This window comes from Cajanus cajan, chromosome 3, assembly GCF_000230855.2.
Source record: "Cajanus cajan strain Asha chromosome 3, NIPB_CcT2T_4, whole genome shotgun sequence".
NCBI lineage: Eukaryota > Viridiplantae > Streptophyta > Magnoliopsida > Fabales > Fabaceae > Cajanus > Cajanus cajan.
Window position 1 is genome coordinate 16,228,979 of NC_138519.1, and position 72,089 is coordinate 16,301,067.

The 72,089-nt window shown below is 33.6% G+C and overlaps 3 protein-coding genes across 3 annotated transcripts; all 3 read left to right on the forward strand.

The window, feature by feature from the left end:
- The first annotated feature begins 5,778 nt into the window (after window positions 1-5,778).
- Window positions 5,779-8,554, forward strand: LOC109793075 (retrovirus-related Pol polyprotein from transposon RE1). The gene is made up of 3 exons (XM_020352544.2): window positions 5,779-7,077; window positions 7,644-7,757; window positions 8,111-8,554. Exons 1-3 carry the CDS (start codon window positions 5,779-5,781, stop codon window positions 8,552-8,554), a joined length of 1,857 nt encoding a protein of 618 aa, XP_020208133.2.
- Window positions 8,555-44,048: 35,494 nt separating this feature from the next.
- On the forward strand, window positions 44,049-47,378 carry LOC109790261 (cytochrome P450 83B1). The gene is made up of 3 exons (XM_020349379.2): window positions 44,049-44,665; window positions 45,897-46,212; window positions 46,541-47,378. Exons 1-3 carry the CDS (start codon window positions 44,097-44,099, stop codon window positions 47,147-47,149), a joined length of 1,494 nt encoding a protein of 497 aa, XP_020204968.1. The 5' UTR covers window positions 44,049-44,096; the 3' UTR covers window positions 47,150-47,378.
- Window positions 47,379-55,926: 8,548 nt separating this feature from the next.
- LOC109790260 (BTB/POZ domain-containing protein) lies at window positions 55,927-57,771 on the forward strand. The gene has a single exon (XM_020349377.3). It carries the CDS (start codon window positions 56,113-56,115, stop codon window positions 57,523-57,525), a length of 1,413 nt encoding a protein of 470 aa, XP_020204966.1. The 5' UTR covers window positions 55,927-56,112; the 3' UTR covers window positions 57,526-57,771.
- The last annotated feature ends 14,318 nt before the right edge of the window (window positions 57,772-72,089 follow it).

The window sequence follows — 72,089 nt, forward strand, 5'->3', positions numbered from 1 at the left end:
AAGAATTGAGGTATTTTATGCAAATTTGAGTATGGATTCGTGTTCTGGGTGTTAATCAAAGTATTTGTACCAAATAAATTGTGTAAATATGTGTTTATATGTGAAAATTTGTGTGATTGCAAAGTCTGGGTTTTCAAGCTTGTGTTGGGGTGTCGGGCGCCGTTATTCGCATTAGGCGCAGGAAAGTTGGGCCAGGCTCAGGAAAGTTGAGCCGAGCTTAGGAAAATTGAGCCAGGCGTAGGAAAGTTGCGTCATGCGTAGGAAGCCTCACCGTGCGGGTTTCTCCACTTTAGGCACGACATCAATTTCGTCAGGCACACTCAAGGGCGCGCCAAGGGTGTTGCTCTGCTTTTGGTGCGGCTTTTAATTCGTCGGACGCGAGTTAGGATGCATCAAGCGTGACCCTAGTTCATGTTTTACATGTTTTATATGCTTATAAATGGTTAATTGAGTTAGTGATGTACAACTAATGATTTGATGTGAATTATATGCTATTGTGAATACTATGAATGTGAAAACTAATGTGTGTGTGACCGTATGACTATGACTATGAGAATGTAAAACGTGATGAAATGGGATAAGACATGAAATTCTATAACAAGTGAAATAATGAGTCAATGAAGTGTGAATGTGTGACATGCATCACGTGCATCTATGTGACGGGTACAATGTGGAGTACATCATTAGGGACAACCCTCCTTGTGTAACAGCTTGGGGGAGTCCTGGGGGATAATGTAGTTTAGATGTCTTGATTTCACCCATTTGTGAGCATGAGACGTAACTTGTGCAACTTTGCTATCCCGACCAGACCCTAGTAGTACATCTTTTTAGTTGAGAGTGTATGGGTAGCTCCCTACATGTACTCCTAGACTACCTTAGGTGTGTTGTTTAGGTAGCAAACTAGTGATATGTGATATGTGACTGGAGCCACATGCATACATTTATGAGTCGAGTCTCTAACATCATTGCATGATGAATGACTATGTATGTGTAACTTGAATTTGCACCTGGTTAATATATAACTATGATTGTACTTAGTATTGTGTGTGTGTGTTGCTTGACTGTTATTTTTACACCTTAACCTAAGTAAGATGTTTCTCACTCTCTTATTTGTTCTATGTGTGTATTCTATTATGTTGCAGATGACCATCAACATGAGGATGTTGGTGATGAAGCTTAGACTTCAATTAGGCGTGCTCTGATAGGATATGTGACATCGAGGCGTAGTTAGGACTAGTTTAGGATGTTGTTTCCAATGAACCGTTTTCAAAAAATTAGTTTCATTCCTTTGTAATTTCTACATTTGAGCTAGTGTTTATAAATTTATGAATGTGAATCTTTTACGTTAGATATTTGAAATTTTGGTTTTATTTATAAAAGATTTTAATGATTCTTATTTATTATGTAATTATAAATGTAGGGTAGAGGGTGTCACAGATTAAGTTTAGGAGTTGATCGAGTAAATGGTTAAATTTTTTAGTTATGGATAGGCAAATCAAGTTCAAGAGCTAAGGAGATGTAATCAAAGCAAAAAAAAGATAGGAAGATACGGGTCGGGTAGAGATGATATTAGGTCAACAATATTCGTAGTATGGTTCATACTCTCCTAGCTTAGAACTCATGAGAAAACAAGCAGATGATTTAAATTTGTCTTGCCTTAGGAAAAATGTATGACTAGATAATTTAGGTGAGCCATTAAGTGGTCAACAATGCCTAGCACAGTCCTTATGAACGTTATTTTCTATAAATGAAAAGGGCTTCTTTTTGTAATTTTATTTAAAGAAAAAAAATTTGCATAAGGATTTAAGGTAACAAATGGTTAACCATTAAACACTTGTACAACAACATTATTAATTATTGCATATGTATTTCTTAACATTTTATCAAAAGATGATAACTTTCATTTTTTTATGCATTTTATTAAAAAAATATATCCTTATACAAAATTAATTTAACAAATAGCTAGTCATCAAATTCTCACAATCAAATAATGTCAAAAATAAAACTATTATTCAATTGATACTATTAATTATTGTATATTTAAATATTTTTTTAATAAAAAAACATTTTTATACAAGGTCTTCATTTTGATATAACATTAAAATATATGATAGCAACTGGCTATTCATATGCCTATGATTATTTATTCAAATGACATCAAGATTACATTTATTATTCAATGATATCATTAATTTTGAAAATGAAAAAGTAATTATTTTTTATGTGAAGAAATGAAAAAAAAAAAAACTAAGATCAACCGAAACATCAAAATATTAAAAAATAAATGGCAATATTGAAGCTTATTGTGAAAAAAAAACCTAATAAAAAAAAGACTAAAGGAAAAAATTATACAAACCTCCGTGTGATATGAACACAAGAATTTCACAAATTCATAATATAAAAAGGGGGGAAATGCAAACTAAATAAAGAAAAAAAAACTTGACTTATAAAGCTAAATGAGATCAATGAAAAAACAAAAGAAATGCATAGCATTATGAAGTAAACTATTATTATTAAGTTAATGAAAAGTAATACATAAAAAGAAAAGGCATTTTTATCTGACATATACAAATTAAATTGACATGGTGAAATACATCAACATCACATATATACTTTCAGCTTAAAACATTTTTCAGAACATTCTTCTTGTGATGTTTTTCTTTGTGATTTTTCTCCCTCTCTAAAGAGTACATTTTCTCTTCTTAAATAGCCAAAAGAATGCAACCGTTGGTAACAAACTTATCTCTTTAGACCAAGTATTTTCGACAAGTTTCTCTTTTTTTTTGGTACTAGTCACTAATCACTAAAAGTGATCATTACTGTTTTATCTTTATCAAAATTGACTCATATGACTTCCTTACTTTTAGCTTGGTGACTCTTGGCTCTCCTTTGATTGTACTAGACTTATTCTCTTGTAATGGTCAAATCTTCTAAATTTTTTCTAAATTAAAAATATGTTGATCTTGTGACAAGTATATAGGCATCACAATCTAACCCGCTATTGTGGGTACCTGCCCGAAGCCTCCCCGGTTTGATAGGGAAAACTCGTTGTCGGGTTCAGGTTTTTCTCGATTGATAAAATCGGGGACAAGGGCCAGGACGAACATGTTAATACCCGCCCCGCCCCGACCCCGTACCCGCCTCACCCCCGCCCCACTTAATAATATAATTAAAATTTTATTTGTATGAATATATATATAAACCAAAATTAGAAATATTTATATGTAAAAATTTGTATTTTTTACTTTTCTTTTATTTATTTAAAATTTATTCATATATATTTAAAAGAAAATAAAAATAAAAGATAGGAGCGGAGGCAGGGGTAGGGCGGGAAAACCCAAACCCACCGGGAACGGGGATGGATACCCAGATTTTACCCCCAGCGGGTATTGGGGGCGGGGGCGGGGCGGTTTAAATTTGTGGGGGCGGGGGCGGGAAACGTAAAACCGCCCTCGCCCCGCCCTGTTGCCATGCCTATACAAGCATACCAAATCAACTTGTAACAGTGATGAGAAAGGTCATCTCCTCAAGAATTGAGTTTAATTGATTGATTCTCAATTAGTTTAGATAAGTAAGAAATGAATATATACACTACATTCATACATGTTCAACGTTTTATTCATTAAACTTAAAGTTCAAATTAATGAAACTTAAAATAAGTGTCAAACATGTAAATAAGTATTAGAGAAATTCATATATGATATGTTTGGGACTATATTACACCTACTACCCCTTTTTTGTAACTTTACTAGACATACATATGTTAATCTTTCTCCTACAATACTATCTAGGATTTTAGTCACTAAATACTAATTCCTTAGTAGAGAAATTATAAATTTTTCATCTTAAATATCAATTCCTTGCATATTCAAAAGGGAGAACTTGCATTAAGAAAATCTTTTAAAGACTAATGATTTTAGCTCTATTTAAAGCAACTTAAACCATTAGGTGATTCATTTTAAATCATGATTTAGAAAATATTTTTTAATCAAGTTCTAAATATGAGCAATCAACACATAAAGAAATTAAGAACATAAATGAATCACTAATAAGTAGAAGAGATCATAACATATATGTGAAAATCAAGAGTTACATTAAGGTGCAATAGATTACATGCATCAAATCTAGAAAAGAAAAAATTAGATACTCATTTCTATGAGAACCAACTAAGATAAGAAGAAAAAAAGAAGAATCTAGTAGAAATTGACATCATTTTTGTTTCTGAACCATTAGAATTGCTACCAAAATCTTCAACTTTGATGGTCTTTAAGGTTAGGGAGAGAATGATGGGTGAGGTGTGAAAGTTTAAAGAGAGTATTTTAGGTCTTGCTCTTTTCCCCCTTTTATATCATGATTTGTAACGAGATTATTTGCTATCACAAATTGGCTTAAACAATTTCAAAATGGCTCATGCCCTTTTTGAATGCTTCACCATGAAGAAAGTAAATGGATTAAGCCCTTCTAAAATGGCTTAAGCCTTTTTCAATAGATTGAAATCAATTATTTTGAAATGATTTAATTCCTTCTATTTTGGCTTAATCCTTTTTAAGTTAGTAGAGACAAACATTTTTCTGCATAAGTCTTTTCTAACTTCATTTTTTTCCTCTTATATTTTGTCTTGATTTCTCTCCTTTTAACTTATAAAGCAAAATCACCATAATTAACCAAAAAGTACTATAATTTATTGGATTGAGCTTCTATATTATAATTGCATAACTATATATTCACATCCTTGGGAAAAGTTTTAAGGAACAAGGGGTGAAAGCATGTCATTTTACACAAATAATATTAATAATATTCAAGTAAAAATGACACTAACAAAATATACTTGGATAAAACTGGTGACTCACAATATTAAATTTTAATAATCCAACCATTAAATTAAAATTTCTAAATGAATAGATAAGTTTACAAATTTTATAAAATTTTAAAATTATTTAATTCTTTATTACATTAATTCAAATTAACTCATGTTTATAAAAACATATTATATGTTAATTCCAATTAATGAAATATCAAATAGTTTTCAAATTTTATAAACTTTTATAAATTTAATCTATTTATTGAAAAATTATAATTTAATAGTTAGATCATTAAATTAATATAAAATATAAATTATTAAGTAAAGTAACTCTACTAAACTTACTTTTAAAATAAATGAATTCATACTTATATATATATATTCACCAACATATTTTTTTTAATTAGAGTATATTAACAACTTATACCAAAACTTTGTAACCAAAAACTCATTCATACCTTTTATTCTATCAAAATTATTGAGGTTTATTATCGTAATTTATAATATATTTTTTAAAAAGTATTAAAAAAATAGTGTTTTTGTCTCCTGGTCTATTCCACTTTTCTTTCCATGCAATCAACAATTTCGAGTTCTATGGAGTGCCACGATCTTTGAACAAAAAAAAAACACTAAATAAAAATAGTACAGGCCATATTCTCTCATTAACAAAAAATCACTTAACCTTCATGCATTGAACCACTATGGATGCATGCTAAAAAAAACACATGTAAAAGTAACTTTACTTGGTTGTTAGAAAAGTTAGTTGAGTTGTTTTGTGTCCATCTATATATATATATATATATATATATATATATATATATATATATATATATATATAGCATAGTCTCTCTTTTGTATTGTATTAGGTTTTCCTTTCAATAATAGAAGAGGTTTCTTTCTCCTCTTTCTCTGTTCTCTCAAAAGGAGAATTATTCCTTTACATGGTATTAATTACGCCACGATCCTAGGTCTTTCTCATGGCTTCCACAGAAACTCCCTTTCACCCTCATGTCTTCTCCAATGTGATCTCATCCAAATTAATGGATGATAATTTTCTCACCTGGATGCAACATGCAGAAGTGACGATCAAGGGTTTTTGCTTGCAAAGACACATCGATGGAGCGAAATCAATTCCTGCAAATTTTTTTACTACAGATGATGAACGGGAGGGTTCGGTAAATGTTGCATTCGAAAATTATGAGCAACAAGACAATCTATTGAAATATTGGTTGCTTGAATCTATGGATCCACAATTTAAGATCCGTATGGTTGGATGCGTATGGTCGCATCAGATCTGGCATGCTTTGAAAGTGTATTTCACTTCTCAGACAAGAGCACGTGTCAAGCAATTAAAAATTCAACTTCGCAATGTCAAGAAAACTGGATCGATCGCCGAGTATCTCGTACAGGTGAAACAAATCATCGAGACCCTGGCTGCAATTGGATCGTCGTTATCAGTTAAAGATCACATAGATGCAAACTTTGATGGTCTTGACGAAGAATATGATGGATTCATCACTTCGTGTATCACATGTACTGAAGCATACACTATTGCGAAAATTGAAGCTCTATTGATGCATCAAGAAGAACATCTTGAGAGGCATAAGAAACATGAGTTGTCCACTCCTCAAGCAAATGTTGCTCAATTTCAACACAAGAAAGTTAATCTTGTGACCAATCGTAGGCATGGACGTGGTCAGAATCATGGAAGAGGCAGATCTGGCCGCTCGAATCAAAATAGCTTTGGTGGAGGTCGTGGGCAACGAATTCAATGTCAATTGTGTGGCAAATTGGGACATTCTTCCTATCATTGCTGGTCTCGTTTTGATGAAAATCTACCAGATCCTAAGACTACTCAGAACAACACATCTGATGCTATTATACAAGAGCCTCTCAATCAAGCTATGATAACAATCTCCGCAACTCAATCTTCTCTGGATGACACATGGTACCCGGATACAGGTGCAACAAATCATTTTACTAATGATTTATCAAATCTAATTATCAAAACTCCTTATATAGGATTAGAGAAGGTAGTAGTTGGTAATGGTAATTGCCTAAGTATCCATAATACTGGCACAAAACTCAAAAATCATTCCAATAACTTTGCTTTTACTCTTAATAAGTTGTTACATGTATCGAATATCACTAAAAACCTATTAAGTGTTGCAAAATTTGCAATAGAAAACTCATGTTTCTTTGAATTTCATTCCACTGCTGCTTTGTTAAATCTCGGGGCTCTTGGAAGCTTCTGCTACAAGGGAAACTTAAAAATGGTCTATATGCTTTTGAGAATTTGCAAATTGTTCATCCTAATAATGATTTTCCTATTTCAGCTTTATATTCATCTAACACATGTAATAGTTTACCAATTTTGCACTTTAGGCTAGGCCATTGTGCAAACAAAATTGTCAAGCATGTCTTAAAACAATGTAATATCCCTATACCAATACATGACAATGCTTCTATGTGTGGTTCTTGTTGCGTAGGAAAAATGCATAAATCTATATTAATTTCTATTTTTGAAACTGTCTATATTGAGCCATTGTAGTTAGTATATTCTGATATTTGGGGACCATCACCCATACCTTCAAAAGAAAGATATAGATATTACATATTGTTTCTTGATGCATATTCGAAATTCTCTTGGGCTTACTTCTTAAAATATAGGTCTCAAGCATTCAACTCTTTTCTTGAATTTAAAAAGATGGCAAAGTTACAATTTTAAAAGAAATTGAAAATTCTTCAAACAGATGCTACAAAAGAATACCAAAGTTTTAGTTTTGTACTCAAAGAGAATGGCATAACTCATAGATTTATTTGCCCTCACACGCATGAGCAGAATAGTGCTCCTGAGAGGAAGCATCATCACATTACTGAAACATGTCTCACTTTATTAGCTGAATCTGGTTTGTCGTTTGATTATTGGTGTTATGTGTTTGCTTATGCTATATTTGTTATAAATCGCATTCCTACACCTATTCTAAAATTAAAATCTCCTTCCGAAACTTTATTTCATAAGAAACCATATTACAGTATATTTAGAAGTTTCGAATGTAGGTGTTATCCATATCTTAGACCTTATAATCAATATAAAATGGATTATCGGTCTAAACCATGCATCTTTCTAGGTTATAGTTGTAATCATAAGGGTTATAAATGTCTTGATTCAACAGGAAGAATTTATATTGTTAAGCATGTTGTACTTGATGAATTTGATTTTCCTATACATAGTAAAATACACGAAGATCTAAGTTGTCATCCTACTTCCAGTAATACACATCCTTCTATTATACCTATTGTTTCTAGTTGTCTCAAATTGAGGATACTCCTCCACCTACAAGTCATTTGACCAATATCCCTGTGGTTCTGCTTCCTAACAATGTAGGAACTATTTTAACTGAAAATACACATAATTCCACTGTTGAGACTAATTCTAATACAAGTCCTAGCCATGGAGCTACACCCTTAGTCATCAATAATCATCTTATGGTCACAAGAGGCAAGGTTGGAAATTTTAAACCAAAGGTCATGGTTGCTGAAATGGAACCAAGTACAGTTAGAGAAGCTCTTCAATCTCCTAAATGGGTTCAAGCTATACACGAAGAACTCAACGCCTTAGTCAAAAATCAAATGTGGGATCTTGTCTGTAGGAAACCCGTGGGATCCAAGTGGATTTTTAGGCTCAAACACAATCTTGATGGAAGCATTTCTAAACATAAGGCAAGGCTAGTGGCAAGAGGATTTACCTAGCAACATGGTTTGTATTATCAAGAAACTGTTAAGTTAGACAAAGAAATTCCCAACACGGTTTTGAACATCACAACTATAATGCATATTGTTATTACTAACTGTAGACCCCTAAAATTGTCCGGGTCGGAAATAAAGCTTGAAGACTCTCGAAGACTGAAGGATAATCAGCCAGAAGGACTCCTCGAAGGCCCTAGGAGGGTTCTCTGTAGGTCTAGAGGTCTTAGAATAGCTCAAAATAAGGAAGTGGAGGGAAAAAGCCCAATACGGCCGTACTGAACTTAATACGGCCGTATTCAAGCTTCAATACGGCCGCAGCGAAACTCAATACGGCGTATTGAAGTTTCTGAAACTTCAATACGGCCGTACTGAAGTCAATACGACCGTATTGACACTTCAATACGGTCGTACTGAAGTCAATACGACCGTATTGACACTTCAATACAACCGCAGCGAACTCAATACGGGCGCATTGAAATTTCTGAATTTCAATACGACCGTATTGAACTTCAATACGACCGTATTGAAGTTCAAAAATTTCAATACGGCCGTATTGCCCCTGTAGGCCGTATTGCGCCTATTCCCTATAAATATGACGTCAATTGGACGTCATTCCACACTTTTTGAGATAGTTTCAACCCTCTCCTTGAGTATTCTGGGGTTTTTGAGCAGTGTTCTGCCCTAGAAATCACTCGGAGAGTTGATCCGACGAAGTTCTTGAGCCCCGAGCCATTTTGCTGGAGGATCGAACCTAGTCGAGGGGAAATCTTTTTGATTCCCTTAGTTAAAATTTTGTTCTAGGAGAGCGAGGAGCGGGCTTGTAGAGCGAGGGAATGCCAAAACGCTTCCCAGTTCTTTGCAATATATAAAAGCACGCTTCAAGAGGTTTCCCTTCAATCCTTCCTTTTACTGCTTTCTGTGTGCATATTTAAACTGTCATCATGTAGATAGTCAATTTATAATTGCTTAGAATAAATAGGGGTAATTTAGTAATTTTACGTTGTTATTTTAGAAAATAATCTGTCATAGGGAACCCGAAAGGGGCGCTGTGGGGTGCTAACACCTTCCCCACGCGTAACCGACTCCCTTACCCAACTCTGGTTGTAGTGGCCAAAGTTGATTTTTAAATCAATTGCCTTATCCCTTTTTCCAATGTTTTGAGTAAAACATTGGTGGCGACTCCACGAACCCTCCTTTTATGAAAACCACTAATCCATGGAGGGTCCCGCTTGGGATTAACATGGATTAGTGAGCCTTTTAATAAAATTGCTCGTTTGACGAGGTCTCAGTTTGAGAATAAGTCATTCTAGCAATCCACTATTTTTAAACAAATAAACGAGTCCAACCATCCTTCGCGAATGCCGAAAGCCCGTTTCGGGCCGGTGGCGACAGATGGCGACTCCACTGGGGAAGCCTCGAGAGTCAGTCCCATTTAGTGACAGATTATTTTTAACAAATAATAGTTAAAATTACTTTATTACCCCTCACTTGTATGATAACATGTTTATCTATTTGGCCTTAATAACTGTTGTATGTTTAATTTTCCGCAATTGTTTGAAATAAAATTGCACACAAACCTTTGCACACAACAGTTCCCTCTATACCCGGGGGCATGAGTGATTAACCATAGGGAGTGGATGTTAGTACGGCCGGTTGTCGAATGGGTCTATAGGTGCCCGTAGACCGTTGTCGGAAAACATCACTCAAGGTGATAACCATGAACTTGAGTCCGACGGTGCGTTGGAACTTTCCATCGACCTACGACGAGAGGAATTGGGTCCCTATAATGGGGGCACCTTGGGGGCCTTTGACCAAGTGAGAACAGTTAGATCCTCCTTGAATATGCACTTTTCTGCAGGAGACCCCTACCTCGTGATTCGCTCGTGACTGTTCGTGGATGAGTGAATTGTTTGTGTAAATGTTTATGTGCAATTGTTTGTGCATTAATAAATAACCTCGTGATAAGGTCTAAAAATAATCCCCATGCATAAAAAACCATGACATGAGAGGAAAGACCATGTGCGAAAATATAACAAAAGTGAGGAGCATGTACATCATTACCAATAAGACATCATGCATCCTCATAAAAACATACATTTTAGGGTCACCAATACCTCTTGACATGAGTGAAAGAGACCCATGACTATAGAGATTCTCCGTTGGGGAGAAATCATAGATAAAGAAGGGTGGTAAACTTCTGTCTTAAAAAGGCAGCGCCTTAAAGATGGAGGTTTATCAAGCTCATGTTAAAGAGTGTATTCATTCCATAAAATAAACTAACTAAACATTCATTTTAGAAAGTGGCTGGTCATCTCTCTGTCCTTACGCGCGCACAGAAAATCAAGAAAATGGAAGCATTGGAGGAGCAAAACAAGAAGCTCACAACCGAGCTTTCACAGCTTAAAGAGCAGATGGCGCAAATGATGGAACTCATGCGTCATCACAACATCCATGATTCTCATCATAGTGATCATGGGTCCCATCATGAGGGAGAGGAGGAGGAGCATGAAGAAGATCCTCCACATGCCATACCTCTTGGGGCTGGAATTATGATCAAAGAGCCCGAGGTTTCAAAAGAACAATTCCACGCCCTAGAGGATCGGTTGAGGGCTATGGAGGGGCATGACTTCGATATTAAAGATGCCGCCGACATGTGTTTAGTGAGGGATATTCAATTCCCTCCCAAATTTAAAGTGCCAGATTTCCCGAGATACGTGGGATCGACTTGCCCCAAGAGTCATCTCACCATGTACTGCCGAAAGATGGCTGCATATGCCACAAACGAAAAGCTCTTGATCCACTGCTTCCAAGAGAGCTTGGCTGATACCGCGCTCAACTGGTATATGCAGCTAGATGGAAATCAAGTATGTACATGGAGGCAGTTGGCCGACGCCTTTCTCAAGCGCTACAAATACAACATCGACCTAACACCTGATAGGTCAGATCTTCAAGCCTTGAGTAAGAAAAATGATGAATCTTTCAAGGCGTACGCCCAACGATGGAGGGAGTTGGCGGCACAGATAGAGCCCCCGCTGTCAGATAAGGAGATGGTGTCCTTATTCATCAACTCGTTGACTGGTCCCTATTACGATAAAATGATAGGGAACACAACGACACTCTTCTCGGACATCATCACCATTGGGGAGAGAGTGGAACAAGGACTTAAAAGTGGGAAGCTGGCTAAGCCTTCCCAATCATATGAAGCTAAGAAGGTCTTCGGGAAGAAGAAAGAGGGAGAAGTCAATGCTATAACCATACCCTCGGCTACTTCCACTTCGAAGTCGGGAAGATCGCAATTCACCCCTGTGAAGAAGTTTGATAAACTTCCGACCACTTATAGCGATCTCCTGCCGAAGCTAGTAGAAGCCAAACTTCTAGCTCATGTTCCACCAAGGAAGATCGACCCACCTTACCCCGATTGGTACAAGCCACAAGACAAATGTTTATACCATTCGGGGGCACCAGGGCATTCAACAGAGAAATGCCTAGCTCTCAAATACAAGGTCCAAAACCTTATTGATGCCGGGTGGGTCACCTTCGATTCGACAGCGCCCGATGTGAGCAAGAATCCTCTGCCAAAGCAGGAGTAGAGAGAAGAACAAGCCACGATAGGGCCCCTTCATATTTCTCTTTTAGGGACTCATGATCAGTACCCGAGATCATGAGAACCTTTTCATGTAAATAAGGGTTTTTGTACAGTTTTAATACATATCAATAAAGAGGCATTTTTCACATTATTCTCTTTTTTGTTCTTTTCTCTCTTTCCTCATTAACATTAATAATTCTAAACCTAAACAGAACCAATAAAATAATTATGTCTGTAATTGTTCGCTCTGACCGGGATCCGAAGGTGAAAGGGTTGAGTTGGACAGTGATGAGGAAACCATTTCTCCGGATCTGCAAAGATTGCTAGATCAAGAAGCTTGTCAAGAGAAATTGGAGACTATAAATTTGGGGCATGGCCGAGAGAAAAAAAGAGGTCAATATTGGGACCCATATCAGTGATGAAATAAGGACACATGCTTCCGCTATGATTATAATAAAATCATTCTTCATTGCTTCTTTTCTTGCTTATAATAAAATTCTAAACCACATTATCTTTAACCCTGTTTGAATAAACATGAATGAGGTTAAAATCATCTTAATAATAATAAACCCACATCATTTTTATGTGGAAGTGTGTGTGACAACTTGGAGCACCTTCCCTTGGCCTTGACAAGTGCCATCATGGATAAAAATAAATCCTTCAAAATAAAAGAAGCTCGGCAGGAAACCCAAAAAGGGGTCTGCGCAAAAATAAGAGCAAAAGACCCGCTAGGAATCCCACAAAAGGGTGACCTAGGCAAAAGTTAGGGTTGCAAAAATGAACAAAAACAAAAGTCCGCTAAAACGCCACAAAAGGGTGTTTTAGGCAAAAATAAGGACAATCAAAAAACAAAAGAAATCCATGATGGTACCATGAACCGAATTCAAAAAGAAAGGTTCAAGAGCAGCTATCCAAGTTGTCAAAATCACAACGTCAATAAACAAAGATTTTCTTAATTTCATAAGTGTTTAATCAAGCAAGCCTAAACACATAAGCCTACCTTGGCCATCCATTCTTACAAAAACCATTTTTGAAAAATAATCCCCTCTAAAACACAAACTTTTGAAAAATATACCCTTTCCTTCTTTTCTCTCTTGTCCCAACGATTTTAGAATAATCTAGTGGAAGCATGGAGAAATAAATCATCACTGATAATGGATCTAATCTGAACAACCAAATGGTGGAAGAACTGTGCCAAGAATTCAAAGATCCAACACAACTCTTCCCCATATCGGCCAAAGATGAATGGGGCAGTCGAGACAACCAATAAGAACATCAAAAAATAGTGCAAAAGACGGTTGTCTCATTTAAAGACTGACACGAGATGTTACCCTTCGCTCCTTATGGCTATAGGACTTCAGTACGTCCATTTACAGGAGCTACTCCATTCTCACTCGTTTATGGGGTGGAGGCAGTTCTACCCATCGAAGTCGAGATACTCTATCTAAGGGTAATCATGGAAACAAAACTTTCCGAGGCAGAATGGGTTCAAAGCCAATATGACCAGTTGAACCCTATCAAAAAGAAACGGCTGAACGCCATATGCCATGGTCAAGCCTATCAGAGGAAGATCAAAAAGGCTTTTGACAAGAAAGTCCACCCTCGAGTCTACCATGAGGGAGAGTTGGTAATGAAGAAATTACTACCAACTCAAAAAGGGCAAAATCGGAAAGTGTGCCCCAAATCACGGAGGACCATACGTGGTAAAACGAGCCTTCTCAGGAGAAGCATTGATTCTCACAAACATGGACGGAGAAGAACTTCGATACCCAGTCAACATTGACGTGGTAAAGAAGTACTATGCTTGAAGACGTTGCTTGCATAGGCCTGCTAGGATGAAAACCCAAAAAAGGCGTCCTAGGCAAAAGTTAGGGCAAAATAAAAAGCCCGCCAGTACAAGGGTACTAGGCAAAACAACGGCAAAATTATCCCCGCTAGGATACGTCCTAGGCAAAAGTTAGGGGCAAAAGAATAAGATGTAAAAGCAAAGCAAGCAACGATCGTTTGAATCGAAAACCGAAAGGCGGTTCAAGCGATTATCTTCTAAGAAGCAAGCGTCTTGCAGCATCTACACTCCTGGCTCAGGCCGAAGCAATTAGGGGAACGTAAAGAGCAACAATTACAGATATAATTGTTAAGCCCAATGTATATAGCCTACCCTGGCCAGCCATTCTTCAGAAATTTCCTTCTGTATATCTTTCTGTAAAAAAACTTGTGAATATCAATAAAAATATCCATTTGTTTCTTTTCTTTCTTGACCATGTGATTATGCCTCTGAATTGGTTTTTCATAAAAATTGTACGAAATTCCATTAATAATCGGTCAATAAAAGAAAATTGGAGGGGTTCCTATAAAATCCATAATCTCTTGCATAAAGGCTCACAAAAATACTCCCTCGCGTCAATGACAGAAAGTCCTCCAAGAAGAAGAGGATAGGGAGAGCCACTCACTTTTCTAAATAAATGAACAAAAATAAAAAATTGTATTGCATTTGTGCATCACACACACATTAGTTGCACATTCAAAGACCTTATCATGAGGCAACTGCATAAAATAGAAAAAATAGAAAAAATTGCTTGTGTATGACAGCAGCAAACAAAATGCAAAGATTCAGAAAATCAACAACGTCATACAGAATAACTGAGCCTGGAGAGGCTCGCCGAAATAATACTCTCAAAATAACTGAGCCTGGAGAGGCTCGCCGAAATAATACTCTCTCAGAATAACTGAGACATTTCTGTACAGAAAAAGCCGAAAAACAACAGAAAAGGCAAAAATACAGAAAAAGCCAAAAAATGACAAAAAAGGCAAAAATACAGAAAAAGCCAAAAAATGACAAAAAAGGCAAACATACAGAAAAAGTCAAAAGTCGACAAAAAAAGACAAAGATTTCACATCTTTCAGAATAACTGAGCCTGGAGAGGCTCGCCGAAATAATACTCTCAGAATAATTGAGCCTGGAGAGGCTTGCTGAAATAATACTCTTTCAGAATAATTGAGCCTGGAGAGGCTTGCAGAAATAATACTTCCTCAGAATAACTAAAGCCTGGAGAGGCTTGCAGAAATAATACTCCCCCAACTGTACAGAATAATTGAGCCTGGAGAGGCTTGCTGAAATAATACTCTCATCAGAATAACTGAGCCTGGAGAGGCTTACTGAAATAATACTCTCTCAGAAATAACTGAGCCTGGAGAGGCTTGCCGAAACAATACTCATTCAGAATAATTGAGCCTGGAGAGGCTCGCCAAAATAATACTCCACATCAAAGAATAAATGAGCCTGGAGAGGCTCGCAGAAATAATACTCCCCAGAGAAAACCTCAACTCAAGCTCATGGAACGAATCCCCAGCAAGAGCTATCAAAGCAAAACCGACGCAATCCCCAATGGAAGTGCGATCATCCAAACAGTATATACAAGTCAAAGGACTTAACACTTCCTCAGTGGAAGATAGCTCTCCGACTCAAAGCGCTGAGTGAGGCTAAGCCTGCAGAGGCTTCCTAAATAATACTCTGGGATACATAAGATCCCTCATTCCCCAATCGCCTACTCAGAGGCATCCCTGCAAAAGGAGAAAAAATCAAAAACATCAATAAATATTCCCCAAGCGGAATTTGGCACTCAGCCGAACACTGAACTCCAATTCCTCAGTCGCCTATATAAGAGGCACTCCTTCAAAAGGAAAAATCATAAAAAGATCAATAATCATTCCCCAAGCGGAATCCGGCTCTCAGCCTATCATTGAATATCAAGATGATCTGCCTAACAGAAGAGGCCAATCACAACCAATGACAAAATCCCCTGGCGGATAACAGCCTACACAGAGGCAACAAAATCCAAGAGTTAAAAAGAGTTACCCGAATAAGGATAACCGGGATACTCCACCAACGTCAAAAGGACGTCAGCCAAACATAAGGCATCGCTCAACTCAGAGAGAAAGAGCATCTGTGTCTACACCCCAAGGAATCAGAAATTCCCCATGGGTACCAACAATGCAATGCAAGTTGGGGCACAGGAACCTGTGAATGACTGCACATCCCCTAGACGGATCCCTGCGTTATCCAGCCCTCAGTGGCACAAAATCAGAAAAAAACCGTCGAAGCAGCATCGTGGACTGTGGAGACAAAATCATCTCAAAGCCTAAAAGGCAATACTCAGCTACCCAGTTGTTGAGAGCACCGAGGTATGCACAAGTCTGGAGAGACGGTACTCAAACAAAGTCTGGAGAGACGGTACTCAAACAAAGTCTGGAGAGACGATACTCAAACAAAGTCTGGAGAGACGATACTCAAACAAGGTCTGGAGAGACGATACTCAAACAAAGTCTGGAGAGACGGTACTCAAACAAAGTCTGGAGAGACGGTACTCAAACAAAGTCTGGAGAGACGGTACTCAAACAAGGTCTGGAGAGACGGTACTCAAACAAGGTCTGGAGAGACGGTACTCAAACAAGGTCTGGAGAGACGGTACTCAAACAAGGTCTGGAGAGACGGTACTCAAGGTCTGGAGAGACAGTACTCAAGGTCTGGAGAGACAGTACTCAAGGTCTGGAGAGACAATACTCAGCCATCAGCGTCGTCAAAGGCACGTTGGTGTTAAACTTAGCTACCGAGGTTGTCAGAAGCGCCGAGGTATGCAACAACCTGGAGAGGCTACTCAACAATTTTCCACCGGAAGACGCTACAAGTCAGAAGGTTGGCACATCACCCGGACAATTGGGTCAACTCCTTTACTTGTCAGCCGGTACGCCAAAAGGCCGTCCGACTAAGTAAAGGGGGGGCAGCTGTAGACCCCTAAAATTGTCCGGGTCGGAAATAAAGCTTGAAGACTCTCGAAGACTGAAGGATAATCAGCCAGAAGGACTCCTCGAAGGCCCTAGGAGGGTTCTCTGTAGGTCTAGAGGTCTTAGAATAGCTCAAAATAAGGAAGTGGAGGGAAAAAGCCCAATACGGCCGTACTGAACTTAATACGGCCGTATTCAAGCTTCAATACGGCCGCAGCGAAACTCAATACGGCGTATTGAAGTTTCTGAAACTTCAATACGGCCGTACTGAAGTCAATACGACCGTATTGACACTTCAATACGGTCGTACTGAAGTCAATACGACCGTATTGACACTTCAATACAACCGCAGCGAACTCAATACGGGCGCATTGAAATTTCTGAATTTCAATACGACCGTATTGAACTTCAATACGACCGTATTGAAGTTCAAAAATTTCAATACGGCCGTATTGCCCCTGTAGGCCGTATTGCGCCTATTCCCTATAAATATGACGTCAATTGGACGTCATTCCACACTTTTTGAGATAGTTTCAACCCTCTCCTTGAGTATTCTGGGGTTTTTGAGCAGTGTTCTGCCCTAGAAATCACTCGGAGAGTTGATCCGACGAAGTTCTTGAGCCCCGAGCCATTTTGCTGGAGGATCGAACCTAGTCGAGGGGAAATCTTTTTGATTCCCTTAGTTAAAATTTTGTTCTAGGAGAGCGAGGAGCGGGCTTGTAGAGCGAGGGAATGCCAAAACGCTTCCCAGTTCTTTGCAATATATAAAAGCACGCTTCAAGAGGTTTCCCTTCAATCCTTCCTTTTACTGCTTTCTGTGTGCATATTTAAACTGTCATCATGTAGATAGTCAATTTATAATTGCTTAGAATAAATAGGGGTAATTTAGTAATTTTACGTTGTTATTTTAGAAAATAATCTGTCATAGGGAACCCGAAAGGGGCGCTGTGGGGTGCTAACACCTTCCCCACGCGTAACCGACTCCCTTACCCAACTCTGGTTGTAGTGGCCAAAGTTGATTTTTAAATCAATTGCCTTATCCCTTTTTCCAATGTTTTGAGTAAAACATTGGTGGCGACTCCACGAACCCTCCTTTTATGAAAACCACTAATCCATGGAGGGTCCCGCTTGGGATTAACATGGATTAGTGAGCCTTTTAATAAAATTGCTCGTTTGACGAGGTCTCAGTTTGAGAATAAGTCATTCTAGCAATCCACTATTTTTAAACAAATAAACGAGTCCAACCATCCTTCGCGAATGCCGAAAGCCCGTTTCGGGCCGGTGGCGACACTAACATGTGTATTAGTGTTTCAAGTTAATATAAGAACAGGAAAATGAAGTACGTGTTATTACACATACTATGGTAAAATCAAACAAAGCCTAGTTGAGTTGCACAAAGTATCAGACAAATTGAACAAGCATCAAGACTAAGTCTAATCAGAAGCTAGACGAAAACACAAATATAAGACAAGGCGCACTACCAGTCAAAGGTCAACAAAAGCATCAGACGATGGACAACCTAAAATGAAGAAATGTTCTAGATGAAATTAAAGTCTTCCATCTTCAAGTCTGACCAAATGAAAGGAAAAGTCAAAGTCTACCTCTTAGAAGGAGATTCAAATTCCAGACCCTGACAAAGAATATTGAAAAGCGTCTAAAGTTCACTAATCTCAACGAAAAATATCATGAAACATCTAGACTCAGAAGAACACACAAAGTCATCAAAAGTGTGAGAAGAAAAGAAGAAAAATAGACAAGCACAAATTCACAAGTCAAAGTTGCATGTGTCAGAGCAAGTACACCTACTTTTCAGAAAAAGACAACACCTCTGCAACTACAATGATGGAAAGATATCTGATATACCTAGGTTATGATTGAAGTCAGACATAAAAGTAAAAAAACTACGTAAAGGACTTCTTGTAACACAGATTCAGCTAGCAAACATTTAATTCAAGATCAAATGCATTAAATGAAAGATCTTCATAGCCATGGACGAACTTCTATCTGCAACAACAGGAAGCTTTGCGCCAACGGACACTTTGAAATTCAAACAACGGGTAGATTCATTACAAGGCTATAAATATCAAGACCAAACAAGAAAATATGAGTAAAGTGAAGCAACAAGAAAAGCAAACATTAAAGCAAGCCTTCATCTCTATATAGCCTTGTATATTCATGTAAAGCTTAGATAACTTATCTCAGTGAGTGTAGAAACTATCATATCCTCTCTGTGAGAGTAACACACACACTCAGAATACACATCTTTGTAAAACTAAGGATTGAATACCTTAGCGAGTGTAGAAATTATCTTATCCTCTCTATGAGAGTTATACACACTCAAAACCATTCATTTATTATAAAGCCTGAAGAGGCTATTTGAAAGAATACTTGGAGAACCAGAAGTGGTTTAAGAATACTAGCGTCGACGAGTGATGTTGACGAACCAGAAGTGCTTGAGAATACTTGGTGAACCAGAAGTGCTTGAGAATACTTGGTGAACCAGAAGTGGTTTAAGAATACTAGCATCGACGAGTGAAGTTGACGAACTAGAAATGGTTGAGAATACTTGTAATTCGTTGTAATTAGTGGAATCCTTCAGTTGAAGGAGACTAGACGTAGCTCAGGTCGAGCAAACCAGTATAAAACCCTTTGCACTCTTTATTTATTTTTAGACAAAATTTTATTCAGCTGTTATACCATACTAAAGATTTCATCCACTAAATTATTTTTACTACACCTATCTTCAAACGAGAAATATATTTGCCTAATTTATTATCTTAAAGAAAATTTTCTTTTGAAGAAACATTTTTTAGGTGCAGAAGATAATCCTTTAGATGGAAAATCTTTTACTGATCAAACCTTACACAATTTTTGAATATCCAAGATAATATTATTTTTAGGCAAAGGAAAAAGAAGGGTCTCTTTGTGAAAAACGGATTTAAAATTCCTTCGTTCTCGTACACACATTCAACCCCCCCCCCCCCTTTGTGTGTTTTTTCGCTAACTTCAGAAACTTTTAGCCCTGTAGTTAAACATATGACTTTCAGAGTCGTATTGTCTATTGCACTATCTAGACGCTGGTCTGTTAGACAAATGGATATTAATAATGCTTTTTTGAAGGCAATCTAAAGGAAGTGGTCTACATGAAACCACTAGAAGGGTTTCAAAACAGTAATCCAAATTTGGTGTGTAAATTAAAGAAAGCAATCTATGGATTAAAACATGCTCTAAGAGCTTGGTTTGGCAAACTAGCCTCTACACTTGTATCCTTTGGATTTGATTAAGCTAAATGTGATAACTCATTATTTATACATTTTACAGCTAATAGTATCACATATATGCTTGTGTATGTTGATGACATCCATATAACAAGAAATAATGCAAACTTTGTGCAACATGTTACCCCCAAGTTAAATAAATTTTTCCCTTAAAGGATCTTGGAGAATCACTACAAAAAAATACTCATTACCGACAGAATTTTTCCCACGGATAAATATCTGTCTGAAAAATGACATTACCGATGGATTTTTCCGACGAATATGTGTCCATCTGAAACATAAATGATTCCGATGGATATTACCCACGAATTTTTTCCATCTGAAATTTCATATGGATGTTACCCACGGATTTTTTTCGTGGAAAAATTATGATGTTTCAGACATATATTTCCCACGGATTATGTGTCTAAAATGTTGTTCATAGAAAATGCAAAAAAAATCATCAATAACTTTAAAAAATGTAATGATAAGAGATTAACAAATTAAATTCTTAAATACTTAACTAATTTTCTCATGCTAATTAATTTACCATACCAACTATTATATATATATATATATATATATATATATAATTTATAATTAAATGAGTATAAATAATAATTTACTATTAATATATTTTAATATTATATAGTTAATTTTATTTAAATTGAGAAATATATAATTAGTGAAATGATATTGATGCATGATAGTATAAAATTAAAAGATAATTTCTTAACATTTATAATAATTTTACCAATTTTGAACTATATTATTTTTAATAAAATAAGATTATTATTTAATACAATTTTAAAATAATTTTTTAAAAATAACATCAACAATACCCACAAAATTACTGACTTTATTATCAACGGATGTATCTGTGGGTAATTATTTTTTATTAATAATTTATTTTAAAAATAATAAAATTAATTCATAAGTAATTATGATAAATAAAAATTAAATTAGATAATTACCCACGAATGTATTCATGGGTAATTACCCATGAATTTATCCGTAGGTAATTACCGACAGATAAATCCGTGGTTAATTATTTTTTATTAATAATTTATGTTAAAAATAATAAAATTAATTTATATGTAATTATGATAAATAAAAATCAAATTAGTTAATTACCCAGGGATGTATCTGTGGGTAATGTATCCACGAATTTATCCGTAGGTAATTATCAACGGGTAAATCCATGGGTAATTACCGACGGATAAATCCGTGAGTAATTATTTTTTTATTAATAATTTACGTTAAAAATAATAAAATTAATTTAAAGATAATTATAATAAATAAAAATTAAATAAGATAATTACTTATGGAATTACCCACGAATTTATTCGTGGATATTTATCAACAGATAAATCCGTAAGTTATTATTTTTTATTGATAATTTATGTTAAAAATAATAAAATTAATTTATAAGTAATAATGATAAATAAAAAATAAATTAGATAAAAAAAATTAAAAAAATATATAAATTCTTCTAGTTAAAAGAAAAGTCTCTAAAAATGCTATGGCACAAGAAAGACATTTGTACTTTATATATAGAAGTTAATTATTCTTTGATTAGTTACTAATTTCAATTTAATATATATTTATACAAATTTTAAATATGATTTATTGATTTAACTATAATATTTATTTTTATATATAATTTCTTATAAATTTTAATTATATATAATAAAAATGTAACTTGTGAAATACATAAATAAAATATTAATATTTTTTAATTTACATAAAAATTATAGTATTATATTATATTGTAATTTGTGAAATATACTAGAATGAGAGGGATCCAAAGATTGTACAAGTATGAGATTGTATAGTTGAAGATGACTTAAAAGAATTAATTTGTATTATTTATACCAATGAGATGCATCTACTCTTTGGTAGCGTATTCCTTAAGAACTTCATAATCAAGTGTGCTTAACATGGAGTAATTTAGGGATGGGTGACCATCTAGGAAGTTTTTTAGAAAAATGTGTGAGTGATGACAAGGCTCGTTGAAAAGTCTTGTGTTGATTTGTGGGGTTTGTGATGTTAACCTTTGATCCTAAAAACAGACGAATATGTCAAAAAGGGTTACTCATGGAGGGTTCTAATCGGTGAAGGATTCTAACCAACGAGGAGTTGTGTGAAGTGTTGTGGAGTGGAGCAACTAAAAGGTCAGATATGAGGGATGTTGCACTAAATAAGGGTGTTATTTAATATAATTTTGAAATAATTTTTTAAAAATATTATCAACAATATCCACGGATAAAATCCGTGGGTAATTCCGTCGAAAAGTTACCCACGGATTATAATCCATCGGTAAATTTTTCAAACGAGCAATTTATCGATGAATTATTATCCATTTGTAATTTGTCAAAAATGAAGTGTTACCCACGAATTTTTGGATTACCCACGGATTTTGGTCGTCTGTAATTTCAAAATTTCTTGTAGTGAATTGCATTATTTTCTTGGAATAGAAGCCAAAAGTCTCAATGATGGTAAGTCACTCTTAAGTCAATCCAAATATGCTTCTAACTTGTTGCATAAACTTAAAATGCAGGATACCAAACGTATGAAGACTCCTCTTGCTCCTGGATGCAAATTTCAGTCTAAAAGAACAAAAACAGCTAAAGATCCAAGCCTATATCGTTCTGTTGTTAGTGTTCTTCAATATCTAACCATTACTAGACCGGATCTTGCTTTTACAATCAACAAACTGTGTCAATATATGCACAAGTCATTACAAAGTCACTAGAAGATAGTTAAAAGGGTATTACGATACATTAATGGGACACGTGATCATGGTATACTCTTTGAAAAGTCAAATAATTTGCATATAATAGGCTATTATGACAGTGATTGGGCCTTTGATCAAGATGATATGCGGTCCACCACCTCTGGTTATTGTTTATTCCTTGGCAATAACATGATATTTTGGATGGCCAAGAAGCAACAAGTAGTGTCCAGAAGCGGCATAGAGGCAGAATATGACACCCTTTGTAACGACCCGGCTGGCCACTACACTTCCAACCACCGCACACCGGAAACACTAAACAGAATAGAACGAGTATATAATTATAGGGTCTAGAATATAAATATATACAGAGTTCCAATCCAACTAGAGTTAGAGCGTACAAAAGAAATTACAATCAAATGCTACTATCCCAAGTAGTTACACCTCAAAAAAATCATAAAAGCGATCAGCTCTACTGGTCCGCCGAAGACTCATCATCAGACGCCCACTTATCCCTGCTCTGCTCCCATACATAGTATGATCATTGCAGTCCAACATCATGGAGACAACAGAAGGGTAAGCTAGTGCAATTAAAATTCAACATACAAATATATATATATATATATATATATATATATATATATATATATATCAATATAAATAAACAACAGATACAGTTATCAGCACACTTGTACAGCTTATACCACTCAACAATATCAGCACCGCAATGCGGCAATATCAGCACTGCTTAGCAACAACAACAGCACCACTCGAGTGGCTATAACGGCACCGCAAAGCGGCAACAACAGCACCGCCTTAGCGGTTAGAATCAGCACCACATGTGTGGCTAACAACAGCACCGACTTAGCGGCTATAATATCACCCAACTCAGCATAGCTCAGCACAGCACAGCACAACACAACACAGCATAACACAGCATAGCAATTCAACAAAATTATTATTTTCTACAATTCAGCCCAACAGTCTATAATTCCGCTATACTATAAAATTTCTCTTATTAATCCATTGATTCCAGCTCAACAATACACCTCTAATACAGCTAACATATTTATCTCAGCTTTATCCCCTAGTCATCACAGCATATTCATCAAATTCAACTTGGTTCAGCATATAACATCATTGATTAACAATTTCGGCACAACTCAACAGCCAACATCATATAGATCATCATCTCCTTGCGCGCCCGGCGCACTCGAGGTCGCGCCCAGCGCGGCTTAACCCGAGAGCACCAGGACCAGCGCGCCCAGCGCAGGAGTACTCGCGCCCAGCGAGACTCAACCCGAGAGCACCAAGGCTCTCCCGCACCTGGCGCAATTCCAAATTGCGCACAGCGCCTTCCTGGCAGAGACTCAAGGAGTCTCGTGCGCTCAGCGGGGCCTAACCCGTGCCCAGCGTGGGGAAGGCAGAGACCTACCAAGGTCTCACGCCCAACGCAATTCGCAATTGCGCCCGGCATGCTCTTGGCAGAGACTCCCAAGGAGCCTCCGCGCCCAGCGAGTCCAAAAGTGTGCCTAGCGCGGCCCCAAGTATCCCAAAACATGTTACTCTTGATATCGCGCCCAGCGCAGCTCGAGTCACGCCCGGCGCGGGCCAACTAGAGACTCTCATTTGCAAGCTCGCCCAGCGCACACAGCCTTGTGCCCGGCGAGCTTGCCTAAACAGAGTCTCCTGGTGGTCTCGCGCCCAGCGCGAAGAACAGCGCCCAGCGCGAACTCATCAGTAACTTCCCCAAGTTCGAAAAATCTCCAAAAACCTGCAAAACTTAACAGAAAATCCACATGCAAACGGTTCAAAGTGTCACATTTTCATCATACATCATGAAAAACATCTCCTTTTCAGCATGCATTCACAGATTATGAAGATCCCCCAAATTTTCACCCTACCCCAAAAACCCCAAAGGTGAGTGTTCCTCACCACAGCTCATCAATTTCACGAAAATCGGTTATGCCATGTGATTATGCATTCCTTCACAAACCAAACAGCCATAAGTCTAGCTTCCCTTACCTCAAATCAAGAGATCCTAGCTCCGGGAAGTAGAAGAAAATGCTCAACGGGGAAGAAAGGGAGAATGAGAAGAGGAAGCTCCGCACGGCTCGACTAGAAATCCAATCCTATTCTTGACCAGCACCTTGAATCAGCAACTAGAATGAGTCAGAAATGTGAGGAAGGGGGTGAAGGAGAATGCTGAATGTGAAAGCTTGGTAGTGTGTGAATGAGAGTAAGAGAGGGTAAGGGTAATTGGGGAAAGAAAAGAGAGGGTCTCACACCCTTACTACCCCAACACATACATCGTAATAATGTAATTAAATTAAAAAAAAAATAAACTTTCAAAGTTGGTAAAAGGGTTCATATAAAACTTCATAACTGTTCTTTCTTCAATATCCAAAATAACTGGAAATAAAACTTGGAAGGTAAAATTTAAGAGTTTACAAATTGTTTTTAAAATAATAGGTTCAACTTCATATACAAACACAATTCATGTCCTAGAAATCCTCTGCCCCGATGTCACAATATCAGAGCATACCCATAAATCAACTGTTGGCATTCTAGATGCCACTCAAAGCCAGATCTTCCTCACCTAAAACATTCACAAATTGTACGGTGAGAAAAGAAAACATTTATATATAAAGGACATAAGGAAAACACAACATAATCTCATTATTATTCATTAATGAAATATTCACAAGCATTTATATATATCATAAATTATCAATCATTCATCATCTTCACATCTCAATTACATCAATCCATCGAAATCCACACAAATCTTACAATTAACACTATGCCAAGGCCACGCCACAACTAACATAAGTGATACAGGTTAATTGCCTCACTCATCCCACACCACACCAGGGTCACGCCCTCCCTGTAGCATCACTTATCCATGGGTCATGCCATCCCTGGTCATTGATGTGAGGAACCACAATCACATCAGAATCCACACAATCTCTTGTAATTAACCCTATGCCAGGGTTGCCATATTTGACATAAGTGATACGTGTCAATTGTCTTACTCATCCCACACCATGCCAGGGTCATGCCCTCCTTGTAGCATCACTTACCCAGGGGCCATGCCATCCCTGGTCATTGATGTGAGGAACCACAATCATAATCATATTCACATTCATCACATCTCATCTTATAGCTCAATAACATATCACATACACATAATGGATAAGTCCAACAAAATAAGGTTTTCATACACCTCAAGCAATTCACATCTAAATCATCAATTTTCATCAAGTGATATAACAATAACATTCATAAATTAATATAATACTTGTGACACCCTTACTACCCCAACACATATATAATATAATTTAATTAAGAAGAATAAACTTTCAAAGGGTTCGTAAAAGGGTTCACATAAAACTTCAAAACTGTTCTTTCTTCAATATAAGAAAATGACTGGAAAAAAAAAACTTGAAAGGTAAAATTTAAGAGTTTACAATTTTAAAATCATTTATTACAATACCAAATCCATATAAATATTCTGTCCTAGAAATCCTCTGCCCCGATGTCACATTATCAGAGCATTCCCATAATTTAATTGTTGGCATTCTAGATGCCACTCGTGGCCAGATCTTCTTCACCTAAAATATCCACAGTTTATACGGTGAGAAAAGAAAATATCTATATGCAAAGTACATACAAACACATCACAATATAATCTCATCATAATTCATTATTTAATAATATATATATATATATATGTGTGTGTGTGTGTGTGTGTGTGTATATATATATCAATCTTTCATCATCTTCACATCTCAATTCACATTTAACATATCTCATTTCACATACATATCTCAATCCATCATAATCCACACCAATTATACAATTTACAACATCATTTCCATATTCATAATTCATGTCAATCTTACAATTAATAATATCATTTCCACATCCATAATTCACACCAATCTTACAATTAACAATATCATTTCCACATCCATAATTCACACCAATCTTACAATTAACAATATCATTTCCACATCCATAATTCACACCAATCTTACAATTAACAATATCATTTCCACATCCATAATTCACACCAATCTTACAATTAACAATATCATTTCCACATCCATAATTCACACCAATCTTACAATTAACAATATCATTTCCACATCCATAATTCACACCAATCTTACAATTAACACTATGCCAAGACCTCGCCACATCTGACACAAGTGATACAGGTTAATTGCCTCCCACACCAAACCAGGGTCACGCCCTCCCTGTAGCATCACTTACCCAGGGGACGTGCCATCCCTAGTCATTAAGGAGTACGCTCGTCCCTGAAGCATCACCTACCCAGGGTTCGTATCATCCCTGATCATCCGGGAGTACTCTCGTCCCTGAAACATCAACTACCAGGGTTCGTATCATCCTTGATCCTTTAGTGTGAGGAACCACAATCAAATTACAATCCATACAGTCTCTTGCAATTAACCCTATGCCAGGGCTGCCATAATCGACTTAAGTGGTGTGTGTTAACTGTCTTACTCACCCCACACCATGCTAGGGTCACGCCCTCCCTGTAGCACCACTTACCCAGGGGCCGTGCCATCCCTAGTCACTGATGTGAGGCACCACAATCACAATCATAATCACATTCATACAACATCTCATCTCATAATTCAAATTCACATCACGTACACAATTCCACCTCACATACACAACAGATAAGCCCAACAAAATAAGGGTTTACACACCCCTCAAGTAATTCACATCAAGATCATTCATTCTTATCAATCAATACAATAATAACATTCATAAATTAATATTATAAACAATGGAATTATCAATTTCATATAACTTTAACATAAACAATAAAACCCCCAATTCTTTCAAAACCTAACTCACAGGCACTTTTCTACAGTTTCGTTCTCCCTCTCAGATCATCATTCTTACAAATTAAATATATATTTCTAATCCTCAACATATACAGGATCTAGTGGTATCATTAATTCCTCAAACAGAAATATTTCAATTTTTCCAAAACCTAGCCTACAAGTACTTTTCTATAATTTCGTTCTCTCTCCCAGAGCATCATTTTTACAAATAAATCATATATTCATAATCCTAAATTCATACAGAATCAAATAATGCCGATAATTTTTCAAACAGAAATAATTATAAAATTACTCATAATCCTAAGGGCTCTTATTCTACCCAATTCCCTCATGTAACTCCACATATAAATAATCCCCTTTCCCCCGTACCTGGATAAATAGCAGTTGAAACTACAACAGGGATCTCTTGGTCTCCTCCTCTAAGTGCCCCATGGTCTTCAGAGAGAAGAAGAGGGGAAGAAAAAAGAATAGAAGAGAATAGGAAGAGAGAATGAGAGATGTGAGAAAATGAGAGGTAAGGCCTCCTATTTATAGGAATCTGCCTCAGCTAATCCGGAACGGCCCGTTCCAAAAGTCGAACGGCCGTTTTGGACCCTCCAGAACCAAGCAAAAATCTCAACTGGAACGGCCCGTTCCAAAACCGGAACGGCCCGTTCCAAAACCCAGTAGAACGGCCCGTTCTACCTTCAGAACGGCCCGTTCTCCAAACTAGAACGGCCCTTTCTCCAACCGGAACGGCCCGTTCTCAACTACGTTTTTTAGGAAAATTCTTTATTCCGGAACGGCCCGTTTCACTTTCGAAACGGCCCGTTCCAGGCAACGAATTGGGCCCACGGCCCAGTAAAAATTTGGGCTGTTACAATACTTCCCCCCTTTAAGAAATTTCGTCCCCGAAATTTTTTTGCAATGGTAGGCTCCTCGCTTCTTACTTTCTAATTCTTATGCAACCTCACTACCTTATTGATGTACAACTCTATCACTTTCACCAAAGGATATCTAAGGATAAAACAAGTAAATTTGGTGAGCCTATCCACTAAAACACAAATAGAATCGATCTCTTAAGCGTCTCAGACAAACCTACAATTAAAGTCTATCCACTCACCATTACAGTTCCAAAATGGGACATCTAAGTGCTACACAAATTCCTAAAGACTTCTTGCATACTAAACACGAGCATACAATTTCTCTACTCCTCTCTTTACCTTAGGCCACCATGCTTCCGCTGCACCACTCTGATACATCCTCCTAAGGTCCCGATACATCTCAATAGCTCCTAAATGAATGTCTTCCTCTAAAATCATCTTTCTTAATTGAAGGTTACTAAGCACCCAAATTTGTTCTTGCACCTCAAAACAACATCGATTCTACTCAGAAAAGTTATCTACACTCCTACCAATCTTTTCCACTTGATTCTCTAAGAAAGGCTCTAACTCCTATGATTCTCTAATCTCATCCATTATTTCACTAGTCACTTTCAACATAATCAATTCAATGCTCCTAAGGATAATCTCACACACAAAGCATAAGTCTCTAAATTCTTCAATCAATTCCAACCCTTAAATCATCAAAATGATAGGTCATCATAATCAAGGCATCTGCCACAATATTGGTTTTACTTCTATGGTCATCTCTAAAGATTAAGCACCTAAGCATAAGTTCACTAGGTATACATATCAGATCTCTAATTTCACCACTCCATCTATACCCAAGTCAAACTCTCATCCATCACCTTATCCTATAGCCTCATATCTTGTCACCAAAATTATGTTTCTCCAATTTCCTTCAACAATCCATTCACTACTCAAGTCATACTTAGTCTCACACTACTAAGGGTAACCTTATAGGCCAAACTTAAGTCTCTAATTTGAGCCAAAAGATTCATCTCTCTAATCATAAGGGAAGATAAATATAAAGGTTTCCTACACAAAAATCGATCACCACAATGGCTCTAGCCAAATAATAAATAAGATCAAAATCTTATTCCTTAAGAAATTCCAACTATCTCTTTTATCTCATATTTAACTCCTTTGGTCAAAAGATATTTAAAGTTCTTATGATCACTAAACACCTCAAGCTTAGAATCATATAGGTAGTGTCTCCAAATCTTAGTATAAATGACAAAATCACTAACTCAAGGTTATGGGTAAGGTAATTCCTCTCATGAATTCTCAATTTCCTAGAAGCATAAGCTACTATTGTTCCTTCTTGCATCAACACTCTGTCCAAACCTATCTTAGAAGCATAACTATATACCACAAAAGACTTACTAAAATCTACTAGTATTAACACTAGTCAATCTTTCGTTAAGAACTTCAAAACTACTCTCATACTTACTATCCCCCACAAGGACAACACTCTTCCTAGACGACCTAGTCGAAAGTAATGTTATCTTAGAAATTTACTCAATAAATCTCTAGTAGTAATGAACTAACCCAAGAAACTCTTAACCTCACTAATAGTATCGCTCACTTAAGCACAACTTCTATCTTAGATAGATCTACATTATACCTCCGCCAGAAATTACAGGACCTAGAAAACTCACTTCACACAATTAAAAATCATACTTAGATAAATTAGCGTAGAGCTGTCTTGGATACATCTTCATCCTCATCTCCAATATGATGATATCACACCCTAAGGTCAATCTTACTAAACACATAAACACTCACTAAATGATCCATAAGGTCATCTATCCTCATATCAACATACATGCATATCAAATCGTATTAGAATACCTACTTTAAACCTTCATATATACCATTCCTAAGCATGTACGAATCAATCACCATTTACTCCATATAGCACGTACATGAACCAACTTTACCACATAGCATCATATCATCTTAAACAACCTCTCAATGACAAAACCTCAAAACATCATATCTAAATCTATTTTTATCCTTGCTATGCCTAAGAACTCAAAAACATCATGACAACATATACCCACCTTCCACAACTATAAAAGCAATTGACACACAGAGAGTTATACTCATCCAAATGATCTCAAACCTATCTCAAAAGAAATCTAAAAAAATAAGCTACAACTCTTATGAAGACATAAGATTCCAAAAAGATCATCTTCTTAGCTAAAAATTTCAAAAACCTCAGCAGATATATTCGGCGCTTACAACTAGACCTTTGATCACTAAAGTAGCTATAACTAAAGTTCTAGACCTCCGTTTTATCTGATTCCAGTTCCATTGGAAAGATAACATTCAAGGCTACAACTTTTGTGAAGACCATAAAATCTAAATCTTTCAATACGGTATTGTTATTGGCACAACAAAACTGCAACGAAAATATTCCCTACACCATACAGCAATAGTGTACTAACATCCCACAAAACACCTCAACCATTCCAAAATCACTTCTTTCCACCTTAAACTCATATCCAAGCTTTTCACTACAATTTTAAACCAAATCAACTCACACATTCAGCATAAAAGACTTATAACTGAAATAAAATCCTCATGCAACCTAACCCTAACTAGGTTAATATGCAAGTATCAAAACTTAAGGGAATCACCAATACTTTGACCTTTCATCAAGAATGCTCAAAGCTCTAATGCTCAACACATAACCTTTTGGATTCAATCACTACAACTATAGTTTTCAGAAACTCCACCAATCGTAAACTCTTAATACACTCGATAAATCAATGTCTTACCCACATCTAAGGTTCTAATAGTTCTAGTTGGTTAGCACAAGGCTTCGTCCACTATTACTGGCACATATGCTCACAACACGAGAGATACCACTCAACCACCACTTCTTACATAAGCAAGAAGTATCAAAACAAATGAACAATCATGAATAACATCAACTAAGCTATATCATGTCTTTCAACCAAACTATGAAAAAATAATATAAGTGTAAGCACAACACTAACAATACAAGGGAAACATCACCATCGTTATCATCATCATAATGCAAAACATTGTTAGAGTACACACAATTAAATAACAACAAACAAAATCAATCATCATACTAACATATCAATAAATTTGACAATCGATTCATTCTATCATTCATCTACCAAATAAGCATAGTAGACTCATAACTCACGGCCGATTGGATCGACCTGCTCTGATACCACCAAATGTGACACCCTTACTACCCCAACACATATATAATATAATTTAATTAAGAAGAATAAACTTTCAAAGGGTTCGTAAAAGGGTTCACACAAAACTTCAAAACTGTTCTTTCTTCAATATAAGAAAATGACTGGAAAAAAAACTTGAAAAGTAAAATTTAAGAGTTTACAATTTTAAAATCATTTATTACAATACCAAATCCATATAAATATTCTGTCCTAGAAATCCTCTGCCCCGATGTCACATTATCAGAGCATTCCCATAATTTAACTGTTGGCATTCTAGATGCCACTCGTGGCCGGATCTTCTTCACCTAAAATATCCACAGTTTATACAGTGAGAAAAGAAAATATCTATATGCAAAGTACATACAAACACATCACAATTATGCATTACTGCTAACCCAATTATGCATTCCAAAACAAAGCATTTTGAGTTAGATTTATGGTTTTTTAATGAGAAGGTTGCTAGAGGAGAAACAAATGTCAAACATGTGCTAACTTAGTTTCAGATTGTAGATCTCTTAACTAAAGTTCTTTCTAGTAATCAATTTCTTACTCTCAAGACCAAACTAAATGTGCACTCTCTTGGAACACTTAGTTTGAGAGGGGGTGTTAGAGATAAGACTGATATAATTGTTAGAAAAGTTGGTTGAGTTGTTTTGTGTTCATCTATATATATATATATATATATATATATATATATATATATATATATATATATATATATATATATATATATATATATTATATAATGGGGTTATAATTATACTGGTGTAACTTTTACTAAGTATTACACCACTCAATAACTTTATATTAAATGTGAATTTTATAAATTCAACCGTTAAATTGAAAGTTCATATCTCGTAGATCATATATACAAAATTTTATATTAATCCAAGATGATTTAATACTTCATTTTTATAAAACAAAATTGATGTAATATATTCATTTCAAAATACACTAAAATATGAACACTTTGATTACCTCCAAGTTGTTATTCAATTTTAACAAAATTTGATATACACGTATAAAGTGATATGAACTTTCAATTTAACAGTTGGATTTACAAAATTCATAATTAATATAAAATTATTGAATGGTGTAATACTTAATAAAAGTTACACCAGTATAATTATAACCTCCCTTATATATATATATATATATATATATATATATATATATATATATATATATATATATATATATATATATATATATATATATATATATATATATATATATATATATATATATATATATATATATAGAGAGAGAGAGAGAGAGAGAGAGAGAGAGAGAGCATATCAAGTGAGAGGAAATTTATTATAAAAAATGAGAGAGTTAAAATATAACCCTTAGATTAATTTTCTCTCACTTGATACACTCCCTATATATATATATATATATATATAACTTAGTCTCTCTCTTGTATTGCATCAATTTTTCCTTTCAATAATAGAAGTTTCTTTCTCCTCTCTCTTTTCTCTCAAAAGGAAAATTATTCCTTTACACTTATTTTAAGCACTGCCAAGGAGGAATTAATCATACCACACTAATACCATAGGAATTGATCATTGCATTCTTATATGAAATGTCGTCAAATACATTTCGATATAAATCTAATGAAAACATTATCATCAAACACCCCTTCTGCCATATAAATCCATGAATTTGTCTTTTTCCATTTGAAATAATTAACTTGTGGATTCCCTAGGCAACATTTGTGGAGAGCATTCCATGAAACATGTGAGGAGCATAAGAACCGTCGCTGCATTTTAGAGAACAGGAGAAATATATGAGAGAGAAGAACAAGTGAGACTTATATTTTTAAAAAATAAAATGTGAACAACAATGATACTCCTAAATGATTTTAACAGAATAAGTGGTGTTCTTATCGAAAATCTGTGGTAGAGATGATCCGCCAGGTAAGATCGGAGAGCCTCCTTCACTGGTACGCTGGTGCTCCAAGATGGGGGTGGTACCTGCAAAAGAGACTCCGATGCTAAAGTTAGGGTTTGTATGAGTATGAGTCTCATATAAATAATGCACGTACCTTTGTGTGAATTAGGGTTTCGTTGGGCCTTGGGCCTGAGATCAGTTATAACCTAATTAGACAGCGGACATCGCCTTGGCCGAGGTCGCCCAGCGCGTAACCGAGGTCATTCTGCGCTGTGATGCCAAGCTAGAGCTCGGCTTCGCGGTACGGATAGTACACTAGCCCCTCGACCTCTGAAGACCGTGGGTCGATGAGTTAATACCGAGCTTGGTAAAGGGTCGCGACTCTTGGCGTACGCTTCTCTCTCGTGATGCCATGTGTCATGGCCGAGTTGAGGAACTCAAAAATAATGAGTTTATTGCTTGGTCAGGCTGGTAAACCTTTGACCGAGTCAATAGATTGGTGAGGGACAAGTCGGCAACTCGGCTGGCCAGTACACTAGTCCCCCAAGCGTCGAGTGATGTAAGAGCGAAGGGGCTTCTGAGGAGCTCCCAAATTTGTTGTTTGAAGGTTCAAATTCGACCTTGTTAAGTAGATGTGATCTCAAGGTTCGGAATCGACCTTGACCTTGGAATATCAAGGTTCGAACTCGACCTTGGTTAAGAAAATGTGATCTTAAGGTTCGGACTCGACCTCGGCATAACAAGGTTCGAACTCGACCTTGGTTAAGAAAATGTGATCTCAAGGTTCGGACTCGACCTTGACATAACAAGGTTCGAACTCGACCTTGGTTAAGAAAATGTGATCTCAAGGTTCGGACTCGACCTCGGCATAACAAGGTTCGAACTCGACCTTGGTTAAGAAAATGTGATCTCAAGGTTCGGACTCGACCTTGGCATATCAAGGTTTGAACTCGACCTTTGTTAAGAAAATGTGATCTCAAGGTTCGGACTCGACCTCGGCATAACAAGGTTCGAACTCAACCTTGGTTAAGAAAATGTGATCTCAAGGTTCGGACTCGACCTTGACCTTGGCATATCAAGGTTCGAACTCGACCTTGGTTAAGAAAATGTGATCTCAAGGTTTGGACTCGACCTCGGCATAACAAGGTTCGAACTCGACCTTGGTTAAGAAAATGTGATCTCAAGGTTCGGACTCGACCTCGGCATAATAAGGTTCGAACTCGACCTTGGTTAAGAAAATGTGATCTCAAGGTTCGGACTCGACCTCGGCATAACAAGGTTCGAACTCGACCTTGGTTAAGAAAATGTGATCTCAAGGTTCGGACTCGACCTTGGCATATCAAGGTTCGAACTCGACCTTGGTTAAGAAAATGTGATCTCAAGGTTCGGACTCGACCTCGGCATAACAAGGTTCGAACTCGACCTTGGTTAAGAAAATGTGATTTCAAGATTCGAACTCGACCTCGGCATAACAAGGTTCGAACTCGACCTTGGTTAAGAAAATGTGATCTCAAGGTTCGGACTTGACCTTGACCTTGGCATATCAAGGTTCGAACTCGACCTTGGTTAAGAAAATGTGATCTCAAGGTTCGGATTCGACCTCGACATAACAAGGTTCGAACTCGACCTTGGTTAAGAAAATGTGATCTCAAGGTTCGGACTCGACCTTGGCAAGTCGTCATGGTTAATGTGCCAGTACCGAAAATGTATGGGAATGGAGTTGCTTTATTGATTTATTTCTGAGGTGTGCCTCGTTAAAACTTTCCTTGGCCAAAAACCCTTTTCTTTAGTAGGAAAAAAGGATGAGGAGGAAAAAGAGTACATCACCTGAATTTACAAGTTAAGATAAATAAAATTTGAGGTGAGTGGAATTTCAGGTTCCAAATTTTCCTTTGGAGGGGTCTGCTCTTGCATCTCTCACCCCACCAAACAAGGTTGCCAACTTTAAATGTTTGTGGCTTTGACCTTGGTCTTGCTTTCCTTATGGTTTGTTGCGAACCTGGTCACGAAAAGTAGAGTGTTCTTCCATCTGAATGTACCCTGCAGCTCGGGCGCGAAGTTCGTCCATATCAAGAGGAGATCGTAGACACAGGCTGTCCACGAAAGGTCCAGGCTTGAGTGCCATGAGCATGGCGTGTAAGGCGACCACGGGGTTCAATTTTCGAATCTTGACCGAGATACTGGCAAAGCGTTCCATGAACGCCCTTAGTGATTCGTCGTCGCCCTGTCTGAGACTGGCCAAAGCGGCTGATGTGACATGGTGAGGTCGACTCGTGGCATACTGCGCCGTGAATCGCCTTACCAGAGTGTCGAAGTTGTCTATTGACTCCACCGGCAGTTGAGTGTACCAGTTGAGCGCTGCCCCCTTGAGCGAGGTCGGGAAAACCCTACACAGAATAACATCTTTATTAGTGTATAGGTTTACCAGTGTAATGTACAGATCGACGTGCTCGTCTGGATCTGTCGTGCCGTCGTAACGGTCGATGTGGAGAGGCTTCCATCCGGAAGGGAGAGGCGTTTCCATGATGCCATCCACAAAAGGATGACGGCGGAAGGTCGCTTGATTTCCCGTGACGTGGGCAGGAGCATTGTTGACCTCGTGGGCCGACCTGTTCGTCGGTGCGTGAGACTGATGTGCAACAGGTCGAGGAGTGGGTGCCCTAGGCGCGGTTAGGGGTTGAGAGACTAAGTGCCCCTCTTCCTCGTGTTGGTTATTCGATGGAGGGGGTTGATCAGAAGGGCGCCGAGGAAGCTGGGCGCGAATACGTTCATTCTCGGCGCGCAGCGCCGCTGGGTCAGCTTTGTTAGCTGTACGCAGCGTCGCTAGGTCAGTTTCGTGCTTGGCACGCATGTTTCGCAGATCGACGTCGTGTTGTTGCCGCATCTGCTCGACCTGTTCTATCAGTCTTCTCAATGATGTTGCGTCACCCATGATTGTCGCGTGATCAGCGTCGTCTGTTGCTCGTCTGCTATGGCTTTTGGCGAAAACCATACGGGTGGCCGATAAGAGCCGTCTTGATCGGCCCCACGGTGGGCGCCAAATGTTCTTACCGGAAATCTGTGGTAGAGATGATCCGCCAGGTAAGATCGGTGAGCCTCCTTCACTGGTACGCTGGTGCTCCAAGATGGGGGTGGTACCTGCAAAAGAGACTCCGATGCTAAAGTTAGGGTTTGTATGAGTATGAGTCTCATATAAATAATGCACGTACCTTTGTGTGAATTAGAGTTTCGTTGGGCCTTGGGCCTGAGATCAGTTATAACCTAATTAGACAGCGGACATCGCCTTGGCCGAGGTCGCCCAGCGCGTAACCGAGGTCATTCTGCGCTGTGATGCCGAGTTAGAGCTCAGCTTCGCGGTACGGATAGTACAAGTGGTATGGATGGTTTTTTGGTCACTGGAAAAAAAATATAGCGGAAAAGAAAGGGTTCTACGAGTAAAATAGAATACAATTGTGTAAAAAAAAACATATTCCATTATATAAAGTTATGCTCTTGTAGATTATATATTTGTTCATACTTAAATAGTGCAATTTAATTTGATGAAAATGTTTGATATAAAACCAAAAATTGCAAAAACAAATGTCCGTAGTCGTTGTAAAAGTATTCTACTAACACATTAAAAAATATAAGAAATGTGTGAATATATAATTAATTGAATACATCAATATTTATTATATATATATATATATATATATAAATATTTAAATATTCATATATATATATATATATATATACAAAAAATAATTTTAAAATATATTAATATATAAAAAAAAACTTAATTATAAACTTAAAACCGTATAACGTAAAAGTCATTAATTACACTAGTCAAATTAAATAATAAATAAAGAAATTAAATGAATAGAAAAAAATAGAATAATTTTTTTTAATGAATACAAAAAAATGAAAAAAAATTAAGATATTAATTTGATGAATAAAAAATAAAAAATAAATCAATTATATTGGCTAAAAAATCAAATTTCTAATCCATCATTCTATCACTCTCTCTATCTATCTATCTATATAGATAAAAAATTACTATAAAATCTTTATTTCTTTATTTAATATGATTTTTAGTGAAGTATATCTATATATAAATTCTAATAAAGAAATAAAGAATTTTTATTCTTTATTGTTAGAAAACGATAGATTCTGATAAATAAAGAAATAAAGAAGAAAAAAAATCTAAAAAGGATAAGTTAAACACTGAAATCAGAAAAAAAAAAAAAAAAATTGACATTTAATTTAGACAGAGTCATGTGTGTACTGCTCTAATCTTTAAAATGGAAAATTTATATAAAAGAAGTAAAGAAAGTGAAGTATTGATTTAGACACTTCGGATTCTTCTTAGAAACGAATCGATTACAGCTAGCTTAGACTTATAATAAGGAATAACTATTTAATTTTATTGTGATGGGAAATTGTTATCTTACTTCTACATTTTAATTTTTTTAGTAATATTGTTTTTATATTTATTAAAATATTATTGTATATTAAATAAATAGATTATTCATAATATTTTAAAAAAAAAATATCATTATAAATAAAATAATATTTTTTATTTTAATATTTTTCTTTTTAATTATTTTTAAAATTAAAATCTCATATTAAATAAAAAAATATCACAAATTATTTTATAATATTTTTTTAAAAAATATTATTATAATTATTTTAAAATCAAAATTCTCCATCAAATAAAAAAATATATTTATCACATCTCTAAAATATCTATCGAAACAAAATCTTACATGAAATTGATGAATAATTTAAAATATATATTATTGAGGAAACTATATTATTAATTAACATGACTGAAAAGACTCTTAAGATGCTTGGTGAAGTATCTGTGTTGCTTACGGAACTTGGGATGATCATCACATGGCCTGGCAAATACTATTTTGCTGAACTTCTGACGATCTTCTCACGGAAGTACTGATTTTTTGCCTTCTTATTTGTTTCCATGTGAAAAAAAGTGAAACATCCCCTTTCTTCGTGACTTTGTAAGAAGTTGTCAAACTAGTTCTTAAATTAAATATATATATATATATATATATATATATTAATTTTTAACTTTTATTTTCATCATTTAAGTAATTTTTGTTGTCAATATAACGCTAATTTTGTTAATTAAATCATTAGTTGAAATGTTATTTAGTAATTTGGCTTTTCATTTTAAATAAAGACATGATTAATTCAAGAGGAACTTAAATGACAAAATTTTCTTTTAATTTTTGTGATAAAATAATAGTGAAAAAATAGATAAAAATAATAAGGATATAAATGATAATTAAAGAGAACCGTAACATTTTCTCTTTCAATATTAGATATATGTATTAACAGTCTTTTTTATGAACAACTTGTCTCCCTTTAATTCGTAGGTGCACCATGTTACACTTTTACTACCCAACACTTATATTGTAATAATGTAAATAAATAAATAAATAAATTTTTCAACATTGCTAAAAGGATCCATATAAAACCTCATAAATGTTCTTAAATATCCAAAAAATTAAAAATAAAACTTGGAAAATAAAATATGAGAGTTTATAAATTATTTTCAAAAAAATAAGTATAACTCCAAATACATATTAAAAATCCATGTCCTAGAAATTCTCTGTCCAATATTACAATATCAGAGTACACTCACAACTCAACTGTCGGCATTCTGGATGTCACTCATAATCGGATCTTCCTCAACTAAAACATTCACAAATTGTACAGTAAGAAAAGAAAACATCTATATATAAAGCATACTAAGAAATGTCACGACATGATTTCCATTACAACTCATTATATAATTACAATTTTCATAAGGTTCATACATGTCAAGTTCTATCAATAATAAGTCAATATTTCATCATCAAATCTCAATCATACATATACATCACCATCACACAATCAGCACTATGTCATACTTACACCACCACTTTTGCATTACTCGATCAACACCGTGCCATGCCGACATATGTACTAATTGTCACACACATCATACAACTATCACTATGTCATCCATAGCCACCACATCACACAACTAGCACCATGTCATATTGTTCACGCCACCATTGTCACATCACACGCCCAACATCGTGTCATACATACATCTATGTTAATTTTCACACATCCTGCACTATGACATGCTCACGTCACTACTGTCGCATCATATGCTCAGCTTCGTGCCATGTGTGACACCCTTACTACCCCAACACATATTGTAACTTTACAAATAAATGTTTTAAATCTCGGTAAAAGGGTTCACATGAGAAACTTCAAAAATCGTTCTTCAATAACCACAATAATACTATTATTATAATTATTTTTAAAATCAAAATTCTTCATAAAAAAATATATATTTATCACATCTCTAATTTTTATTCATATTTAAAATTTTACATTAAATATCTATCGAAACAAAATCTTACATGAAATTGATGAATAATTTAAAATATATATATATTATTGAGGAAACTATATTATTAATTAACATGACTGAAAAGACCCTTAAGATGCTTGGTGAAGTATCTGTGTTGCTTACGGAACTTGGGATGATCATCACATGGCCTGGCAAATACTATTTTGCTGAACTTCTGACGATCTTCTCACGGAAGTACTGATTTTTTGCCTTCTTATTTGTTTCCATGTGAAAAAAAGTGAAACATCCCCTTTCTTCGTGACTTTGTAAGAAGTTGTCAAACTAGTTCTTAAATTAATATATATATATATATATATATATATATATATATATATATTAATTTTTAACTTTTATTTTCATCATTTAAGTAATTTTTGTTGTCAATATAACGCTAATTTTGTTAATTAAATCATTAGTTGAAATGTTATTTAGTAATTTGGCTTTTCATTTTAGATAAAGACATGATTAATTCAAGAGGAACTTAAATAACAAAATTTTCTTTTAATTTTTGTGATAAAATAATAGTGAAAAAATAGATAAAAATAATAAGGATATAAATGATAATTAAAGAGAACCGTAACATTTTCTCTTTCAATATTAGATATATGTATTAACAGTCTTTTTTATGAACAACTTGTCTCCTTTTAATTCGTAGGTGCACCATGTTACACTTTTACTACCCAACACTTATATTGTAATAATGTAAATAAATAAATAAATAAATTTTTCAACATTGCTAAAAGGATCCATATAAAACCTCATAAATGTTCTTAAATATCCAAAAAATTAAAAATAAAACTTGGAAAATAAAATATGAGAGTTTATAAATTATTTTCAAAAAAATAAGTATAACTCCAAATACATATTAAAAATCCATGTCCTAGAAATTCTCTGTCCAATATTACAATATCAGAGTACACTCACAACTCAACTGTCGGCATTCTGGATGTCACTCATAATCGGATCTTCCTCAACTAAAACATTCACAAATTGTACAGTAAGAAAAGAAAACATCTATATATAAAGCATACTAAGAAATGTCACGACATGATTTCCATTACAACTCATTATATAATTACAATTTTCATAAGGTTCATACATGTCAAGTTCTATCAATAATAAGTCAATATTTCATCATCAAATCTCAATCATACATATACATCACCATCACACAATCAGCACTATGTCATACTTACACCACCACTTTTGCATTACTCGATCAACACCGTGCCATGCTGACATATGTACTAATTGTCACACACATCATACAACTATCACTATGTCATCCATAGCCACCACATCACACAACTAGCACCATGTCATATTGTTCACGCCACCATTGTCACATCACACGCCCAACATCGTGTCATACATACATCTATGTTAATTTTCACACATCCTGCACTATGACATGCTCACGTCACTACTGTCGCATCATATGCTCAGCTTCGTGCCATGTGTGACACCCTTACTACCCCAACACATATTGTAACTTTACAAATAAATGTTTTAAATCTCGGTAAAAGGGTTCACATGAGAAACTTCAAAAATCGTTCTTCAATAACCACAATAATACTATTATTATAATTATTTTTAAAATCAAAATTCTTCATAAAAAAAATATATATTTATCACATCTCTAATTTTTATTCATATTTAAAATTTTACATTAAATATCTATCGAAACAAAATCTTACATGAAATTGATGAATAATTTAAAATATATATATATATATATTATTGAGGAAACTATATTATTAATTAACATGATTGAAAAGACCCTTAAGATGCTTGGTGAAGTATCTGTGTTGCTTACGGAACTTGGGATGATCATCACATAGCCTGGCAAATACTATTTTGCTGAACTTCTGACGATCTTCTCACGGAAGTACTGATTTTTTGCCTTCTTATTTGTTTCCATGTGAAAAAAAGTGAAACATCCCCTTTCTTCGTGACTTTGTAAGAAGTTGTCAAACTAGTTCTTAAATTAAATATATATATATATATATATATATATATATATATATATATATATTAATTTTTAACTTTTATTTTCATCATTTAATAAGTAATTTTTGTTGTCAGTGTGACGTTAATTTTGTTAATTAATTCATTAGTTGAAATGTTATTTAGTAATTTGCTTGTCATTTTAGATAAAGACATGACTAATTCAGGAGGAGCTTAAATGACAATATTTTCTTTTAATTTTTGTGATAAAACAATAGTGAGAAAATAGATAAAAAATAATAAGAATGTAAATGATAATTAAAGAGAACTGTAATATTTTCTCTTCCAATATTAGATATATGTATTAACAGTCTTTTTTATGAATAATTTGTCTCCTTTTAATTTGTAGGTGCACCATGTGATATTTTTGAATTTGGATCTTCTCCTATAATTTTCTCTCTCCAGCTTCTCTCCTGCAACATTAATAACTATTAAATATATCTAATGGCTCAAATTTAATTATTTAAGAAGTTATATTAATTATAAGATTAAATTTGAGCCATTAGATATATCACATGACTATTAATGTTGCAGGAGAGAGGCTGGAGAGAGAAAATTGCATGAGAGGATCCAAATTCGATATTTTTACTACTCCAACACATATATTGTAATAATGTAAATAAATAAATTTTTTAACATTGGTAAAAGGATCCATGTAAAACCTCATAAATGTTCTTCAATATCCAAATAATTAAAAATAAAACTTGGAAAATAAAACATGAGAGTTTACAAATTATTTTCAAAAAAATAAGTATAACTCAAAATACATATTAAAAATTCATGTCCTAAAAATCTTCTGCCACAATGTTACAATATCAGAGTACACCCACAACTCAACTGTCGGCATTCTAGATGTCACTCATAACTGGATCTTCCTCACTTAAAACATCCACAAATTGTACAATGAAAAAAGAAAACATCTATATATAAAACACACAAAGAAATATCACGACATAATTTCCATTACAACTCATTATATACTTACAATTTTCATAAGGTTCATACATGTCAAGTTCTATCAATAATAAGTCAACATTTCATTTTTCTTAACTCAAGAATTACTTTGACAACATCTTACAAAGTCAAAAATCAAAGTGATATTTTACTCTATAAATATATTCACTAAGAGAACTTGTAATCAACTTTATGACTAGCAAGGTATAACGTCCAAATAATGCGGATAGACAATGAAAATCACACGTAAATATTCCAATACCTAAATCACTAGGAGAATGAGTAGAGTAACAATGAGTGTGTGAACATTCATAGTCAAGCTTGTGGTGGGTCGCTATTTATAATTAATTTAAAATCTTTCAAACAGAACATAATTTAAAAGCCCATCTATTTTGAAGTTAAGGTAAAATTTTAATTTTGATAAAATTAGTTTTAAAATATTAAACAAAATTAAAATGTTTGTCTAAGTTATTCTTAATTACTATTCATTTTATGTTAAAATATTCTCAAATGGACTAGTTTACGAAATCGCAAGGAAATTATTATTTCATAATAATTACTTAATGTGACAAAACAGATGAAATTAAATGAAGAATATAATTGGTGGATGCTTTGTGTTGTTGCTTTAATTTATATTTACTCATCAATCAAGTAACATGTATATCAATCGTATTATTTAATTATAAAAGGTTAACTGTATTGTTTAACTTCATTGGTGTATTATAAAGGGTTTTTTTTCACAAAAAAAAGGTTAATTGTATATAATTATTTATATTATTATTTGTATCCGTATCAGAATTAAATATTTCTCCATTGGCCAGCCTTATACCCAATTCCTAGCTAGTGCTCTTAGATTTTTATAAGTACACGTTCTCCTAACATGCTTATACCCCTATATAACCCGCATAAAATTCACGATCAACATATTATAAGCCACAACAATGGTGTCAACACTTCTAATTGTGTGCCTTGTTCTTCCTGTGTTCATGTTCTTCTTCCAATACCTTAAAACCTTGAAGAATCGACACCGTCCACCTGGTCCTAGAGGCTTTCCCATCATAGGGAATCTTCATCAGCTAAATAATTCAGATCTTTATCTTCAGCTATGGAAACTCTCAAAAAAATATGGGCCTCTATTTTCCCTTCAACTAGGTTTAAGGCAAGCAATTGTTGTTTCCTCTCCTGAACTTGCCAAAGTGGTAATGAAAGACCATGACCTCGTGTTTTGTGGGAGACCTAAGTTACTTGGCCAACAGAAATTGTCCTATGATGGGGTTGACATTGCGTTCTCCCCATACAATAGTTATTGGAGAGAAATCAGAAAGATTTGTGTTGTCCATCTCCTTAGCTCCATGCGTGTGTCTAGCTTTTCCTCAGTAAGACACTTTGAGGTTAAGCAATTGATAAAGAAAATATCCATGCATGCCTCTTCTTCGAAGGCTACAAATTTGAGTGAAGCACTCATGTGCCTCACCAGCAGTATTATATGCAGAATAGCCTTTGGGAGAAGGTACCCTATAACATTAACAAGTTTTAGCAATATTTAAAAAATATTATTTTAATAATTTATTTTATACTAATTTAATTTTTTAATATATTATCAAATGTTATATATAGTTTATATTGTTAAAAAAATTTAATAACATTTTTATCGATATTTTTATAACATTTTAATGATGTTAAGTTTTTATTAACTTTATAAAATAATAATTAATTTTAATATAGATGTTGTTATCAATTGTTATATTTTATGTCTCCTAAACTCCTACAAATTTTTTAAGAGAAAGTTGAAGATATTTTTAATTAGTCACCACTAGATATATATCAAATATTTAAGTTCATTTATCTTAAGTATAACTATATGGTTATATATATATTCTTTATGGATTATTCATTAACTCAATGTGAGCGACTTTAATTATGAAAAATAATTAGATATGAGAAAAATATACTTTTTATGTGATATTATTTATTCAATGTAGGACTTTGATTTTAAAAGCAATTAGAAAAAATAATATTAAAATAAAAAAAATATTACTTATCTATAATAACATTTTTCAAAAAAATGTTACAAAATAACTTATGTGACACTTTTTTTACTCGATATAAGACTGATTTTAAAAATAATTAAAAAGAGTAACATTAAAATAAAAAATATTACTCTATTTATAGTAATATTTTTAAAAAAATGTTATAAAATAATCTATTTATTCAATATATAGTAACATTTTAATAAATATAAATAAAAAATATTACTAAAGAATTAAATTGTAGTAGTGGTATTGTTAAATAAGGAGGTTTAATGGAGTATTTAATGAAACTTGATTTAGTTCATATATTTTGATATTCACCAATTTGGGTTGTGTGAGTAACCAGAAACTCTCTTTTTGCTTAACCAAGTAGTTGGAATTCAAATCATAATTCTTACATATATAGGCAGAAACTTTAAAATGAGAGGAGATGTTCAACTATTAAGTATCTATCGAATAAATTACAAAAAAAAATATTAATTCATGTGTGCAATAGAGAATATTTCTTAGTATCGAAAAAATATATTAATTCATAACATATTTAGTAGTCTTTTGATTCAAGCACTCATGTTTTCCAAGAGCCATGTCTTGTATTTAGTGTATTTGAAAAAACAAACCAAAAAATCAAAACAATTAAAGTGAGTCTCTTATAGTGTGAAGACTGAAGAGTATTTTCCTTCTTCTATGTATTAATTTTCTTATTTCTTACAGGTACGAAGATGAAGGAACAGAAAAAAGTAGGTTCCATGAGTTGTTCAACGAGTGTCAAGCAATGATGGGCATCTTCTTTTTCTCAGATTTTGTTCCTTTCTTAGGTTGGATTGATAAACTCACGGGACTCCATGCTCGTCTTGAGCGGAATTTCAAAGAGTTGGATACGTTCTACCAAGAAGTCATTGATGAACACATGGATCCCAATAGGAAGCCTCCAGAGAACGAGGATTTAATAGATGTCTTACTTCAACTCAAGAAGCAGCGTTCATTTTCTGTAGATCTCGAAAATGATCACATCAAAGCGGTGTTCATGGTTCGGAGTTCCTTTCCTCTTTGCTTTTTAAATTGTCAATTTTTTTTAAAAATTTTATTTGAATTTGTTTGGATAAAATTTTTCACAATAAACATTTTTAGGAAGGAAAAAATGAAATAATAAATTCTTCTTATGAAACCGTCTCATAATTTCTAAAAAATATTACAAATTAGTTTTTGTATAAATTAGTGTTATCTTGTGAAGAAACTTAATATATTTATCTTTTTCATATTTTTTACTATAAATATTTTAAAGAAGTTTATGTACAGAAACACTTTGTTGAAAATCCATTTTGGAACAATTAACAACTAACGATGTCTTTCATCAGAACATGCTTGTAGCAGCAACAGATACCACTGCTGCCACAACAATCTGGGCTATGACTCTACTACTAAAACATCCAAGAGTGATGAAGAAAGTTCAAGAGGAAATAAGGAATTTGGGAGGTAAAAAAGATTTTCTAGATGAAGATGATACTCAAAAGTTTCCCTATTTCAAGGCGGTGATAAAAGAGACATTGAGACTGCATCTACCAGCACCACTACTTGTGCCAAGAGAAACAAATGAACCATGTACTATAGGTGACTATGAAATTCCAGCCAAGACATTAGTGTACGTGAATGCCTGGGCTATCCATAGAGACTCTAAGGCTTGGAAAGACCCAGAAGAATTTTTACCCGAGAGGTTCTTAAATAATACTACAGATTTTCGTGGGCAAGATTTTGAGTTCATTCCATTTGGTGCTGGTCGTAGAATTTGCCCTGGCATGACTATGGCAATTGCCTCATTAGATCTTATTCTTGCAAATCTTCTTAGGTTGTTTGATTGGGAATTGCCAAAAGGAATGAAAAAAGAAGACATCGATACTGAAGTGTTGCCAGGAATTGCCCAACATAAGAAGAATCCTCTTTGTGTTTTGGCCAAGTTCCGAAGCTAAAAGTAAATAAAAGTTTATGTAATATTATCCTGCCCATAAGTATAAGTAGGTAAATAAGGGCTTGTTGATGTTACATGGAGTGTTATGCTACCAGGAATTGCCCAACATAAGAAGAATATCCTCTTTGTGTTTTGGCCAAGTTTGGAAGCTAAAAGTTAATAAAAAAAAATGTATGTAATATTGTTTGTATCCTGCCCATAAGTAGGTAAATAAAGGCTTGTTGATGTTACATGGAGTGTTATGCTAAGTTTGAAATTTATATCCTTTCTTACTATTTGCTTTCCTTTTCATCTTCTTTCTTTTTCACACTAAAAGTTGTTAGTATAAATTGTTTGATATTTATGTTCCTTAATCAAAGATCAGGGTTTGATCTCTGATTTAGACATAAAGGCACGATTAGAGGTACCATTATTCCTATAGAAATCTAACAAATGAAAAGGAATTATATGTACTACCTTATCAAACAAAAAATAATAATTTTTGCCTCTTTGAGTTTCAATGTGACATTTAGAGCATCACCATCAAAAGGATGTTTAGGTTGTTTTTAAAAATAAAATAAAAATATCATAATACATAATTACATAAATGCATTGACTCATGGGGAGTCTAACTCATATTTGTATGTCTCAGTAGAATTTATATCTTGATTTTATCTTGTTCTAAATATACGTTTTAATGCATGTTTAGTTATATATCTCCTATCAAAATAATAAGTTTGTCATTCTCAAAAAAGAATGAGAGATTATCGAACCAAAGACATTTATAAACGTTAAATATCTCAAGTTTTTATGATAACAAAGTAATGACATTAATGGACTAATACTTGAGTTAAGTCACTGCAGAAAATATGTATCAAACAAGAGATTTATAGAGACCTTGTGTTTATATCTTAATAAATATATTTTATCAAACACGTAAAATAATTTAGTAAATATTAATCTTTATGCATCTTGCCCGACAACTTATGTAAGTCCAATGTTGTCTCAACTTTTTCATGCCTTAAAACAAGTTTATACACACTCAAAAATAACATTAATAAGTGTTCTGATAGTTTGTTATGATTATAAATGCTTGTATATTTTATTTCCTTTATATATGGTCTACGCACGTAGAGTAATATAGGAAAAATAGCTCTTCTCGTAGTGTCTAGAAAAAGAAAATTTCCTACCAAGAGATGTGAAACCTTTGCGACACAAAACATTAATGTTTCAAAGTGTAAAATTAACCATGATTTAATGAGAAAGTTAGAACAATTCTTGAAGGTCTCCCATAGCACATTAGTTGTATATGTTCAAAAAGTTTCGAAGAGCTCTAGAGAAAGCTTTTACATGCCCAAGTTGTGCCAAATCTTTGACTAAATCAAAGATCTTGTAAACCTTATAATTTATCTTCCATTGAATGAATAGATATCCAATTATCCTTCCCTTAACAAGTTATATCTTAAGTGTGTCTAATTTAGATATCCTTTCTTTAAGAGTAATCCTTGTAAACATTTTACCTTAGTTTACCTTGAGCCTAAAGGGGATAGTAAAAGAATATTGTAAATAGTTGTTTACGTATAAGCAAAAAGTGATAATTAAAATACTTGTGAGTTACAAGTGGCAGTGGGACCCTTTGAGTTCAAAGATAATTGAACATAACATAAGTTAAGTGAACTAGTATAAAAATACAAGTTTTCTTTACTCTCTACATTTGCATTTACTTTATGGACAAAATAGTTTTTGATCTTATATATATGTGTCTATCAAAAATGCTTATGAAAATCTTCACACATATTCAACCTTACTTTTGTGTATATTTTTCTTTCATGATCCCAGATGAAGGATCCCACCTCTCATAAGCTAGGCCCCATTTACATCAACTCATAACATACCATGACAATTCAATATATTTATTTAACATCTTGCATATATATCATACACATACACATCATTTAATATTGTTTCATACAATGGAAAAATCTATTTTTTTTATTGGGTTTAGAAAACAGTTTATAATATTTTAAAAGAAGAAAAATATTATAAGCTTTTACAAAATATATTATGACAAAAAAAAAGCCAAAATAGCTAAACTTCTACAATTTACAATTGTGTTGTTTGCATTTTTATATTTTGAAAATGTTAATGTGTGTTTTATTACCAATACTACAAAAAAAATATCTCTATGTACAAAGTGATGAACCTAGAAACTTATTGATGGAAACCTTAGGAGGAATTAGATGGTTATACCTTCTTCTTCAAATTTCTTTCTAGATATCTTTTCCTTTTTGACACTCCTCAAGTTTCTTCAAGGTCTTAATGGAGGAAGAAACCTCTAAAACCTTCAATGGTGAATGACTCTCTTTAAGTGGTGTTACTTCAAGGAAGAAAATAAACTACTTCAAATTTCACCACACTCTTAGAAAGAGGATAAAAGAATTGGAAGTAAATCAAAGAGAGATTTAAGCTTTTGTGAGAGAGAATTCTAAAGAGAAAATAACTCTTCAAACTCCAATAATACTCAAAAGTTGTACAAAATGGGTCAAAACTACAATATATAAAGTTTAGTTAGCTTGTGGTGCAAGCTAGACTAACCATGATCAAGTATAACCATGGTTAGCTATCTTGTAATTAAGCTAATCAGCTCTAGTTAAATTTCTAGAAGTCTAGTTAATTGTCTAGAAGCTTATGAAGCAAGTTAAGCTAATCCTAATTTAAGAATAATCTAGGTTAGCTTAAGTTAACTCTAATTACCTAGCATAATCATTACAACTACTAAACTAATGATTACTTTCAACAAGTTGTTGAAGGAAGAAGCCTCAAGCTCTTAAGTTTTGGGTCACTTTTAGTAGTTTACTTTTGCTTCTTTTTAAATATTTTTCCTTGTAAATATTTTCTTAATTTTGACCTTGTATATTTGGATCAATTAGTGTATAAATTTATTTCCTTGTAATTTTTATCTTTAGGGGTGTAAATTGTACTCAAGGGGTGTAACTAGAAAATGAGACATGAGCTTATTGGGCTTGAGTGGTCCATGAAAGCATCAAATGAACATGTGGCCCATGTAGTATGGACATCCACTTCTAGACTAGATGCTCACATGGTCATTCAAACTCCAACAGGTCACATGTGTCACACCTAGTTACACTTTTTGTACCTTGTCATATGGGAAGTCCTCATTGACTCTTATAGATCTAGGATGCTAACATGAGTCATGCTTCTTGGCACTTTCCATGTGGCAAGATTCTATTGGCTATTCTAGATTTAGGATAGTGACATTTTTTAGGAGAGAAATTAAAATTTTAAACTATAACTAGAGTTAGCAATTTGGAATACAAGTTAACCTAACCTAGGTTACATGCAACCATGGTTAGCTTAACTTACACCACAAGCTATCACTAGTGGAAAAAATACTTTTAAAATCGGTTATTTTTAACTTTTAAAATCGGTTCTGTAATCGATTTTGAAAGATCCGATTTTAAAAGTTAGACTTTTAAAATCGGTTAAACAACTGATTTTAAAAGTTAACTTTTAAGATCGGTTGTTTAATAACCGATCTTAAAAGTCTGGCTGGGAAAAAAATTAAACTGGAACGGGTCGTTCTAGTCTAATCAAAAGGTCATAAAATTAAATTTCAGTACGGGCCGTTCTCCGTGTAAAACAGCCCGTTCTCAAGGGAGAACGGCCCGTTCTGCTTGGAGAACGGCCCGTTCTGCTTGGAGAACGGCTCGTTCTGCTTTGCTTGGAGAACGGCCCGTTCTGCTCTACTTGGAGAACGGCCCGTTATGATTGGAGAACGGCCCGTTCTGCTTGGAGAACGGCCCGTTCTCCTCGTAGAACAGCCTGTTCTCCTTGCAGAACGGCCTGTTCCAGGTTCGAAATTTACCAAAACTCAGCCTACAACGAAAATAGAGACGAGAAAAGCATGAGAAAACGAAAAGAGACACAACAAGAACATGAGAATACGAAAATGAAAACAAAAACGACAACGAAATTTACCTTATTGGAGACTTTAGAAAATGACAGCGTCACAGATTAAAAAAAGGAATGGAGGAAAAGATTAAAGAGAATGAAAATAGAGGGGAATATAAAAGATTTCTGACGATACTTTTAAAATCAGTTATTGAAGAACCGATTTTGTATACTGCATACAAAATCGGTTCTAAAATAACCAATTTTAAAAGTAGCACTTTTAAAATCGGTCATAAAATAACCGATCTTAAAAGTACTTTTAAGATCGGCTATTTTATAACCGATCTTAAAAAGTGCCACTTTTAAGATCGGTTAAAGATCAGTTCTTTTATAACCGATCTTAAAAGTACTTTTAAGATCGGTTAAATTTTAACCGATCTTAAAAGTGTTCATGTTATTTACAAATTTGCCACCGCGTCACTTTTAAGATCGATTACCTTGTAACCGATCTTAAAAGTCCGATTTTAAATCCAATTTTTGCACTAGTGTATCAAACTCTATAAATTGAACCCTCCATGTACAAACTCAACACTTGTGAGTATTGAATGAAATTGAGTTCAAATTTCTCTATCACAAGCTCTCAATTCTCTCTTAGGAGAATCTACTCCTTAATGAACTTTTATTAAGGAAATCCTCCTTGTGACAAGTTCTTCTTGTTGAGATTCATGGATGATGAATCAAGTTTTAAGAGTTTTGATGATAACAAAGGATACAAGCTTTGATGAGAACAAAAGAGAAGACATGAAGACCATGAATGAATACCAAATGTAATAAGAGTAGTTTATGTGCTCTTATGTGTTGAGTTGCTTTGTTGGTCAATTTTATTTTCTATGCATGTTTGTGCTTTGTGCATGAGTTAAATCTTAATTTTAATTGTTTAAAAGTGAGTATGATGATGATTAAAAGTAACTTAGAAAGGTTCTGAATGAGTGAAATTGAATTTTTTAGAACTAACTCAAAATAATCAATTATTACTTACAATAATCAATTATTTCAACTATGTTTTTCAAGAGGTTGAGAAACCTTGTTGTATTAATCGATTATCTGTGAAATAATCGATTATTCCAGAAAGTGCTCTCTGGAATAATCAGTTATCCTGCAAAATAATCGATTATTCTGTTCTTGAGTGATTTCCAGAATTTATGAAGAATAAAATAATCGATTATCCTTAAAAATAATCAATTATCTAGGTCTGGAAACTTTATAAAAATGGTTCTCACATTCAAAAACAAAAAGAGAAGAGAATAATTGATTTTGTGAAATCTTTGTGATAAACTTTTGATCTTTGTGATCTTCTTGGAGTGTTTTTTTTGTGATACCAAGAAGTAAAAAAATTTGTGAAATGCTTTGAGAGGAATCATCATCATCACTACATTCTTGGATAGAGGAATTAAGATTGGTCAAGAATTCACAGTCTGATTTGTTCAGCTTCTAGGTGAATTTGTTCCTTTAATCTTTTTGTGCATTGTGGTAAAAATTTTGAGTAGGTTTCTCAATTGGTAAGGAATTCTTGTAGTGGATTTCTACAAGAAGTGTTTTCTTAGGTGCAAGAAAGGATATATCTTGTATGTTGAAGTGTGTGCATGTGTGGTATGCTTGTAAAACTTCTTCATTGAGAGTGGAACAAATCTTGATTAGGTTATAATTGAGGACTGGATATGTAGGTCACATATTGAGTGGCTGAACCAGGATAAAATACTTTGCACTCTTCTCTCATCCTTATCTCTTACATTAAACAATCTTTATTTGAATGTTAAAATAAATGGTCTTGATTAATATGTTATTAATTGTTCTTTAAGCTAATTTAATAAAGATTAATCAAGAAATTATATAGGAGTCATTCCCATATACTAAGAGGTTCAATATACTTCATTGGAAATTATTTTTAGAAGAGTTTTAAAGAAATTAAGGTCCTTAAACTCTGATAAATTTTTTAAGTGTCATTAAATCCAATTCACCCCCTTGTTGGATTGAGCCATTCTTTTTTATCACTTCTTATCTTGCTTATCACCTTGAAGAGGCGTGCCATTCTCTCTTGTCTCTCCACCATTTTTGAGCTTGCTTTTAAGCTTAAGGATTTATGGATGAAGATTGAAGTATCAATGGAGCTAGCTAAAGAGAAGCATCAAGTCTCTCCTCCACTAGTTTCATCAAGTGGTAAAATTAAAACCAATTTATTATATCTTTTATCTCTTATAACTTTCTACATTCATTTAAAAAAAATTCTTAAGGAAACACCTATTTTTCTATTAGGGCAAAAAAGAAATTATAAAAATAATCTTTTAGGTGTAATTGTCCCAGTACCCTTGTACATTTTGTTGTAAATCACCTATTTATGCATCCAACCTTAGTTATACATATAAACAAACAATACATTTTGTTGGAACCAAAATAGGAGCAATAATTTCTAAGAATATTTGGACTATTTCATTTCTGAGCAGAATAGCCGTTTTCAAGTAGTGTTTGATCGATTGCATATTAATCAAAGATAAATGTCTAAATCTCCACTAAGTATTTTGATGATAATAAAGACATTAAAACTTTATGATAAAAAGTCTTGTAAAATATGAAATAAGCTAAGTCTAGTTTAACTTGATTGTCTAATATGTTTTCAGAAGATCATTAAGTGAATATAAATACACTCAAGCATCTATACTCCAACCACCATGCGTGTGTGTATCTTTGTGTGTTTTATTTATTTGTTTGTTGTATACATTTATACAACTCATCCAACGTCTATCTTTACTTATATGAAAACATTGATATTTTGTGTGCTTGTAGTTTTGATTATGAATTCAATGATTTTTTATTTTCATTATCCTTATCAATTTTGCTTAATGTGGTTGATCTTCTATTTTGGATTATGATTCACTAGGTTGTTGATTTGTATATTAAGAAATGTTGTTGATTTTGCTTAATACATCACCTTCTTTCTCTCTTTTTTTTCCTTTCAAATTTTTAAACTCATTTTTTACAACAGTTATCACATCATCACTTAACGATGATGCTTGATAGGAGAGACTAAAAATAATAACAAAAAATAATTGACAGGTTAAAACCAATCATAATATTATTGTAAGACTAAAAATAAATTTCATGAAAAATGAAAAGATTAAAATTGGTTAAAGTATTGTTGAGACACTAATGCTTTATTTAGGGGAGGGAGAAGAATTGAAGGGAATGGATGAGAATATGTGAGAATTGATTTGATATGAAATATGTATGAAATTTGTAGTTGTTTTAAAATTATATTTTATATAGATAGATTTTTATTTAAAATATATTATTTAGACAATTACATTTTTACCCTTTACTAATTAACTATTTAGACAATAATGTAAGGTAGTCTTATCCAAATATCTATTTTGTTAAAAATTTCACACAAATCTATTGATAAAGTAATGAAATTAAATCTACATGGGTCTACCACAATTTTCTTACAAATTCACTTAAATGATCTTCTCTAAACACATTTTTTTTAATTCCTTGATAATCCTTCCCTATTTTCTTCGTTCTCTATTAAACCATCTCCCTAAACACATTATAAAATAAGCTAAGTATAGTTTAACTTGATTGTCCAATATGTTTCCACAAGATCATCAAGTGAATATAAATACACTTAAGCATCCATACTCCAACCTCTGTGCATGTGTATGTTTATGTGTTTTATTTATTTGTTTGTTTTATACACTTATATAGCTCGTCGAACATCTATCTTTACTTATATGAAAACATTGATATCATTTTGTGTGCTTGTAGTTTTGATTATGAATTAGTGATTTTTTATATTTTCATTATCCTTATCAATTTTGCTTAATGTTGTTGGTCTTCCATTTTGGATTATGATTCGCGAGGTTGTTGATTTGTATATTAAGAAATGCTATTGATTTTGTGTTGAGAGGATTCTTCCTGTAACTAAGACTCATTCTCATCTCATTCTATTCAAGAATCCTAACTCAAATTCATCTTATATATATATATATATATATATATATATATATATATTGTTCTAATAAATCTAAGTTGATTGTAAAAGTCATTATATCAATTTCAACTTTCACCTTTCCTTTTTCTTGATGTGTGTTATAAAAAAATTTACTACTAAAAGGTTGAAATTCAAAGGTTTTATGTGTTATATATCTAAGGAACAAATTCAACTAAATAGAACAACTCAATTAAAGAGAATAGAGAAAAAAAATATAGCAAATCAATGACAGTGTCATTTACGTACTAGAATTTCACCAAATAGGAGAATAAAATAGAAATAGTAGTATAGTATTATATATGAACACTAGTGAAGATAGGAGTATAGAAAAATAAGAGATGAAAAACTCTTTGAAAATTCTTAGAGCACTTGAAAAGTCACTTTAAACAATCTTCCAAAATCTGATGAGTTTAGATGAGATTGTTTTATGAATTTGATATTTATAGATATCACTAAAAAATCTTTCAAAATCTCCCTAATACAACAATTTTTTAAAATCCTTACATTTTTTAATACCAATTGATTATTTTTAAGTTGTAAAAAGTCTCAAATGAATATTAATATATTTTAATGAGCTCTTTAAAAAATCTTGAAAATCTAAATTAAATATCACTAGATTGTTTTTAAGTGACATAAAATCTTAATTAAATACTAGCGAACTTTTTTTTACTTAAAAAAATATTTTAAAATCCTAAACCAATATACTCTAAAAAAAAATGTTGAAAACTAATTTAAAAAAAAAGTATTAAAAGTAGATTAAGAAACTTGTTTTTCTTTTATAAAATTTAAGAACCAAATTGATAACTCCTTTTTGATGATCGTAAAAGTAAGATGTCTACGTAGGAATGAAAGAGTGAGTGGTGGTGCATGATTAAATGTATATCCCTAACACGTTCAAGTTGCGTTCCGGCATTGACAAGTGACAAAAACAAGAAACAAAGAGACAAAGAAGCTGCTACTGTAATGTAAGTAATAAAAAGCGTTGAAAAAAAAGAAGAGAAGTGTCACCTGGTTGGGATCCCCTTGTGATGGAAGAAGAGAGCACTTCAGCGGAATCCAACGCGCCGAGCGAGCGCGTCAAGCTAAACGTCGGCGGAAAGCTCTTCGAGACGACGCTGACAACGCTCCGCTCCGGCGGCCCAGACTCACTCCTCTTCGCCCTCTCCAACCGCCGCTCCGCCAACCCCAGCCCCGTCTTCATCGACCGCGACCCCGAGATCTTCTCCGTCCTCCTCTCCCTCCTCCGCACCTCCCACCTCCCCTCCACCGCGCGCCGCTTCTCCAAGCAGGAGCTCGCCGAGGAGGCCCTCTTCTACGGCATCGACGCCCACCTCCGCGCCGCCACCGCCCCTCCTCCGTTCTTCGGCATCGACGCCGCCCTCGCCGCCTCCATCCGCCCCGCCTCCGAGGGCCTCCCCTCCTCCTTCGCCGCCGCTGACTCCGGCGCCGTCTGGATCGCCCACGGCGGCCAGATCTCCGGCTACGACTCCAACCTCACCCACTCCGCCACCGTCCGCACGCACCTCGACGACATCGACTCCATCTGCAAGGTCTGGCCGGAGATCGCCGCCGTGGGCTCCACCTCCGACGCCGGCCTCCACTTCTACAACTTCTCCGGCAGCCGCCACGTCGGATCGGTCCACTGGACCGATCCCTTGGATCCTCGAATCTTCAAAGCGCGCGTCAATTCGATAACCGCGTCGGAGAATTCGGTTTTCGCGTCTTTCGATTGTCCTCACAGAGAGAATTGTATTCTCGAAGTGGACAAGGCGAGGCTTCAGATTAATTCGCAGTTAGGTCGCCAATCGGGGAACCAGGCGAAGAACATCGTTCCCGGGAAGCTGACGTGGATTCCGGCGACCGGAGTTCTCGTCGGAAGCGCGGTCACCGGCGGCGCGTTCGGTTACTCCGGCTACATTCGGTTGTGGGACCCGAGGTCCGGGGAGGTGGTTTGGGAGACGCACGAGCCTGGCTCGGGACGGAGCAGCAGGTTCGGGGATTCGTTTGCTGACGTGGATGTTGACGTGGAGGGGTTGTTGCTTTTTAAGCTGTGTTCCAAGTCGGGGGATTTGGCTATGGCGGATATGAGGTTTTTGAAGGAGGATCCTTGGGTTTATTTGAAGGAGAAGAACCCTAGTTTGGTGAGTTATGGTGAAGTGAGGAATAGTGTGGTGCATTGTTATAAGGGGCAACTCTTTGTGGCTAGAGAAGGAGAGTTAGAGGTTTGGTCCAGGGTAGAAAGTGGTGATGTTGAAAGTGAGAGTGATGATGCTGAGAGGTTTTATAGGAGGAATTTTGTGGATAAGAGGGAGGATTCAGAGAGAGGGGTTATAAAGAAGATTGAAGGTGGTGGGGATAGGTTGTTTGTTAGTAGGGAAGATGTTGAGGGTATTGAAGTATGGGAGAGCTCTCGTTCTGCTGGAGCTATTTCTGTTTTGTGACACGGGATAGACAAAGTTTTAGTTAGGTTGGGCCATAATTGTTGTCAGAATTACAAGAATAAAATGTAATTTGTTTTTTGTAAACCATAATTTGATGCAACTTTGTCTGTGTCAGGAGATGCATTATCATGGTGATAGTTCTGTTGTTTTTGGTTCATTTCCTGTCAATGTAATGTTCTTATCAATTAACCTTTAGGACAAGTGCATGCATTAATATCAATGCAAACTTTTTTTCTTTCTTCTTGATTTTACTTTTCTGCAAATGCCTCACTGAACTTTCTTTGCCCTCTATTGTTGTTTTTGCTGCATTTTGTTAACTATGTCATCTTAATAGATTATTATTATACTTTTGTGAAGTCCTATTCTTCTCGAAAGAGCTCCTCTTCTCCATTCTTCCACTATGGTCATTTAATTTTATTTCATGATGAAAGCCTCAGATTAATGTGGTTTGTTTCAGTTATGAACTCCCTTTTATTCATTGGACTATTGGCTGATTATTAAGTTTGGAGTTTCACTAACCTTAGTTCCCAGGATCTCCAATTTCAGGTAAGCTTCCATCATGTGTATAATTACTAGTAATTTGTCAATATTTGTTGATTGTCATTCCTAAACATTTTATGTATGGATGTTATCATTCAAATATGTAAATACTTCATTTAATATTAATTACATAGAATTTGCCATTCTGCGTTAAGATGGGATGTGTGGATAGGACATAGTTTTCAGTCCCATTATTTCATTACTACTCTCCCATGCTTTTTCAATTAGCTGATTGCTTATTTCTGGTCATATATCCTATATTTTTATTTCCTGTACCAAGCCATTGTTTACTGATATGATCAAGAAATAAGAACATTAGCATGTTTATGTGCTCTATAGTTTCTGTTATACTCACTATCTGAAGTCTGAAGTCACTAGCTGTGCAATGTACTTCTATTGATACCATTAGGACAGTTTAGATGCCTAGAGCAAATAACCAAATGAATCATCAGATCATTATGCGCGTTCAGTTAGCAACTTGAGAGATTAACTTAAAATTATAAGATCAAAACTGTCTTTGAAATTACCACTACTCTGCAATCACTACGATATGCCCCGTCATTCAACTCAGTTTGCAAACTTAGGCTTACTCTTGGGTCTTAGTTTGTCTGTTTCCTTGCATCTGAAACCTATAACCCAAACTCTCTTATTCTTGGGGTGAGTTTTGTTGATAGGTGCTTGCTGGAGCAACAGGGTTAAGGCTGAGTCCTTCCAATACAGGTAAGCTGCTTCTGCTTCTTGACTTGCATGTGATACCAATTTGTTTCCTCCTAATATCTGAATGAGCTAATTATTTTTCAAGATTTATTTCCAAGTTATTAACTTTATGGAGATTTTGGCTGCCGTAGAAATGTATCTTAGTCTGTCTGTATGACAGGCTTGAGACCCTTCCACTTTTTGGCTGGTTTTTCTCATCTCGTGTGGTGATCTTTGGTTCATCGCAGTTGAATTTGATCTGGACCCAATGAATGTCTGAATTCTAGAATTGGGCCTTGCTGTAAATTTTAGTTTTTTTTTTTAAATCTCCATTAAGAAATAGGGTTTTCACTCTGGTGATTCCTGGAAGAAAAACTGTATTTTGAATTTGAGAGAAAATATTGTTAATAGCATAAGGATAATTTGCGACTTTGGTTGGATTTGTAAATTTGTTAAGGAGTGATGGGCCTTTTTGTTGTTTGTTGTAAGGAAGGTGATTGAATTTTTGTAAACTTGTACTTGGTATTTATGAAGGGTTCACTCCTAGAAGTGTGAGCTGAGATGGTTATGGTATCAACTCAAATAGCAGGAGCTCATCAGCCTCCAGATTCCCATGACTGTTTGGAGTGAGATATTATAATCTTCCAATTTGAAAAGCTTCTGCCACAATGAGCTCAGAATGGCCACAAGAAATTTTTGTCCAGATAGTGTTTTAGTTGAGGGTGGATTTGGTTCAATTTTTAAGGATTGGATTGGTGGAACTCTTCCCTCAAAGCTCCAAACGAGTTTCTCCTCCCTATGGACTAGATAGAGGCACTCTCCTTCTATGATGACTCCATTGATCGGCTTGCCATAGCTAACATAAACATTTTCCAAAGTCGGAGGTGCAGCTCGCACAATTGGGCACTAAGGTCACCAATTCTCAAGTACAACCAAGGAGGAATAGAATCATTGTGAGAAACCATAAATCGACCCACCTAACTCTTAGACCACCACCTCCAAAGCCAACAGAGTCAGATACTTTCATTCGGAGAAATGAGTTCTCAGCAGTTGTTAAGTTCTCGTTTACTGACAGCCTGGCTGCGATTCCATCGCAGAAGCCACTACCTCCACCACCATTCCATTTCCTCAGTTTCCACCATACCAATCTGCTGCTCGATCTCTCGCACCCACACTCTCATCCACTACCAAAAAGCAAAATTAGTGTGATTGCCATCAATACCCCAATTGATCCATTATTCTCCAGCTATGGATATGCTATGAATGTTCCTGATAGGAAGGACCACACTCCACATTTGAAAGTGGTAATGGGAGTAAATGCAGTCATTTGTGCATTTCTGATTTCCTGTTGTGCTCAATCTCAACAGTGGGACCCAGGTGTGTTATCTTCTTCAATGGGAAGGTCAACATGAACGAGAGATCCCTTGGACAAAGGAAATTTGAGTTTTTCGAGGTTTTGTCATTTTCTTAAATTTCTAGCAAATCTCCTCTCTTTATAGGGTATCTTTTTCCTCATGGGACCCATCTCTATTTACCCTCAAATCCTCACAAATCACTCTCCCAAACAACCTAACCTTTTTCAATTCTCTACAAATCATCCCTCGTTTCTTCTAATCTACTCTAAATCATGTCTCCCAAACACACTCTAAGGGCAAGGTTGATTTTGAAGAGTGAGTAATGATTTGCATCACCAAACCATAGCTGAAACAAGCTCTACAGTTGAGTCACTATGACACATGCCCAATTTTATAATCTTTCCGTTTTGTTAGAAAACTGTCAAAGTATATTTTGGTAGTCTAGTTTTATTTCCTCAATTTCTTTGCAATTTTCTCTTGCTAAAAAATGGTGCGTCACATATCTTTGCAATTTCTTTTTCTATTCTTCTATTAACTGATTTATGTATAGGATTCCATTCAACCCATGGTTGGGAACTAATGATTGGTTTCCTCTATAAAGATTTTGGATTTGTTCAAAATGATCAAATAATATCTGTTCTTCTTTTCACTTTTCCAGTTATTATAGATACAATTTTAAAATATTTTATTTTCTATTATTTAAACTTTTCCAGTTATTTTAGATATAATTTTAAAATATTTTATTTTCTATTATTTAAATCGCGTAGCGTATCACCATCACTTGTAGTAATAGGCAGCTCTAATTCTTAGTTTCTTTTAATCCCAACTTATCCTATTAAAATTTTACACCTATTAAGTAAACCCATCACAACTCATCCCAATAATACTCATTAGAAATATCAATTAAGTATGCTCAGAAGAAAAAATAAATATTTTCATAGTTGAGTTATTTATTTACTATTTTTTCAACTTGCTGAAAGATACAGTCCATTAAAAATCAGTCTTATCGAACTTGATTAAAATATATTTTTATTTTAATTTTTGGGTAAGTCTACCCTTTCAAATTATTACTTAGATGAGCCAACTAAACTCGTCTTAACATCCATATATAAACAGGTAAAGGGAGGATAACAAGAGATAGGCGGTTGAATAAAGTTATTTTATTGACTTATATAAATTTGAAATATTATGTAGTTAATGAGCTTGACGCCGGCATATTTTATAGAATACATGAAATTATTTGATGATAATTCAGATACCAACAATTTTCTCCCAGCTGGTGCATGTTTATTTTGACGTTTGGACCCATGACTGTTTGGAGTGAGATCTTATAATCATCCAATTTGGAAAGCAAAATTTTGTCCAAATAGTGTTTTAGTAGAGGGTGGATTTGGTTCAATTTTTTAGGGCTGGATTGGTGAGCATGATTATTGCTGTGAAGAGACTTAACCCAAGAAATGGATGGTAAATATGAAATATTTTCTGGATACTCATTCAGTTTTGGCTTTTAGTTGTTTCATTAACATGGTTCTAGGCAGAGCTCTAATTCTTAGTATGTATTGTTTGATCCTGTTTTCTTCTTTTGATTTTATTGGCATTACTGTCCAAGTTTGAGGTGCTACTTTATCTTTTATTTATTCTTTTATCACTCTCGCCATATGTTTTCTGGTACCTTCGCACACCGGAATTTGATTATTTGTTCTTGATTATTGATATTGAAATTAGTGTTAAATTACGAATATCAACGATTGTGACCAACGTGATTGGTAATTTTGACACAAGTTTCGGTAAGGATGTGTCGCGATATCAACAATTTTGTACGAGAAAGTGGTGAAGGTCATATGGCCAAACCCAAACACGATATAAACAACATATGAGACAAGGAAAAGTTAAAATAAGAATATTAGTATATATATAAATGATAAATACATTTTTTTTATTTAGTTTTCTTTACAAACACGTGTTATCTAGAAACACCATCAATTAATTCATGTTTACAACAATTGTGAGCTCAACATCTCTAGTTCAAATTCGAACGTTGGATAAACAACTATTAGAATGCTTAAAGGGTGGGTTTTGTCACTTGTAACAGTTTTACTTAACTTGAACATGATTATTTTTAATTTTAAAAAATATTTGTGTTATTAAAAAAAGGTAAAAATATGTTAGGTAAAAAAAATATTAAATAGGTATAACTTATTAAAAAAAAACTTAAAATTCGAGTATGACTCGTTAACTATTATTGGTTGGTTTTTTTTTTTTTTTTTCAATTTACCTAATCCGAGTTATTTTGTAAGTTTGATTAGGATCTTTATTCTACTTAAAGACATATTTTATATTAACATTTTCAGATAAGTATGATGTATCCTTCAATAGACTAGCTAATAGGAAAAACAAACTATAAAAATCAAAATCACTACTACTTAATAGACATGAAATAGAGGCGAAAATATGAGTTATAAAAAGAGGGTGTCAAAAAATAAATTAATTTAGAAGAGTGGATTCTAAATTGTTCATGTGATATAACCTTATTTTTAAAGTTTATATGCCCATCATCATTATTTAAAAATTTATTTTGCAATGCGAGTCAGATATGAAAAACTTTTATGTGATTTAATTAAAATTCAAGTAAAGAATTTAGAATTAATAAAGAGGTTATATGAAATTTATTAACAATATATATATATATATATATATATATATATATATATATATATATATATATATTGGATATATGGCTTTATTTTGTACAGTAGGATATGCACCAAATTTTGGAAAAGGTATTCCAGAAAAATGAATAAAAAGATTAAAGTTTGACTTAGAGAAAATATAAAAAACAAAAAACAATAATAAAAAGCGATACTTCTAGCAAAGAAAAATAGTAAACCAGCATATAAAACTAAATTCTAAAGAAAAAGATAACCTTATTTCTGTACCATTTTAATACTCTTATTTTTCTTTTGGAGTCCCTTTTTAAACCTTTTAAGAATCTTAATATTTAGCATAGGAAAACACTTTGTTACGAAGCAATTTTCGTACTGCAATACGAATACTTTAATTTTTTTTGTTTAGTTCTATTTGACATATTTTCTTCGAATTTTAATTAGGATTTATTTAAAAGATCATTGGTGGTAATTTAAAATTTGTGCGTTTCGTGCTATTTGGTACGAAACCAAATAGCATTGCTCTTAAAAAAAAATGTTTTAGTTGAGATTTTTATTTATCACTTGAGATTTTGTTTTTAACAAAAGAAAATCATAATCCAAATAGTACATCCAAGAGTGTGATCAAGCTGGAACTCAAGGGAACTATCAATAGTCCTATATGCGAATTCAATTTGCAAGTTGAAAGACAGAAATAAAATTATACTTTTATTCTTTATTTTATTTCTTAGATTTATTTAAATTTTTTATTTTTAAAAATATTTATTATGATCCTTTATCTTTTAAATTTAGATCACTTTAATCTTTTTGAAATAATTGTTTTTAATTTTGAAACATAATTTTAGATTTTTTTTTACTCATTTAAGACTTGAAATTCATTTCATTAGATTTACTTGTATGAAAACTGTTGAACGCAACTAAAATTTAAATTAAAAAAATATATTACAAACATGGTGAAAAGTGTATAAAAATAAGTCCAAAAGACAATTAAAAATTTAAAAATGATAATTCTTATGGATTCAAACGTCAATTGAATTTTATAATTATTATATAATTGAATTTATTGTTACAAGTTTCACGATGGAGGACCATCCTTGAAGTTGCATGTGGATCCTATCACTAAGTCCATGGTCAGGAGAGTAGACGAAGATGGAGGAGAGGCCACGTCAACTAGAGTCATGATTATATGACCATTGATTTTTAGTAGATTAGGATTTATTACTTCATTTTATCTTATGTATTATTTTTAGTCTTTGTATTATGAGGCACTTAGACTTGGATTTATTTTTAGGACTTAAATCTTGATTTGTGAGGTCAAAGTCCACTTCTTTTCTTATTTTAGGTTAAAGGGTACTTTAGTCTTTTAGGGGGAAAGGAGTCACATTTGCATCTAGGGTTCATTTAGGATGCATTTGAGTACATTTAGCTTGCATTACTTGGCCATGCACTCCTAATGCAACCCTAGCTCATTTCCCTCCCTCTATAAGTATCCTAGCCCTCCCGCCTTGTGATTACTTTGGAAATATATGATATTGATGAACCTGTACCTCAACATCCCTTCCTTAGTCCCTATGTTATTTTCAGCCTACCTTACTCTTATCTCCTCCTTGAGTGAGTAAACCCTTGAGTGACTTTCATTTATCCATGGAGTGAGCCAATTTAGAGCTTCCTTTCAAACACATCTTTCCTTCATTTGGATGTCCATTTCGTCTTGGAGGCTAGGAGTTCTTGATGAGACCATGATCCTTGGAGTAAGGAAGCATCACCATTGACCCTCCCGTTCGTCAATTGTTAGGTGGTTCTGTCATTTCACGTCTCAAATTAGTTAAGAATTAATTCAAAATTGTCATAAAATAAAAAATTATTGTTGTTTTAGAAGGACTAAATTAATCCAAAAATAAAAGATAAAGGACAAAAATATAATTTAACCTAAAATCTAATTGAATATAAATTTAAAAGAGCTTTTTTAAAAAAAAAATCTATTAAAAAATACACTATTTTTCATTAAAAAAAATATTCTCAAAATACTTTTAACTTAATGCCTAGATGCTTAGGGAATGAAAATGTTGTTTGATATTGCAGTCTCTTGTTTTCCTATTTACTTAATACATTAATTCTAGGAAAATGTTGAATATATAGCTAAAATTTTATTATTTTTATCTCATTTTGTTCTCCTTTTTCTCATTGTATTACTTATTTTTTTCTTTATTTTTATCCCATACACCTTATAAGGGTGTACATACAAAATCTATTAGTAAAGAGTTAAAATAGTACATTTTGATGATAAAAAGAAATATATACTTTAATTATGATTCATAATTGTAGTTGCCTTGGTGGAAATGGTACAACTATTGTCCCGTGAAAGTTGAAACAGTGATGCATTCATGCAAGTTGTGTTTGGTTGGTTGAAGTTGAGACCGAGACTTGATTGATTTGTCTCTCTCAATTGAACATGCGAGCAAGTGGGGAAATTTAAATAATGTGGCTTCCATTCATGACAATGACCCACTACCCTCTCTGCCAAATAAAACTCACTATTATTATGAATATTTTACATTCTTTATATTTTAGTTTTTAGCTACTCATCACTTCTATTTTCTTTTGTTAGTTGCCATACCAAAACCATGGACTGTGCTTAAAAAAATATATGTTGTTAATGGAGTATAACTGTACAAAGTCTCTGAAATTTCTAACTAATTATTTAATACTATCCTCGGATTTTTGTTATAAGTAAAATAAGATACAGATTAAGAAAAATAATTAATATAGTTATTTTAAATTAAGTTTATTATAAATTTAAATTTTATTTTAAATATAATATTTAGTTTAAGTGATTGTTATTATATTTAATATTGATTATAAGTGATATAAAAAATAGAGTAAACAATAAATGAAGTCTATAAAAGAAATTTAATTATATGAATAAATTTTAAAGTCTAAAAGTTGTTTCTTATAATAAAAAATAAAGAAACATTTAATTTATTATTCATAATTAAGAAAAGAAATAGTAATAGGTTAGTTTTGGGGAATTTTTTTTAATGGCAAGGTAACCTAAACTGAATCAAATAGATTTAGACAAGGTTGGTTATATAGAAGACTAATGAAATTTACTTTAAATTTTTTATTCTGCGTTGACCCTTTCGATTTTTCTACTTGATATAATATCGTAGCCACAGTCCAAGAACACAAGTCCACAAGGATTGTGGAAGCATTCCTTAATTGATTTTATATTTTGAATTCTTCCATCATTTCCTTTTTTTAAAAAAAAAAGAAGAAGAAAGGTGAGTAATTATATTATTAGGACAAAATATTTATTAATTTTATTAATGATAAATTTTTGTTAAAAAATTTGATTAATTATTTTTTATAAAATAATTTTTATTAATTATATTTTTATTTATAAAATTTAAATTTGATATCTTATTTAAAGATATCGAGACTAACTCCACTTAGTTAACATCTTGATAAGGTTTTTGTTACATTAAAAAAATATTACATGCTAACATTATATGGGTTCTTTTTCTATCAAACCAATATTAAATTACTTTATTTTATGTGTAATTCATAAAAATACATCGTTATAGAAATTAAAGTGATTACAACGAATATATATTCTATTTAAATTAATCACTTAAATATTTAAATTTTATATAAGTATCTCTAATGCATCGTTTCGTCTTTTTGGATCTATTACAAATACTAATATTCAGAATAATAAAAAATTAAAAAAGTTATGAATCCTAATTTTCTATTATTAATTTTACTTTATTTATATTTTTTATACATTCTGTTCGTTGTTATATAATTATTTTTTTTAATTATTTTAGATTCGAATTTTCAGAGTTAGAAATCTTAAATTAGAAGTTCTTCCTTCTTTTCTCTTTTCGATTTGGAGGTAAAAAAAAGTTTTGTATTTGATTCATTGTTGATTGTTGATGGTTGGAAACTTGGAATCACTTAATTATAGTTGAATGGAGATTGAATTCATGAGATGATTGATAAGTGGTGGGTTTTCTTGAAGTTGTATATAATTAAGTTGAAAATGATGATCATTGTCAATCTTTGGCTACATGTTGATTTTGGAGGTTTAGTTGACTCCTATACAAGCTAAATATATGTGGTATATCTTGTAGCATGTTGGATTTTTGCTGAAATTTCAAGTGGATTGAGGCAATCGAATTTCTAGATAAGTGCAAAAACTACTAACCCACTAGGTGCCCTTTCATGGTGTCGAGTATTGGGATACAAACAAGTCTCACATCGATAAAATAAGAGAAAAAATAATAACTTATAAAACACACACATACTCTAATGTCAAAGAGACCTTTGGGATAATGACCAAAAGTAAAACCATGAGGGCTTAGGCCCAAAGCAAACAATATATCATCATTGTGGAGTTGTGTGTGAAATAACCTTATAAAAATAACCCTCATAAAATATCCTCTCAAACAAATACCAACAAATACCATAAAATAACCCCAACAGTGGTATTAGAGCGGCAAGGTTGGATGCGGTAACAACCCTCATAACTCATGATATATAAAGACAGATTATGCTGCATGAAAGGTTAGGTCCCTTGTTTGAGGGGAGGATTGATAGGATACAAACAAGTCCCACATCGATAAAATAACAGAAAAAATAACAACTTAAAAAGCACACACGTACTCCAATATTAGAGAGGCCTCTTGGGTGATGACCAAAAGTAAAATCGTGAGGGCTTAGGCTCAAAGCGGACAATATCTCATCATTGTGGCGCGGTTAAAAATCATGGGTTCTCAACTTCATCATTTTAGGTGCAGGATTGGTGACATTGGGTATAAATAGTCATATCAAGCGTGAGATTGAATGACATCAAATGTGAGAAGAGAGAATCATTTTTGTCTCAATTAACACCAGATGCCAATATAGTAGTATATTTACTACAAGAAAAATGTAAATTATCGGCGAATAATTTTTTACGGATACAAATCTGTCAAAAAATTTATATTTTCGATGGAAAAAAAAATCGTATTAAAAGTTATATTACCGACGGATAATTTTCAATGGATGCAAATCTGTTAGAAAATTTATATTTCCGACAAAAAAAAAATTCGTAAAAAAAGTTATATTACCGATGAAATATTTTTGACGAATTTATATTTATCGAAAATGTAAGAATTTCTGACGAAAATTTTCGACAAATGCTTAAGTCAAAATTTTCCAACGGATAATGGTTTGTCAAAATTTTCATGGTTTCTGACAAAATATTTTTGATAGAATATCCATCGAAAATGGTTAATATTCCGTCGAAAATTTGATCTATCAAAAATATTTAATATTCCATCAAAAATTGCATCATCGAAAATGTTTAATATTCCATTCGATAATAATAGAGATGATTAAAATTGACAATCATATATTAAAAAAGATCAATAAAATTTTAAATATCTATATATATATTCTAATAAATTGTTACATAAAAAAGACTAGTAAATTATATATATATATATATATATATATATATATATATATAGAGAGAGAGAGAGAGAGAGAGAGAGAGAGAAATCAAATGACTCACAAAGTAACTCTTGATAAAGTTAATTACTTCACTCAACAACTCATGAGGTATGTTAAATTTCATTGATCCAACTATTTAATTAAAAGTTCTTAAATTTTACTAATAATTAATATAGAGAAAAATTGATTAGCTCTGGAATAAATTATTTGATAAAAAATATAGTAAAAAATTAATTATTTTAAATTATTTAACTAGAATCTTATTAACAATTTACTATATCATCTTAATAATTTTGTATAACTAATATCTGGTTTTAAATTTGATATGAAAATTTTATGATATAATTAGATAAGATTTTAAATTATTATTTTATTAATGGTTGATAATTAGAAAATAAAACAAGGATAAATACATTTTTTGAATTTTATAACTTAGATTTAAGATAAATAAATATATTAAGTTAATTAATAATTTATTTAAAATGTTAAAATTTAATTTATAAATATGTAATAAATAAATATTTATAATTTTATAAATTATATTATCATTATAAATTATAAAAATAATATTTTAAAATATGTAAGTTATTGTTTAAAATTTTAAAATTATAGTAAATTTAAATTGTATAACAATATTAATTTTACATAGAAATAAGTACATTGTTAATTATAAAAGTAAGTATATATACAAATAAATATTAATTAAATAAAATATAATTATTATTATTGGTTAACATAATTATTATATATATTATTATATTTTTATAACAGTTCGAACACACCATAATGAGAGAGATCCAAAGATTGTACAAATATGAGATTGTTTAGTTAAGGACGACTTAAAGGAATTAATTTGTACTACTTATACTAACAAGATGCATATACTTTTTGGTAGCTTATCTCATTAGAACTATAAAACGTGCTTGACTTAGAGTAATTTAGGAATAGGTAACCTTTTGGGAAGTTTCCCAGAAAGTGTGCGAATGATGATAAAGCACGCTGAAAAGTGAAGTGTCGTGGAATGGAGATCTTGAGAGGTCAAATATGAGGGGTATTACATTAGTAAATTTATTAAAATTAAATAGAAATTTTCTGACAGATTGATCTGTCGAAATTACATAAAGATTTTCAAACAATACTGACGAAATTTCTGACAAAATATCTGTCGGTAATTTCTGATAGATATATCCGTTGGTAATTACCGATAGATATTTACCACATAATTATATATCAAAATTTTTTGACGGATTAAATCATCTCTAACATATTTTTTTCCTGACGCCCCTTTTTTTGACAAATTTGCATCCATCGAAATTTTGTCAAAAATTCTATTTCTGATGGATATTCCTTTATACTGACGGATTATGTTCGTAAAAAATTTACGTTTTTCTTGTAGTGATTGGACGTGAGTTAGGTAAAGACTTTTACTATGCTAGGCGCAAGAAGGTGGGAGGTTCTCTTTCTCAACCATGACAGGCGTTGGTAGTTTGGCATCGGGCATGGACGAAACAAAAAGCCTCCTACCTTGATGGTGTTGGGCGCCCAAGTGATGATGTCGAGCGCATGGTTTTAATGTGATGTTTTAAGTTGTTTTGTGATTAAAAGAGGATGATTAAGTTGTATTATTAAGATGGTATGATGATAACTTATTTTATTTCAAGTTGATATATTGTATAATGATATTTTATGTTGTTAATTGTAAGTTGATAGATGATTTAGTTGTGCATTTATATGATGCTATAATTGATTGTTATTAAGTTTTAGGCATGTGGTGTAAATACATGTCTTTGTTAAGATACATAAAAACTAAAGGAGAATAAAAGATGTTTTAGAAATTAAAATATCTCATTGTGTGATATAAGTTGAAGTGTTATGAGAGCCCAACTGAACCTTTTAGTAAGTAAGCTAGTTTTTGAATGAATAGTTATTTTAAGTTGTCTCCTCTAAGTTTTATATAGAATTAGTATGTGAACAAGGTTAAGACATGCGTGTATAAAATAATCAATTGAGTGAGTTACAAAGTCGAGAATATAATTCTTAATTGAGTGTTTATAAAGGCATAGTATTTAAAAGATAACCGATAGATCAATCACATAGAAGACTTAGTGTTGAAAGGATATAATATTTAAAAATCCACAATATTTTTTATACTAAAATAATCTTTCAAAATTTCAATTCAAAATACTTCATTTAAAATTTTACAATTTTAAAGCTTTGCTAAATAATTTCGCAACTCAAAAGACTAAAAGATTAACAGATTGATAACTTATATAATATTAAGGATCTATATAAAAAAAATTATTGCAATATATATATATATATATATATATATATATATATATATATATGTATGTATATATATGTATATATATGAGGGAGGTTATAATTACACCGGTGTAACTTTTACTAAGTATTACACCGCTTAATAACTTTATATTGATTGTGAATTTTGTAAATTCAACCATTAGATTGAAAGTTCATATCACTTTATACGTGTATATCAAATTTTGTTAAAATTGAACAACAACTTGAAAGTAATCAAAGTATTCATATTTTAGTGTATTTTAAAATGAATATATTAAGTCAATTTTATTTTATAAAAATGAAGTATCAAATCATCTTTGATTAATATAAATTTTTGTATATATGATCTAAGAGATATGAACTTTCAATCTAACGGTTGGATTTACAAATTTCTCAATTAATATAAAGTTATTGAGCGGTGTAATACTTAATAAAAGTTATACCGGTGTAATTATAACCCTTATATATATATATATATATATATATATATATAGAGAGAGAGAGAGAGAGAGAGGAGGGATATAATAACTTTCAATCTAACAGTTGAATTTATAAAATTCACATTTAATATAAAGTTATTAAACAGTGTAATATTTAGTAAAAATTACATCGATGTTATTATAACCATTCTTATATATCTATATATATATATATATATATATATATATATATATATATATATATGTTCCGGTATGCCTAAAAGTCCCACATCGCTTAGGAGTCGAGGCTAAGGGTAGTTTATAAACACTCTTTCTCCTTAACCTACCGAGGCGCCTTTTCAAGGACAAAATCGTGACGGCCCAACGAGCACCAAAGCGGACAATACCTCGGATGCGGGGACCCTAACGATGACAGCATACTTACGGTAGGAACATTGGCGCTAGAAGGAGGGCCCAAGCCACTCTTGCCCCTTAGCATCGACTGGGGGGCTTGTTCCGGTATGCCTAAAAGTCCCACATCGCTTAGGAGTCGAGGCTAAGGGTAGTTTATAAACACTCTTTCTCCTTAACCCACCGAGGCGCCTTTTCAAGGACAAAACCGTGACAGCCCAACGAGCGCCAAAGCGGACAATACCCCGGATGCGGGGACCCTAAAGATGACAGCAGACTTACCATAGGAACAATGTTCTTACCGGGGATCCGATGTAGAGGTGGTCCGCTGGGTAAGATCGGTGAGCCTCCTTCACTGGTACGTTTGATGCTCCAAGATGGGGGTGGTACCTGCAAAAGAGACTTTGATGCTAAAGTTAGGGTTTGTGGGAGTATGAGTCTCGTATAAGTAATGCACGTACCCTAGTGTGAATTAGGGTTTTGTTGGGCCTTGGGCCTGAGATCAGTTGTAACCTATTTGAATACCGAGCTGACGTCGCTCAACGCGTGTTCGAGGTCACTTTTGTGCTGGGATGCCGAGTTCGAGCTCGGCATGGCGGTACAGATAGTACACTAGCCCCCCGAGCTCTAAAGACCGTGGGTCGAGGAGTTAAGACCGAGCTCGTTGAGGAGCAGTGACC

Coding starts and splice junctions, on each gene's coding strand:
- LOC109793075 (XM_020352544.2), top strand. CDS start 5,779: ATGGCTTCCACAGAAACTCCCTTTCACCCTCATGTCTTCTCCAATGTG. Junction 7,078..7,643: donor ACAAGGGAAACTTAAAAATG/GTCTATATGCTT, acceptor ACGCATGAGCAG/AATAGTGCTCCTGAGAGGAA. Junction 7,758..8,110: donor TGTTTGCTTATGCTATATTT/GTTATAAATCGC, acceptor TATTGTTTCTAG/TTGTCTCAAATTGAGGATAC.
- LOC109790260 (XM_020349377.3), top strand. CDS start 56,113: ATGGAAGAAGAGAGCACTTCAGCGGAATCCAACGCGCCGAGCGAGCGC.
- LOC109790261 (XM_020349379.2), top strand. CDS start 44,097: ATGGTGTCAACACTTCTAATTGTGTGCCTTGTTCTTCCTGTGTTCATG. Junction 44,666..45,896: donor AGAATAGCCTTTGGGAGAAG/GTACCCTATAAC, acceptor TATTTCTTACAG/GTACGAAGATGAAGGAACAG. Junction 46,213..46,540: donor ACATCAAAGCGGTGTTCATG/GTTCGGAGTTCC, acceptor GTCTTTCATCAG/AACATGCTTGTAGCAGCAAC.